The following is a 56,714-nucleotide window of genomic DNA, read 5'->3' as shown; positions in this document are numbered from 1 at the left end:
TATCTTCTTCCAGGGCCACTGTGGGGCGAGGGGGCATTTCGGCCTGAAAGCAGCAGATGGGGCTCCTGTGCCGGGGGTGTTCCCCCTCCCCCTGCAGGTGGGTTCCTTGTCTCCATGCACCCCCTTCCTGCGTTGTCATGCTGGGAGGAGGGCAGGACCGGAGGCACCCACAGGGGTCTTCAAACTGAAATCCTCTGTGGTCTCTTCCCCTCCCAGAGCCCGTGACCTTGAACTCTCACCCACGAGAATTCTTTTATTTATTTTTTCAAGGAAGAAAGGATTTTGGAGACAGCCCTGAGATGAGGGGTCTCCGGGGGTGGTGTGTGGGGGACTCAGAGAAACGTGGGCCTGGCAGAGCAGCCCTGCCCCACCCCCACACACAGCCGCCAAGTCCCTGCCTACTTATGCTCATTAATTACCACGGCAACATCACCCAGACCACCCCCACTGCCAGCCCATCCACTGCCCGCTCCACAGGCCCTGTTCCCCCAAGCAGTGTGGTGGGGAAGGAGGTCAGCTGCCACCCCTGGCATCTCGCCATCTGTGGTATGGGCCTGGCTGTGGCTGCACTCACTCGGGTACCACACGGCTGCCCAGCCACTGCTGGTGACCGTCCTCACGCAAGTTTAGGAAGCTGGCCGGGGTCTGCCTGGGTGAGGGCGAGCCGCTGAGAAGGCAGGCGGCCACTCAGGTTTCGGTCCACTTCCCTGTAGGCTTTGGGGCTCCCTGCAGTCTGGGGACCCAAGGAGGCCCTGGCACAGCGGGCAGCAGCGTCTGTACTGATCCAAGGAGGGAGGCAGTCCTGGGGTACCCGGACCATTCTTGAGGAGATGGGGGCGGGGGGTGGGGAAAGGTAGGGGGGCCTGGGGTCGAGCCCTGTTGGCAAAGTGTGACTTTGGCTGTCTGCTGTAGAAGGGCCAGCCAGATTTGAGGTGGCCTGCTGGCTGGAGCTTGGCTCCTAGAGCAGACAAGGGGACGCAGCCAACAGGGAAGCAGGTGGCTAGATGCGTGAGCCTAGTAGCTTCTAGCATCTTCCCTTCTGTGACCCCAACACCTCCTGCCTCGGCTGAATCCTGGCCTACCGCTTCTGAATCCAGCTGAGTTAGCCGGGAGGAGGCTGGATTCAGTAAAGCTGGGAGCCCCAAGGAGGCGGGCCCACGAGTGTCCAGCCCGCCTCCTGCCCACGTGGTCCCTGCTGCCCCAGGGAGAGCTGGGCCTTTGTTCCCCGCCAGCCCTGAGTGGCCACATGATGTGGTGCTTCACGCCTCACTGTCACTGCCTGGAACGGGCTGGGTTCCTGGACACGCGGGGGAGCCCTGCCAGCACCCGCCTTCGCACACCAGCCCTGCCCGGGGAGTGTGTGTGTGTGAAGCTTGCAGCATCAGTCTCACAGCCGGTGCCCCTGCTCTGCCCACCACGGCCACAGAGAACACGCCCGGGCAGCCACTCACCCCACGTGACACTTCCGGGCACACGCCTGTGGGCATGCCGCACTGCTAGCCGGCCCTGCAGGGCGAGCAGGGGACAGGTGGCCCTTTCACCATCCAGGTGGGGGCGTGCCCCAGGCGGCCACGCGCATTGTTTATAAACATCGGGCCCTGTCACTAGGCACGGTGACTCAGAGCCCGATGCGCTGGCGACTCCTGTCCACATGTTTACTCGGCACAGCATCCTGCCTGGGAAGCAGAGCGGAGAGCCCAGGCCCTGCCTCCCTCCCCTCCCACCCGGTGTCACACACCCCGCCCTCCCCCTGCTCACAGCCCTGACCTGGGGCAGGCAGTCTGGCCTGACTTCCACTAGCCCCCCAAGCCAGCGCTGAACCTGGGCCCGCCACTCCCCAACATGAGCTTGGGGTAGGCCGTCTCCAGTGCAAATCCCAGTGCCCTTGCACAGGCGGCTGGGGAGTGGGGGAGCCGGGGGCAAGGCTGCAGGCTAGATTACAGAGGGGGCAAGGCTGTAGGGAGCCCCAGGAACGGCAGAACTGCCAGGCACAGGAAGCTAAGTGCCAGGGGGCACGGGGCCCAGGCTTACTTGGGCAGCACAGGTTTTCCTTCAAAACAGGAACTCGGGGTGGGCTGGCTGCTGGGCTCCCCCCATGCGGGCTGCCTGCCCGCCCCTCTGTCACGTGGCTGCCAGGAAGCCCTGGACCTGAATCCAGGCCCTGCCCTGGCTGTTCCCACTGGCTTCGGGCCCAGCAGGTCCAGCACTGCCGTGGGCACGGGTGGCTCCCCTCCCCCTGCAGCAGAAGCCCACCCCCCTTCTCCGAAGGCCCTAGCGTACCCCCAAGCAGGGTAGGCCCAGCTGCTGGGAGCTGGGTTCAGGCAGGTGGGCTCTGGGAGCAGGCGGCCTCTGGGTGCACGCCCCCAGCCTGTCACGCACTGGAGGAGCTGGCCAAGACTGGGTGGCTTCCCCCTGCAGGGCCCCTCCCCTCACCGCCAAGCCTTGCTCCTGGCCCATTCATTGGGTGACAGCAAAGGAAAGGAGCCCTTCCAGATGGGAAGCACCTAGCGTGGGGCCTGGCATGCACCACTAATTCAGAAAAATCAGTGCAGCCGAGGACACGCTCCCCTGGGGGGAAGGGGTGGTGATGTCACCGCCGGCTCTCGTTTTTAATTTGGGGCTGGCTGACAGACTTCTGCAAAATGTGACCCAAAGGCCACAGCGAGGTCAGATGGCCACAGGAGCTCCTGGACAAGGTCCCACTTCTGTCCCTTCCCTGGGGATGCCCGGCTCAGTGTGGAGTTCTCACAGCCGCTAATGCGTCAGGGAGGAGGCGCTCAGTGCACGCCTGCACTGCAAGAGCTCGAGGCTTTCAGCTCCTCCTTCTGAAAACAGGCAGGGATGGTGGCCTAGTGGCCAAGTCCCCACCTTGCATGCGCCAGAATCCCACATGGGCGCTGGTTTGTGTCCCAGCTGCTCCACTTCCCATTCAGCTCCCTGTTTGTGTCCTGGGAAAGCAGTGGAGGATGGCCCAGGGCCTTGGGACCCTGCACCCACGTGGGGGACCCAGTTGGAGTTCCAGGCTCCTGGCTTCTGCCTGGCTGCTGTGGCTACGTGGGAGGTGAACCTGCAGATGGAAGATCTCTCTCTAAATAAACAAATGAGGCACCCACTGGGTGCTTCAAACGCCTGGACGCACAGGACAGGTGGGCCAAACAAGGGGTCCTCCAGCTGCTGCAAGGTTCCTGGACCCTCAAGGAGTCCCCTCAGTGGGTTCAGGAGCTTCCTGAGGAAGGCAAGAGGCTGCAGAGATGGCACAGGGGCCGTTTCCAGGTGGGGCAAGGCCGACTCTGCCCACCTGGCCCCTCTTCCAGGGCTGCCTAGGGTGCCAGCTCTGAACAGGTCAGGGGTTTGGGGGCAGAGCCAGTGCCCAGCAGGCCTGGTCACCCGGTGCTTGGGACAAACAGGCCCTTGTGGGGCAGGAAGGCTGCTGCTGTGCCAGGCACACAGTGTGCCCAGCTGCCACTGGCCTGCCGCCTGTCCAAGGGGCTGAGAGCCTGGGAAGCAGGGCTGCCCTTTCATGGGGCACCTCCTGAGCTGCCCATGGCACCAGCTGGCTGCCAGGACGTGGTGGGGCTGGTGCCCACTGCCCTGGTTCCCACAGTCCTGCTCCAGCAGGAGGCTCCCCCAGGCTGGGGTGGTAGGGAGCCCGTGCTACAGAATTCCAGGGCCTTGGGGCTGGGCGACCTGGCCTCCTGCCACCCCCTAGCCTGGCAGTGCCCCGATTCAGACCTCCATGCCACCATGTGACCGTAAAGAAACTTTACCAGATGACAAAATGGACATGTGGGGGCTGTGAGCACTTGGGACTCCCCCAACACACACACAGTTCATGGAAAACACGCAGTGCAAGGCAGAGTTTATTTGGTGCCGAAAAACCTTCGAGTCAAGAAGTTGTTTGCTGAAGACACGGACTGAGAAACGGCAGGCACGTGGGTCAGGCTTCCCCACAACCCCACTTCTCATTGAGTTTTCCATTTACTTCTGGAAAAGGGCCCCTCACCAGTCAGCAATGCGCTTGTCCCACCTGGGGCACCTGTGCTCCACTGGCACATGGAGACCCACGAGCTCACACACAGAGATGTTGGTGATGTCACCGGGGCAGGGAGTCCCTCTCAAGATGCACACCCCCGCCTGGCCCGGCCCCCGAAGAAGGGCGGGTGACCCGGCAAACACACTCCCTCCGGGCTCCCGTGCCTGCCACTGCCCAGCGCCTGCTCCTAGCAGGACCTCAGCCAGGGAGGAGGCACGCGCCCTGCTCAGGGATTTCCTGTCCCGGTGGCTCGGAAGCAAAGTCCCTTTTTGGAATCTCCAGGAATTCCAGGCGTCTGCTGCCAGGGAGGAGGGGCAGGCAGCCGGTGCTGGTGGCTCGGTCCGCCCCTGGTGGGCACTGCTGCCTGCCCACTGCACCTGCTGGAACCCTGGAGGGCCAGAGGTCCGAGAGACCCAGCTGGGGCTCCCCATATGACGTGAGGAGACCAGGAGGAACTGAGGGACCCCCGGGGTGCTCATAGCTCTAAGCCGGGGTTCCGCCTCCCCCTCATCCCTCCTTCCGCCTCTTGACCTCTAGGCAGTCCATGTCTTGCAGGTGACCGGTGAGGGTGACCAGGGCTGGACTCCCATCCCTCCAGCCACAGCCCAGCATGAGTGGGATGAGCACAAAGCCTTCCCCTCCCCCAAACCCTCTGACCCCTCAGGTCAGTTTGGTGTCCCAAAGAGGGCAGAGATGAGGATGAGGGTGGAGCAGGAGGGACCCTCCCAGACAGGCTCAGGGCCGCTCACTGGTCAAGGGTCCTGTCTCTCAATTGGACAGCCCCTTCCCTGACACAGCCAGCACCCTTGAAGGGGCCCTGTGCTTGCCCTGGATGAAGCAATTCTGGATCCACACAGAGGGCCCAGGGGCTTGCCAGCCTGGGGTGCGTGTGGGGGTGCTGGGGACTGACCCCACGTCTCTCATCTGCTCTGCACGGGTGGGTGGTGTCCGTGCCCTCCAGCCTTCTGTTCCCTCTGGAGGGAAGGCCTCTGCCACTGCCTGCCTCCAGGCCAGCTGGGGCTGGGGACTGCTTGTGAGGGTCCACCAGCCTTAGGGCCCGCCTGCCCGCTCCTCCCAGTTGCCTGGGCCTGGCCATTGTTGGTGCGGCACCTGAATGGGAGTGGGGGAGGAGATGGCAGAGGGCAGGGATGGGAAAAGGGGAAATGGGGAAGAATTGGGGGGAGACCCCCACTACCGCCTCCAACATGGACACATGAGCCCTATGCGGGACAGGCAGAGAAGTCCTCTTCACGCTGGACAGCTGGGGAGGGGTGAGGTCACAGCACAAGCACTCAGATCAAGGGAAGGACAAAGGTCAGACTGGACGCTATGCCGCTGGCCAGGGCACCTGCAGTTGCCTCCTGGGGCAAGGGCTCACGACCGATCTGTGCCGCTGTCATTCCAAGAGACAGCAAGCAGGGCCTCCCTCCCTCACCACCCTCCCAGCCAGTACCACCTGCTCCTGGTCCAGTGCTTTGTGGTGCCCACTCAGGACGGCTCCAGGACACCCAGCAAGCTGAGCACCTGGCCCACCCAAGGCCCTGGCCCCTCACCCAATGGGTGACACCCAACGGGTGACATGACTCCCAAGGCAGCAGTTCTGCGAGTGGCAAAAACACAGATGGAGAGGCATATGACCCCAGACAAGGACACTGAGCCGGTGAGAAGGGTTTGCAGCTGGCCAGAACCCCGTTGGGTTTTCCGGGAGGGCAGCGGGGGCAAGGGGCATAACACCACGCTATCGTACGCCTGGTCTCTTCCACCACCCACCTCAGGCTACAGGGCTGGCCCAGTGACAGGGGTTCGTGTGTGTGTGTGTGTGTGTGTGTGTGTCTGGGGGGAGTGCAAGGAGAGGGCAGTGGCCTGGGGGTTCCCTCAGGAAACAACCAGAGGACAGGAGTTCCCGTTCTCCTGGGACAACAGGAAACCAAGGTCCACGCCCAGCCCCGGCACTGCGTCTACCTTCCGCCGCGGCGGCGTATTTTGGGGACCTGCAGTTGCTAAGCAACGGCTGCTGGTTGCCACGGCAACCCTCTCCACTTCTAGGGCTCATTCGTTTCAGGGGGATGCCGTGGGGCTTTCCTTGGGGTGTCCTCTCCACCTCCTCACTCCGGCTTGGCTGTCCCGGGGGAGACACGGTGGGGGAAGGAATGGGGGGTCTGTGGGCTCAGCCCTGACCCCTGCAGGGGCCCCGCCAGTCCCGATTCTTTAAGCCTTAAAAACCTGGAAGCTGAGCACAGACCCGAGTCCAAAGCCTTCATTAAGTGGGAGAGCGGGAGAAAGGGGCTCATTTGCTGTGCTTACATCTCCCTGCCCTCTGCTAACCACCACCTTGGGCCTCCCAGGCCCGCCCCACCCAGCCCCGCCTGCCGCTGACCTCTGCAAGCTGGCTTAAATTGGAAGGAATCTGGCCCCCGGCTCGACGCCGGGCCCTCCCCAGGCACACTGGGCCTGGATGTTCCCACCAGGTCTGCCACTACGTGGCCCGGGCCCCTTCCATGCCCCAGTTTCCCCACAGGAGTGTCAAGAGACACAAGGATGGCGTGGGCACAGGCTGGCTCTCCTCAGCAGGCACCTGGCCCCAGGAATCTGCCATGTGAGGTAGTGACGGGGCACGGTCCTGATGGCAGAGCTGCCACACCATCCAGGTACCAGGGCCCTGGGAGCCCCAAGGACTGGGCATAGCAGCTCTGCATGAAGATCAGAGGCCAGCAGGGAGGGCCGGGTAGCCTCAGGGGCTTGCTGGCATGGGCACCGGGAACCTCCAGACCCGCCACCCAGAGCCCACAGTGTCAGGTAGCCGCAGGGTCCCTGGGCAGCCTGCAGCCTGGGGGCGGAGCACGTTGGCCAGTGGCTGGTGCCGGCTGGCTGGCCAGCCCAGGTCCTCTGCTGCCTGCCTACCTGTATATTCCTTCCTTCCTGTTCATTTCTGATACCTGCTGTGAGCCATCCGACCTCACCTCCTCCAGAAGCCACCCTCTGCCCCACCGGGCCCACCCTGGCCCCACCCTGCAGCCCCACCCAGTTTGTGTCACTAGCGAAATGATGGGAGCTCCCGCCGTGTTTACAGCTAGGTGTCCTCATCTCCTAGGCAACGGGGAGGTGAGCCCTTCCTGGGTGGCAGCTCACGGCAGCTCCAGGCACAGCCTGGGAGGTCCCTCCTGCAGCGCCACCTGCCGGGGGAGTTCCTGCCACCTCCTTGCCCGGTCGCCCTCAGGGGCACCTGAGTACGTGGCCGCTGGCGGGAGAGTCGCGCCCAGGGCTCCTGGAAGGGGTCGAACGGGTCATACAGAGTACAGTCCTTGGAAACCCAAAGACTGCATGTGAACAGGGAACGGCACGCAGTCCCCCAGACGCAGGGGGTGACGGTAAGAACACGGATCGCAGGGTCGTCGGCAGGTGCCACAGCAGCAAAGGGCAGGAAGGACCCTCTCCTATGGCTTTGGGGTGGAGCAGGGAAGGCTGGCCCTGCTGACCCCTTGGCCTTGGCCTAGCTCCTGTGCTGTGGTCAAGTCCCCTGTGTGGGACTTTGCATCAGACCACAGACCGGACTCCTGGAATCGCCCTCACCCCAAGGGCACTGCCTTACTCCCACGGTCTCTCGTGGCACCCACCCAGACCCCACACAAACACGGTCCCTCCCTGGCCAACCTCCTGCCCTCTCTGGTCAGGCCTGCGCCCGGGAAACCACGCGCTAAGAGAAGGAACACACTTGTTCGCTCACTCCGGGGTTAGTCTAAACCATGGGGCAGCGGCGCGTGGGGGACACGGAGAGCGGTGGAGGGGCCAGGCGTGCCCACAGGCACCCTGTGAGCTGGACAGCCCAGGGGCGGGCTGGAGTCAGTCATGGTGGCAGCTAAAGGGGGCTGGGGTCCCCTGCCAGAGAACACACCTGCCCAGTGTTCCCTGCGTTCCCTAAGTCCATCTGCACCACGGGGAGCCACTCCTGGGTAGGAGCTGTCCCTGCCCATGTGGCCAAGCACCTCCAGTCCCAGAGGGCCTGGGGGCACAGCTCAGGAGGGTGCTGGGTGATGGACACGCCCTGTCACGCCTCTGCCATTCACCCCCAAATCCCGAGATCTGGGACCCCAGCCCAGGTCTGTCTGGGTCTGATACCTGTGGGGTCTCCAGCTCAGCCCTGTTCACTCCTTCTTGCAGCCACAAGGCCCTTCCCACCTCCGCCCATGTCTGCACCAGCCCCCCACCCCTTGCACAGGGCTGGCTGTGGCTGGTCTACTATGCACAGCCAAAGGGGCGCAGTGTCCTCCACCTGGTGGCCCAGCCTGCCTGCAGCCCTGGCCCCATGCTCCCTCTGGGACTCCCTCTTGCATTTGGGGGGTTTGCAGACCACTCCCCTCTCCCAGACGCTGCAGGCCCCCACCAGTTATTTCCGAGGCATCTCCAGGCCCAGCAGTCCCTGAACAGAGGTCGTGCTGAATGCAAAAATGGGAGCTCCTCCCTGTCACCGCGTGGCACACACTGCAGGCTCCGTCAGGCTGTCAGGAGGTCACCCTGGCCAGGGGACAGTGCCTGCTGGCCCACGGGGGTCTCCCAAGGAGCACACTGGGCACTCCTGCCCCCTGGCGGCCAGTGCACATCCTGCAGCCTCAGACAGGAAACCCAGAAAACAAAACACACATCTTTGTTTGGGGACTGTCAAGATAGCAGCTCTCCCGGCCCCAAAGGGGCCGCGCGCCGCAGTTGCCAGATGCCAGGGGGTAACGCAGCGGCCTTCAGGAAGCCCCCTCGTGGCCTTCGCGCTCTCTGCTGGCCCAGAGGCGGGGAAGGGGTGTTGTCCAGGTCACTCAAAAGGCCGCCTCACCCCAGCCAGGGAGACAGCTACTTGGCCTTGCTTGCAAGGAGGTCCCTGAAGGATCTGCCCTAGCCAGACCTTCCCCCCGAGCGGCGCGGAACAGCAGGTACAGGACTGTGTCCAGCCGGGTACCTCCCCACTCCTCAGCCCCACCAACTCCACTCCCAAGCTGTGCACTGCACCAGGCTTGACAGACACAGCCCAGGGACCCTCCAGATGCCAAACAGGAACCCCCAGGCCGACGCTCCTGCACCCTAAGGAGGGGCCACCCGCCCTGTCCTCTCCCAGACTGGCACCTCCGCACGCTGGGCACCCAGCGTGTTGCTAGGAAACCAGATGCCCTGCCTGGTGTCACAGCTACTGTGACCTCCTCCACCTCCGTCTCCAGGGTCTCCTCTGAGTCCCAGGAAGTGAGTGTGTGTGTGCGTGTGTGTGCACCCCCGTGCGCGCCCTAGGGCCCAGCCACAGCCGGTGGGTTTGCATCTGACACTGGCGGTGGAGGAGGTGGGTCTGGGTCCTCCAGCGTCTAGGTGGGGAGGGCTCAACATTCCCAAAGGAGACCCTACTGAAGGGCCGAGCCCAGGCCTAGCAGGCCAGACCCTCACCTCCCCGTGGCCTCAGTCCACCTCCAGGGCCCCAGGTCAGTGCTCCCTTTGCGCCCCCACGCCTCAGTTTCCCAACGGCATCCGGAGGGGTTGGACACGGAACTGCGTAAGCGCGCGCTCTGCGTGGCCGCGGCGTGGGCGTGGGCGGGCGGTCCTCCCTCTGCCACCACCATCACCCTGCCCCCGCCGGGCAATCCACCATCCACTCACCGGGCAATCCACCATCATCCTCAGCCGCCGCAGCTCATCGCCGGCCCCAGGGCGGGGCCCCGGGCTCGCAGCGGCCGCTGGCCTCGGGCCGCGCGCGGCGCAGGGGGGTGCCCGGCTGCGGCGCTCATGGCGCGGGCCGCCGTCCGCGCTGCGCCCTGGGCTCCGCGCCGCTGGCCACCGCCGCCCGCGTCGCTCCCATTGTGTGCGCAGCCGCGCCTCGCCGCGCCGCCGGCCGCTCGGGCCCCGCCGCTCGGTTCCGCCCGGGCTCCCGGGGCGCTCGGCCGGGGAGGGCGGCGACAGCGCCGGCTCCGCCCCGGCCCCGCCCCAGCCCGCCCGCAGGTGCGAGGCGCGGGCCCGGCTGCCCGGGCTCGGTGGGGCGCGCTCGGGCCTGGCTCCCCTCGGGCGCACGCCGAGGGACCTCCGCGCGGACACGGGGCCCGCAAGGGATGCGCGCACGTGACCTCCCCGCGCGCACGCGCCACGCTGCAAGGGCCCAGCCCGCCTGCAAGCAGCAAGGTGCCCCACCCACCTACCCACGACCTGCGGTGGCCCTCCTGCGGGCCAGGTGGGGACGGCAGAGCGGGGTGGGTGTCAGCAGCCAACCCAGCACCCCGCCACCTGCGTGGCACCGAGGACCCTGATGCCACCTGCCAGCCTCGGTGCGTGGCTTGACCAGCGTGGGCAGAACCCGAGGCGGCAGTGGACATATTGCCTACCAGAATACAGGGTGGCAGCTGCAGTCTCTGGCTGAGAGCAGGGCTGGGCAGGAGCCTGGAAGGAGGGCCTGAGCGGGTGCTGGGGCGCCCAGCCCCATTCTGTCCTTGAGCGGGGGCACGGCCCAGCCCTAGGTGACCTTGCTCGGCTGTGCATGCTCGAAGGTCTGGGGACCTTCCTCTGCTGCTGACCGGAGGCCTTGTGCTGGCCGGCCCAGCGCCTTGCTCCTGATGCCCAGTGTGTGTGGGAGGGCGTCGGGGAGGTGTCTGTCACTGCACGTTGGAGACAGGCAGTCTGAGATAGGATGCAGTTCTCCTGAGCCACATTTGTGTATTTGAAAGGCAGGATGACACAGAAGGAGACACAGAGAGATCTTCCATCTGCTGGTTCACTCTCCACAGGGAGAGTCCGCTGGGCCAGGCGGACGCCAGGAGCCTCTTCTGGGTCTCCCATGTGGGTGCAGGGGCCCTCACACTCGGGCCGTCATCTGCTGCCTTCCTGGACCCATTAACAAGGAACTGAATCAAAAGTGGGCATGGAGCAACCGGACTCAAACTGGCGCTCATATGGGATGCACGGCCTTACCCACGACACTGCCCCTTAGCCCCTGCCTGGTGCTGCAGGCTCTCACCGATACAGCGCAGCACCCTGGAGCTGTAGAAAGTGTGGTTGACACTTTGTCCACCCCAATGAAGCCCGGACCCTCCTGGGGCTGTGGAGTCTGCCTGCCCCCTCCGCACGCTGGAATGCACTGATTCCTCCCTCTCGAAGGAGCCTGCAAGGCAGCGTGGTTCTGTGTGTGAGGGCCGGGCACCAGGGTTGGCCGTCGTCCCCAGAGGGCTGCAGGGCGCAGGGAGCAGCCTGCAGGAGGCATGTCGCCCAGGACTCGGGCCAACTTCTCCTGGAGCCCTCCCTGGAAGCAGGGCCTGCTTGCCCTGCACGGGGTCGGGGTCAGGGTCGGGTGGGGTCTGGTCCAGGCCTGGACAACCCTGACCAGGTGGGGAGGTGTGCCCTGCTCAAGACATGGGCATTGTCAGCTGCTTCTTGTCCCTCTGCCCAGGGTTCCAGAGTCCCCTCCTGGCCCCAGGCTGTGTCCTCACACTGGTCACTCCTGGATTCAGTCCCTGCTGCACGGCCGAGGCGGCAGGAGCCGTGGGATCTGGGACAGGGCCTCTGTGCTGGCTCGCGTGTGACCACGGGGTCTACGTCCAACCCCATCCCATGTTCTCCCGGGGGGTGGGCAGCAGGTCATTGCCGCCCCCTCCTGTCTGACCGTGCCCATGCTGCCATGTGACCATGCCCATGTGCTCTCACACCTGCCCACGACAGCTCACACGGGCGCCGCACCTCCGCCCTCTGGGTGGATCTCCCTGGGCAGTGCCAGGCTGGTCTCTGCCTCTGGTGTGGAGACAAGGAAAGCCGGGGGGAGGGGCTGCTGGGCCTGGGGACCTGCCTGCACTCTGAGCCAGGGGCTTGGGTGAGATGCAGAAAGTGCTGGACTTAGTGGGTGTAGGATAACCCTGCCAGCACCCTGCAGGGCCCCGAGATCTGGCGTCGGCCTGGCTGGGAGACCCTTCGCAGCTCCTCACCTCAGGGCGCGCCCCCAGCCCTTAGCTGGCCATAGGAGGTCCCCAGGCAGGAGCCCCGCCAGGTCTCTCACCCCTCCACATCCCACTGCTCACTTCCCCACGGTCAGGTTCAGGGCAGGTGCGCCTGCAGCAGAAGTTTGTGGTGGGAGGTTCCCCTGAAGACAGCAGCAGTGGCAACGTGGCCTCTACTCAAGGAGGGCTAGGTCTCTTTCCCTGGCCCTGCCCCCTGTCACGTTGTGTGACAGCTGCCTCTGGGCCTCACTTTCTTGGCGTGGTCAGCGTGGGTAAACAGCAGCTCGCCTCCTGGAGGGTGTCGGAGGTGGCAGCATCCTGGGAGCTGTGCCCAATCCACACGTCACCCACACCATCTTCTGGGAAAAGGCTGCTGCCACCCATCTGTACAGAAAGAGCTCGTGGCACTTGGCTTCCTTGCCTGAAGTCCCAGAGCTGGTGACAGACCTGAGGCCCAGGTCCTTGGCTCCCTGGAGCCCAAGGCCACGCTGTCATCGGCACCTCCACCCTCCGACAGATCCATTGGCACCCCATGCCCCCCCACCCCGCCAGGTGTGTCTGTGCCAGCTGCTTCCGCTGCTGCGGGGTGGGGGGTACCGTGACTTGCAGCTGCGAGCACTGCGTGTCAGTTTCAGTGGTCTGCAGGATTTGCCGCAGTAGCCACAGGTGCTGCCTCGTCTCGGTGTGTGTGGGCACAACCCTGAGATGCTTGTACCAGGAAGTGATCCCCAGCCACACGTTTCCTGTTCAGACTTGCTGGGCCGCTTTGCAAGTCTCAGCCCGGCAAATGATGGGTGGGGCCGGGAGCTAGAAGGGGCAATACCTCCTGGAAGCACTGGCCCCAGGCAGCCCAGCCCAGCAGCCCGCGCTGGCCCCTCTCTCCAAGCCCAGGCACGCCCAGCCACAAGCGGAGAGGGCCAAGACTACAGGAGCCTCAGGGGTGTCCGTGAAAAGAGCTACGCCACCACTCTCCCACCAAGACTCACTCTATTGGAAAGAGAGCGGGAGGGAAATACAGGGAGAGTCTTCCACCTGCCAGCTCGCTCACCAGTGGCTGGGTAGTCCTACTGCCAAACAGGACCCCAAACCTGGATCCACTCACCCGACACTTGGAAAGCCAGTCATGGACTTCGGGCTGCTGTATATTGCAAAGTGCCAAACAAGGAGCTGGTCATTTAGAGTTTAAATCCCGGGCTCCCCGAGAAGTTAGGGGTGATAGTAATTATAGATAGAAATCGGGACAGGTGTGGGTATATATGGTGGGGAAAGCTCCTGCCTGGGGGGGTGGTTTGAGTCCTGGCTGCTCCACTTCCTATGCAGCCTTTTGCTAACGGCCTGGGAAAAGTGGCAGAAGATGCCCAAGTGTCTGGGAGCCTGCACCCACGTGGGAGAGCCAGGCCAAGTGCTTGGTTCCTGGCTTCCGCCTGGCCCAGTCCTGGCCATTGTGGCCACCTGGGGAGTGGACCAGTGGCTGAAAATCTTTTTTCTTTCCTCTCTCCCTCTCTCCCCAGCTTTCTCTCTGTACTGCCACCTTTCAAATAGCCTAATTTACAAAAATAGAGCTGAGGGTGCATGCTTTGCTCAAATTGCTGGCTGGTCAGTGCTGCCCAGCATCTTGCTTTGATTGGCTGGTGCTGCCGGGATCCTAGGGGACTGAGGACAGCCGGGGAGCTTCTGCTGTCGGTGGGGCAATAGTTCCCAGTGTCTGAGGCCTGGAATCCCCGTAAGCATCCCCTCCGGGCAGCACTGGCCCCCGGGGAAAGAGGCTTGTTGAGTCAGCGCCTGAGAACCTTGCAGGACCAGCTGTCCGGTGAATGTCCTTGTGAAAAGGACAGGCAGGGAAACCTCGGACTACGGGACCCAGACAAGAGTGGTTCAGCTTCAGTTCAGTTTCGAGCCAGGAGCCTGGAGCTCCAGCGGGGTCTCCTGTGTGGGTGCAGGGACCCAAGCACTTGGGCCGTTCGTTATCTGCTGTTTTCTCAGGCTCATTAGCAGGGAGCTGGATCCGAAGCAGAACAGCAGGAACTTGAAGCGATGCTCAGAGATGTCAGCCTAACCCACTCTGCCACAGTGCTGGCCCCTAAACTCCAGCTTTCTAAATGTCTGCACACAATAGAATGAAAAGTAAAATAAAGTGAAAGAAGGAAGCCACAGTGGGGAAGGTTGGCTCACCTCCCATCCATAGAAATGCCAGTCTGGTAGGCATGGCAGCAGGGGAGCCACTGCAGGTGGCACTAGCTCCGCCGGCTGCTCTGGGCGATCCAGCTCTCTGAGAATGTGTCTGAGAGATCTCTCTCCCGCCCTATCGCTTTGCCTTTCAAATAAATACAAGACAATCAAAACACAAGCTGGGGAGAAAAAAACAACGTAGGAAGCGCCCAAGGCCAAGGCGGAGGAGCTGGGAAGGGAGCAGAGGAGGTGCGGGCGACGCCGCACGGGACGTGCGCTGATGGACGCGTGGTGGGCGCACGGGGTAGATGGAAACCCGGCCGCGAAGCTCGAGCGAGGCCAGGTGGCCGGTGAGTGGGCTTGTCTGGGGGTGGACATCACAGCTGCCTGGTCACCAGCTGGTCCTGCTCCCCAGCGCAGTGGGAGGAGGGCACAGAGGGTGGCAGAACGCAGGCTCGGGGTCCCTGACGGGCGGCAGGACTCCTGCATGACCAGGGCCCTCTGCCCCTCCCACATCCCTTGCCTGGGTTTTTTTTTTTCTTTCTTTCTTTCTTTTTTTAAGATTTATTTATTTTTTATTGGAAAGGCGGATATACAGAGAGGAGGAGAGACAGAGAAGAAGATCTTCCATCCGATGATTCACTCCCCCAAGCAGCCTCAATGGCTGGAACTGAGCCGATCCGAACCCAGAAGCCAGGAGCCTCCTCCAGGTCTCCTACATGGGTGCAGGGTCCCAAGGCCTTGGGCTGTCCTCTGCTGCTTTCCCAGGCCACAGGCAGGGAGCTGGATGGGAAGCAGGATCGCTGGGATTAGAACCGGCACCGATATGGGATCCCAGTGCGTTCAAGGCGAGGACTTTAACCGCTACGCTATTGCGCCGGGCCCTAAACACTTTCTTCTCTCTTTTCGAATTCAATGCTGGCTCATGGATTACACGATTGCATCATTTTTCCCAAGAGACTTTTGTATTTCCTTTTTGTCACTGTGTGTTGGTTACTCAATGGTGTGTTTTTTCGTGGAGCTGTAATTTGTTGTTGTTGTTGTTGAGGCTGTTGTTCTAACTCATACCAGTTGTTGACCTTGTTTCATGGCTTCTCAATTATGGAGATGTGTAGTGATGGAATAGTGGGGTCTACCATATCCAGATGTGGGGGTACAATGCAACATGCATCCCTGCTTCCAGATGAAAGATGGATTCCCAGTGAAACTGTTGGACGTGTGTAGACAACGGGGTGCTGGAGTGTCTGACATTGTCTGTACCAGCAATGCTGGGGTGCACTTAAATAAGAGACTGATGGGCTTATAATTCCTTACGAAGGACTACACCATATGTGTTATCATCGTCTCCATGCAGCAAGTCCATCGCTGCGGGACAGTGACAGTGCTGGTGGCAGGAGAGGACACGACGGATTCAAGGTGTGGACTCGGCCCCCCGCATGGTGACTGCAGGGCAGGAATGACCACAAGGAAAAAGAAAGTTCTGGTTCGGCAGGATGCCAGGAGAAACCAGGGCCTTTGGAAGTGGCAGTGACCGTGGAAGCCGCTGGGTCTGGGATGTGGCTCCCCGCAGCCAGGAGCTTGGAGCCTGGGCCCCGGCGTGTCTTCCCGCTTTTGCTTCATGACTAATTAGGAGGCCAGGGTCCAGATGCCTAGCGTTTCTCCTTTAAGAGTTTTGTTTATTTATTCGGCAGGCAGAGCTCCCCGGCGGTGGGAGGGGCAGGAGGTAGACAAGATCTTCCATCTGCTAGCTTACTTCTCAAATGTCTGCAATCGCCAGGGTGGGGCGGGGCAGAATCTAGGAGCCAGGAGCTTCCTCTAGGTCTCCCAGATGGAGAGCCATCCTCCACTGCCTTTCCAGGTACACCAGCAGGAACCGGGTCTTTTTTTTTTTGGAAAGTCAGATATACAGAGAGGAGAGACAGACAGGAAGATCTTCCGTCCGATGATTCACTCCCCAAGTGAGCGCATTGGCTGATGCTATGCCGATCTGAAGCCGTCCTTGACTGCTTTCCCAGGCCACAAGCAGGGAGCTGGATGGGAAGTGGAGCTGCCGGGATTAGAACCGGCGCCCATATGGGATCCCGGGGCCGGTTCAAGGCGAGGACTTTAGCCGCTAGGCCACACCGCCAGGCCCAGGAACCGGGTCTTGAACCGGCAACCCCTGGATGTCATAGGTGCCAGCTTAAACAGGTGTGCCACGTCAGCCCTGAGGTTTCTTTAGCTGTTACAATAAACACAGACCAGACGCCCCCTTGGAGCCTGCGACAACCCAACCATTCACTCGTTTCACTCGGAGCTGTCTAAATGTCAGGTTCATTCCAAGGGGGAAGATGTTGCTTTGCTCCTCTTGGGCACGGTAGGACGTAAGACGGAGCCAAAAGGTTGAGCCTGCTGTGTACCAAGGCAACACCAGGTGGTGTGTGGGCACTGTCACACTCCAGTGTGTCCCCAAGGCACTGCCACCCTCCTGCCTTATCTACAGGGCGCTGCCACTCTGGGGATCCCTCTACAGGGCGCTGCCAGCCTCCGGCTCCCTCTATGAGTGTGTGGGGTGGGGGGCTGCTCAGAGCTAGCAGCAAACCCAGGCTCAAGCCTTGCAGACGGCTACAGACACCTGACATTCCACCCCACGTCCGTGGCACTGGTGGGAACCTGGAGGACAAAGCAGACAGCCTGCTCCCCACATACAGTCACCCCAAAAAGCAAGGCCCCCGTTGACCAGCGGCCCCAGACACCCAAACCCACGATGGGGAGTGAAGGCCGTGGGGCGCATGGGGCATCCTCCCTGTCATTCTATGAGTCTGGGTGTGTTCCCGTGGACGTGGCAGGCCCATCTGGGCGGCTGGTCATTCCGGCGGGGTGGGGCTGGGGGCCCATGAGCTAGGAGGGGTGGGCGGGGCCGGAATCCAGAGGGGATCGAGGTTTGGGGGCTGAGAGCAGAGATGGGGAGTGAGGGAGGGAGGGGGCTCCAGAGGCGCTGGGCCCCCAGGGCTGCACTGATGCTGCCTCCGAGGTGGGCGGCTGTGGCTCTCCCACTTTCCCCTACCTCCCCTTGCACGGTGCCGGGTCATAGAAGGCCTCCCCCGGGACAGCGCCAGCTCAGCGATCTCTGGAACGCCCCGCTCCCTCTTGTTTCCACTGGGGCCTCAGTTTCCCCACGCGGGCCCTGGAATTGGTAACCCTTATGCTGTGTTAGCCCTGACCTCAAGCAGCAGCAGTGTCCGGGCCAGCCCTAGCCTGTGCATCCCAGCCAGGGATCCCGACCCACAAGTCCCTGCCCCCACCTCCTGCTGTCAGAGCCGACTCTGGTGCTTGGTACCTGTGCAGTGCCAGGAAGACACAGGTGGGACAGGGAGCGTGTCCCCTTTGGGGAAGCTGGCGCACTCCTTGCAGACACACCAGCATTGGCATGGACGCTGGCGGGCCCTTGACCCATCAGCCCCTGAGGCCGGGGCACCTGGACGGCTAGTTGGGGTTCTCGGTGTGGTTAGAGTTCGAGGCCTATGCTGTTCAGAGATGCTTCAGGAACAGCTGGGGGTGGGCCTGGGCAGATGGAGGGTGGGATCTTAGTCTGAACAAGCCAGGCTACCTGCAGGTCCCTAATTGGGCCTTTCTTCTCCCCAAGCCTCAATTTTCCTGCCTGTAAAATGGGCACAGGGGAAACTTCATCTTTCAGGTCTCTCCCCGTCCCGCACAGTTGGTCTCATCTTGTGTTGAGCAGCTAAGCCCCCCTTTCCTGGTACTGCAGGAAAGCTGGCTGAAATCCGCATTCTAGTTAGTCATGGAGCTGGGCTGCGGGCCCTGGACTCGAAACCCCACCCTCAGGCCCTTGACAGAGTCAGCCCTGTGGGGCCTGGCTGGGAGTGACTTCCCAGGGGTGGGGGTTCGGCAGAGTGGGAGGTGTAACAGCAGGTGCTTCTGCGAGCTTCAGTTCAGACCCAGTCGCTGATTTTGCCTTTGTTCTCTGGGGGCAGGGGATGGTCGTCAGTTCAAGTCCTGGCTGCTCCACTTCTAGACTAGCTCCCTGCTTCTGTGCCTGGGAAAAGCAGGGGGAGACGGCTCAAGTGCTCGGGACCCTCAATCCGTGTGGGACACCTGGGAAAAGTCCTGGCTCTTGGCTCCGGCCTGGCTCAACCCTGCCCATTGTAGCCGTTTAGGGAATGAACCAAGAGAAGAAAGATCGCTCCTTTCTACAACTCTGCCTTTCAAACACAGAAAGAAAAAAATAAGGAAAAGAAGAGAAAAAATAAAGCAAGAAAGCCGGCCTTGGGGTGGCCCTGGGGATGGACACGCAGCATCCCAGCAGTAAGTGGTTCAGGAAGGGACTCTCCTTCTGGGGGTGGCAGGGTGGGAAGCCCCGCCCCCGTGGTCTCCCCTCCACTCAGTTACTCTTTGGGGTGTGGGGGCAGGCTGGAGCTCTAAGCAGTGAGCGTTGAGCATGAGAGCTCTGCCCTCTCCCTGAGCCCCTGGGGGACCCCCTGCGTCTCCGAGGGCGGTGTCCCTGGCCCAGGGAGCGCAGTGCAGTACTGACACGGAAGGACCGAGGTTCCCAGGGATCAGAGCTGTGCGTCCCTGGTTTGGAGCCAAGCGGACCTGCCTGGGAGCCCAGTGCGGCTACTCACTGGCCACTTGGAGTCTGGGGGAGTTGGAGAACCCACCGTGGAGTCTGCCGTGTGGAGGAATTGCAGTCCAGCCCTCTAGCCCTGGGCACAGCTTATGACATCTGTTGGGTCACTGTGCCCTTGTTTGAGCCTGGCTGTGCCAGGCGGCGACCTCACCAGTCAGCTGTCCTGAGCTGGCCAGTGCCCTTGTGGCCGGGCCTTCCGGGCCCCAGCAGGAGAGGCGAGGCAGCTGCCCGGATGCGCTGACCTTCTCTCTGAATGGAGCTCTGGGTGAACCTGCTCCCGCCTTGCTTGGGGGTGGCTGCGGGCAGAGCAGCGCTGCCAGCAGAGGCATGCAGGGGCCTGGCCCTGGCCTTGGGAGACCTGGGCCGGCCACACTGTGTTGCTGCATCTTTAGCAGGTCTCAGCCTCCCCCGTTAGCCCAGGCATTCACTGCGGCCCCACCTCTTCACACCCGGCTAGCCCGTGGGCTCCGCAGCCTGAGCTCTCACCTTCCCATGGGGAAGGGGCTTCTCTGGGCAGGCCCGGGACCCCATCCTCTGCTGGCAGCTGCCCTGCCTGGGGACCCAGCTCGGGTCACCCCACCCCTGCCCAAGGCACTTGGCTGTGGTGACAGGGAGAAGGGAGTGGGGAGACCCTGGCGGGCGAGGTGGTCAGCGAGGCTGGGCTGGCCCGGTCCCTGCACACACACACGCGTGTACACACAAACACACACTGAAGTGTTAGTCTGGCCATTTACGGTGAAACTTGAGGCACCGCTGAAGAGGAAGACGCCGTGAAACACTGGGAGTCCCTCAGCATCCTTCCCTCACCTACATGCACAGTGGCCTTATCCATGGATGTCCCTGGGCAGCAGTTAACACCCCAAGACCCCAGAGCTCGATGGTGGATGGCCAGCTGGCAGAGCCCAGCAGGTAGGCACCCTGGCCTGGCTGTCTGAGCCAGGGTGGAGATGGCTGCTTTTTAAGCATTCCCCCGCCCAGCCAATCAGCCCAAAGCGGCCGATGGAGCGCAGGTTCCCGTCGCATGCCTCACCGCCATTTTTCTTTTTAAAATGGACTTCTTTATTTGGAAGTTAGAGTTGCAGTGAGGGCAGGATGAGCTGTCCACTGGGTCACTCCCCACAGGGCCACCACAGACAGGGCAGGGTCCACCTCACGCCAGCGTCTGGGAGCTCTCGCGGGTCTCCCACGTGGAAGGCAAAGTCCTGGCTGAGGGGACTCCTGTCCACAGATGCAGGCGGCTGGCCACTTCCATCAGTCACCTGGCAGGCAGCTGCAGGCGCGTGGTCCCTGGGGACCCCTTACCTTCTCCCAGGCTACGCTCTTCACGCAGTCAGCCTCAGGAGAGCAGGACCCTGGAAATGCCGGAGCCCCAGATCCCAGGTCAGTTCCTTGTGGCCTGGGCAGGAAATTTGTGCCTGGGCTGCAGGGCTGTCATTGGCCACCAGGGGGCAGTGGTGCCCCAGGCCCGCTGGGGCCAGTGAGGGGCTGGCAGGGTCAGGCAGCTACCTGTGCCCAGCAGGGTGTGTCCACCCAGGGACGGACACCCCTACGTGTAGCAGCTGGGCCAGATGGGCCCCAGGCCAGGGCCTTGCTGGTCTTGGGGCCACTGAGAACAGGAGGCCAGGGCGGCAAGCAGGACCGGGGCCATCCATGGGGTCCATGTCTCTCTGGTGGACACTGACAAGGCACACATCAGGACAACAGCCAGTGTAGAAGGGACGTGGGTGTGGCCAGGAGGGGCGGGGATGCAGGGGTGCAGAGGCGGAGGGCCGAGTGGACTGCCCCTGGGCTGGGTCTGTCCTGCGGCTGCTGCTCCAGACTTGTATAGCTGCCTCCGGCTGTGGAGTGACCGAGCTGTGGGGCTGTGGGTCCTGCCACGGGGACCTGTCCATGAGCAGCCCCACAGCCCAGCCTGCTTCCCTGCGTTGGGCCAGGGTGAAGATGAGGAGGAGGAAGAGGCGGAAGACGAGCCTTGTCCACTCTGGCTGGGGAAACCGAATCCATTTGTCAAGTTCTGGTTTAGGGAGCTGGACCCTGCGTCCAGTCCAGCTGCGGGGTGGGACGGTCGCACAACCTGGGTGCCAGGAGAGGCTGCTCTGTGACCACAGGAGGCCCTGGGGTGGACATGGTGGCAGCTCTGGGCAGTCTGTGCCACAGGGCCATCTCTGACTGTCTCCTCAGCCTTCCCGTGGGAGCCACAACAGGAAGGGCAGTAACTTCCCCTAGACCCACGAGGACCCACGAGGACCCAGCTGGGAACAGCCTGGCCTGCTCTGTGTCCCCACCCTGGGCTCCCCATCTCAGGGTGGAGCATCAGCTGCACTTGGCACACTCGGCCCAACCTCACACAGTGCCTAGCGGCCTGTACGCCTGAGGCCCCTTCAGGGCACATGCTGGAGGGCTCCCCAAAGAGCACACCTAGGCAGGCGCTGGGTGAGGTCTCTGCGTGGCCCTTCCCGTCCCCACAGGCCACAGAAGGCTCAGACATGAGCCGTGGAACCCCTCTCCCCGCCGGTGCTGGGAGCCCAGCCGGCCTGGCCTTTTCCCAGGGGCTGAGCTGTCTGTACTGGCCATGCTGGCCCAGCTGCCCGACACAAGCCCTCCACCCCCGTGTCCACCTGGCAGGAGGCCTGAGGAGGGGTGAGGAGCCCCAGGCAGTGGGAATGCCAGCATGGAGGGAGGGCGGGGAGGCCCCATCCAGGGCCCAGTCAGGGGACACAGGGCCAGCTGGCCTCCAAGACATCACCACTTGTGCGACATCCACCGTGACGCTGTGTAAGCCATGGCACAAAGTGCCCCGTGTGCCCAGCAACCAGGGCCTCCAGGAACTTGTAGATAAGAAGGTTCCGGAACATGAAACCCCACCCAGCCTTCCTGGGAGCAGCCCATCCGCCAACAGGTGTGTGCAGCAGGCCTAGGAGCCTGGCCACATGCAGAAGGGACAATGGCCCTCCTGCGGCTCCTTGCCCAGAGTCAGCACTGGAAGGACCAGGAGGGGACAGGGAGGAGGGTAAACTGAGCCATGGGCATGGCCCTCCCCCAAGGGCAGGCCTGCTCCCCTGTCTGGGGAGGTATGGGGACCCGTGGCTGTGGCCGTCCAGGAGGTCCCTGTGTGCCGGGAGGTCAGCCCTCCTCCCCCAGAGGTGACTCCAGTGGCCGGCAGAGGCCCTCGGGTGCAGGGGGACATGGCCGGCGGCCCAGGCTCACATACACGCACAGCATCTCCTTTGGGGCTAGCGTGCCTGGGAAGCAGTGATGATGGTCCCGCTGCGTGAGTGGCAGCACCACGTGGGAGACCCGGATGGAGCTTCTGGCTCCTGGCCTGGCCCAGCCCTGGGTGTTGTGGTCCCTGGGGAGAGAAGCGGCAGGTGGAGGAGCTTTGTCTCTGGGTGTGCTTCTTCCTTACTAAGGTTACATGCATGCAACGTGTTTGTGCCTGCGTGTGCACATGCGAAGCGTGTACCTGTGCTTACACTGCAATGTGTGTGTGTGCCTGTGTTGCATCCGTGTGTGCGCCTGTGCGTGTCCATCAACGTGTCTGCCTTGCCTGTGTGTGCACATCTGTGCATGACAGAGGTGACCCGAAGCGTTCCTCGGAAAGGGATGTGACAGATAACCATGAAGCCTGCAGGGCTGCGTGAGTGACATGGCAGTTCAAGCGGCTGATGGCGCTGTCAGCGTGCTGTGCCCGAGGGCTAACAGGCTACTCAAGTTCTATTTTTTTGTTTGAAGATTTATTTATGTTTTTGGAAAGGCAGATTTACAGAGAAAGATCTGCCATCCACTGGTTCACTTGCAAAATGGCAGTAATGGTTGGAGCTGTGCCAATCCAAAGCCAGGAGACTCTTTCTCATGGGTGCAGGGTCCCAAGACTTTGGGCCATCCTCCACTGCCTTCCCAGGCCACAAGCAGGGAGCTGGATTTGAATCGGGGCAGCCGGGAATAGAACCAGTGCCCATATGGGATCCTAGCGCATTCAAGGCAAGTACTTTAAGCACTATGCTATCGCACCGGGCCCGTATGATTGCTTTTAAGACCCCCCGAGGTGTCCCTGGAGACCCACACCCTGAGGTGTCCCTGTGACCACGCACCCTGAGGTGTCCCTGTGACCCCGTCGCCTGAGGTATCCCTGTGACCCCGCCCCCCGAGGTGTCCCTGAGACCCACAACCTGAGGTGTCCCTGTGACCATGCCCCTGAGGTGTCCCTGTGACCCCACCCTATGAGTTCCCCGTCGTGAACCCCATCCTCCCATCAGTGATCTGGGCTCAGGCAGGTGCCCGGTCCTGAGGATGAAGAAGGCACCTTCCTCCTAACCAGGAGCTTCCTGCAGTGCCTGCTGCTCCCTCCCCAGCACCAGGACCGGCCCTGCCCTGCTGGACCCACAGCCCCGGGTCCACACCAGCTTTCCCTCGAGTCTGTGCGTCTCCCCATGCTTCCCCCTCACTTCACCACAAGTTGGCCGATTGTGCCTGCTTCAATCTGACCAAACTTCCCTGTGCTCCCACTGGAATCCTTGTCCTCTCCTGCCTAAATCCTGCTGGTGGGCGGTTCTCATCTCGGCACGTGGTAGAGCGAGCCAGTGAGTGGGAGTTTGTTGGGATGCAAAAGACCCATGCACACTTTCCACTGATGTCAGTTTCCATGACCTTTGTGGGACCCTGGTTTGTGCTCACACCGGGCACCTGTGGCGGTCCTCTCTGCACCTGCCCCGTAAGGGTGCTTGCTGCCTGCACAGCTGGCATAGCGGGGGAACCCTGGTTCACGGCCCGTGTACCCGTGGGCTTTCCATGGGCTGTGAAGGTCCAGGTTGTGTCTCAGGGTGAGTGTCCTGCCCAGGACCCAAAACTTGCTGAGCCAACCTGCACCCTCTGTGGCATCAAGCACGTTCCATGCCCAGGTGCCCAGCAGTGTGGGCTTGGTACCTGCTGGTGCTGTCATGACCTGGGGCTCAGGCCGAGTTTGAGCTCCGCCCCTGGACTGGAGCCCACTCAGATGACCTTTGCTGACTCAAGTGCTGGGCTGAAGAACGTCCAAGAATAACGACTTCTCCCCGCTCTGGCGCAGAGCTGGCCACGGTCATGGCCAGGAAGGGACTGGCCAACCTCTCGGCCAAGTTCCGGGGGACCCTGTGCTCAGCTATAAAAGGGCGGTGGGGAGAGGAGCTGGCCCAGCCTCTCTCAGACCTGGAGAGTGACCTGTCGGAGCTGTGAGAGCAGACCCCCGAGATGCAGCCCCTGCTTCTGCTCCTTTGCCTTGGCCTCATTGCTGCCCTGCGGGCCCAGGACCCCCTGGCCTTGGACGAGGGCGATCAGGATGTGAGGCTTGGGAGGCAGTGGGGAGGCAGGGGGGACTCCGCGGAGACCCTCACTGTTGGGGCCTGTGCCTCTGAAAGGCAGCGGGAGTTGGGGACCCCGGTGTACAGGGTGCTGTGAGAGAGGCACGTGGCTGGCAGTGAGGGGCCCTGAAGCAGTGCGGGCACCTGCAGGGCTGGCAGCCATCATTTGGCTCAGACTGGTGAAGTCACTGGGAATATTCCGGGTGGAATGTGGGGTACAGAGGGCTCCCTGTGTCCCAGCCTTGGTGCGCGACAGAGTCTGGGGGCTACAGACTCAGACAGGGAAGCCCTGGAGACGTTGCTCAGGCTAATGGAGACGCCCCTTCCCCAGTTGTCAGGGACCTGGTATGTGAAGGCCGTGACCACGAACATGGACAAGCCAGAGAGGAAGCCCGATTCTGTGGGCCCCATAACCATCGTGACGCAGGATGGGGGCAACCTGGAGGTCAGCCTCAGTTTCCTGTGAGTGTCTGAGGCCTGCCGTGGGAGGGCAGGAGTGGAGGTGGGGCATGGCAGAGTGACCACCGGGATGCCCTCCAGCTGAGCCCCTGCAGCTCTGAGGAAGAACTGACCCCGAGGTGCCTGGGCTGTGTGCGTCCCTGAGGATGGCAGATCCGGCTCTGACCACCTGGCTTCCAGGGGCACCTGCAGGGGCCTGCCTGGGACTCATAACCTCCAAGTCCTGTGTGGTAGCCATTCCGGGCAGGAGAGGCCCAAGCAGGCCCAGCACTGCCCACACGCTCCTGTTCCCAGGATCAAGGGCCAGTGCCACACACTCGATGCTGTCCTGGAGAAAACGGAGGAGCCGGGCAGGTACACGGCCTGTGAGTACTGAGCCAGCGGGCAGGCTGTCGGCCAGAGCACCACATCCCTGACTTCCTCTCTGCCCACCTCTCTGCCCTCCCTGCCCTCCCTCCTGTCTCCTCTCTGAGAGTGCCCAGTTTCTCACACCCAGGAGCAGGGGCGGTCCCGTGCTGCCTAGAGGGGGCTAACTGCCCAGGGTTCCCTTGGAGGGTCCCTAGCTTGGTCCTGGGAGCTGGGGGAGGGGCGCTGTGAACCCCACCCCTGCCTCTCGCCCTGGAAACGTCTGAGCCCCCAGGATGTGGCTGGGCTGCCGCTGCTGCACGGGTTCTTGGAGTATGTGCAAGACTCTATCAGCCTCTTGGTAACTGGACTCCTGCCAGCAGGTGGCTGAGGGGTCTGCCAGGCCAGGCACTGGGCCCCATGTCTGCTCCTTTGTAAGGAAGCGTGGCCTCGGGTGGACCCGATTCTGTGCTTGCAGTTGGGGGCAGGAGTGTGGCACAAGTGACCCCGCTGAAGGAGAAGGACCACTTTGTCATGGTGTGTGAGGGTGTGATGCACGGGAAGGCTTTCCGCCATTTCAAGCTCCTGGGTGAGTGTGACCTGCCCATGGCCCTGATTCCCCGTGCCCTCCTGCTCGTCCCTGAGCCCTCCTGGCCCACAAGAAGCTGCTGGGATGCAAAGCACCTCTGGCCTCCAGCACAGGCCCTGATCTATCTCTGACCCCACATGCGAAGCCCGGGGCTTTCTGGGGACAGCCCAGGTTCTACTCAGCAAGGCCCTTGGGGGTCCCCCAGGTTGGGGTGCTGAACGCGGCAGCACTTCCCGAGTCAAGTGTGAGAGCACAGCAGGGTGGGTCAGCAAGTGCCCAGTGCCCAGGGCAGCCTGGCTTCCTCAGGGCTGCAGGGCCCTGTGCTGTCCTCCCCTCCCCTGCCTGGGGCGGCTAATGTGCGTTGTGGGGTCACCCCATCATGGTCCTCCAGTCCTGCCTCAGATGAGCTCAGGAGTGGGATGCAACCCTGGTGGCCCTGTCGGCCCTGCTGAAGGTCCCCTCCCAGTTGAGGGCCTCCTGGTATCCCAGGCTGGGTGCTGACCCCTTGGTGCCCAGTGCTGTGCCACCTCACCCTGCTGTCTTGTCCTGGCTGCACCTGCAGGCAGAGAGCCTGAAACCAACCCGGCAGCCTTGGAGGAGTTTCAGAAGGTGGCAAGAGCCAAGGGCTTCACCACGGAGGACATCGTCATCCCCCAACTGGGAGGTAGGAGGGATGCACCTGCCTGCTCTCCCGGCCCAGGGACGCACAAGTCTCCTTTTGTCTTTGTCCTTCTGGGGCTCAGGGAAGTGTCAGAGACAGGGCAGGTTTGGGGTCCTGGCTCACTCCCAGTGTGCTCCAAGGCACCATATTCCCTCTTTCTGCAGAATCCTGCTCTCCAGAGACTGACTAGGGTAAGCCCCATGGCCTTCTGGGAAAATGTGGGTCTCAGGTTTGGTGGGGGTGTGGGTGTTCCGGCTCTGTCCCCAGCCTGCAGCCTGGGCAGGAGGTTGATCTGGCCAGGCAGCCTGGGTTCTGTCCTGAGCCCTCCAGACCCTCTGGCGATGTTTCTGATCCTGCTGTGGAGTCACCCTGGGGTGCTGGGTGCTCTCTCCTTGTTCCTGACTAGAGCAGACACTGTGGGGACAGAAGCACAGGTGTGGGCAGCAGCACCCCCACCCCAACAGCCCAGTGACTCTTCTGGGTCCTGGGAGAAGCTAAGAAATGGATAGGAGCATCCTGAAGGTGCAGCCCCCAGGCCCTCCCTGCTGAAATTGGGGTGTCTCCCTGCGTCCTGGTGAATCTCTGTGGGTGTGCAAGCCAACAGATTCACTAAGGAGGACTCTGCCCCACCAGGCCGCAGCAGGCCAGCACCAGCACCAGCCTCCTTGGATGGCCGGGGACAGCCCAGTCCTCGCCCAGCAGAGGCCTGGTGTGTGGGAAAGCCCTGGGTCAGCTTGATCGCACCCACAGTGTGGACACCCGCCTGCCAGAGCTGAGAGAATAAAGCTTTGAAACCAGCAATGCTGTGGTCATGTTTGCTCATCTTGTCCCAGGCCCCGTATCTGCGCTGGCTGCTGGTCCCGGCCTTGTGTCAGCACGTGTTAGCTTGGCCCCTCACCGACATACTGCCCGCGCTCTCGGCTCTGTCCTGGCGTGTTGGGTAGGGGACGTTTCTGGGGTCAGTCACCTCCTCCCCTTGGCTCTCCAGCTTTTGCTCCCCTCCCATGTAGTGCTCGCGTGGGGTTCAGGCCGCTGCCTGCGCCCTCACTGAGCCAGGCCCGTCAGTCACGTCCTGTCCCCCTGCCCTGGCCCTCAGCAAGGGTATAACTGCCTCTTTCCTGGGTTTCCTGATGGCTCCGTGGGTCCCTGTCCCCCATGGCCTGCCCCCTGCTCACTGGGGCTTCTGTGGTGCTGGCTTCTTCTGGCTCGCCAAAGTCAGCCCTCGGCAACCCCAGCACAGCCCAGCCAAGCTAAGCCGGCAGGGTTCAGCCCACTCCACACCGTCCCTGACTGGCCATTGGCCGTGACTGCCTCACAGCCCCACCCTCCTGGGGGCCATAGCTTCCTCCCCAGAGGCCACTGAGCCTGTGGCCAGTCCTCTTAGCCTGTGGCCAGTCCTCTTCTGCTGTCCACTCCCACAGCACCACGTGGTCCTGTCCCGTGGCTCCTGGAGTGCTCCCAGGGAAAGAATAAAGCTGCCGCCTGCCCGTGCCGTGTGGGGCTCCTGCTTGCTGACCATCAGAGCCTGGGGGCCTCAGGTGTCGTGTCTGGACAGTCTGTCACCTGGTATTTTGGGTACCTGTGTGCCATGTACAGCCGGCTGCCATAGGTGTCCCCAGGCTTGGGCCTAGCTTCCCCTAGCCTTGTGCACTGAGCACCCCCAGCCAACCACCCCAACATTGCGGATCCCTGGGTGATGTGCAGAGCAGAACCCGGTCCTCACTGTGGGCACAGCCGCCCCACACCTGCACCTCTGCCTGTGGTGTACATGGCAAGGAGATGTGGGGGACCCAGTGGGGGCTGAGTGGGGGGCTGTGCCAGGAAGGCCAGGTGCCATAGGCTTCACCCTCCGAGGAGCATAGCTCCCAGGGCACAGGGCCCTGCTCCCCCACCACCTTGCCCTAAGCACCATGCACTGAGCCGTACCCACACCCAGGGCTTCAGGCGTGGCTCCACAGGCCCCACACTTAGTTCTGATGGCAGTTCTCCCCATACTCCAAGGAGTCACCCCGAGGGTGCCCTGGCCGCTTCCTGGCAGAACCCCGGGGTTGGGGGTTCATGTCCTCCCCTTTCCATGTGTGGGGGTGTCACACAGCACGCAGCTGTGTGCCTCGCATGCTGACTGACCCCTATGCATTGTCATGTCTGACACCTCCATGCTCCCTGTGACCCCCATACCACCCACGGCACCAGAGTCAAGCCTCATCTAGGTTCCTTGGTGTGCAGGGGAACCGCACCATGACACGTCCGCCTTCCCAGTGCCCAGGGTAGGGGTGGGTGCTGTGGGCAGACATTGTGTGCCCTGCCAGCCAGGGCAGAGCAGAGCGCCATCTCAGGGGACCGCCCATGGCTGGGCCAGGGAGCGCAGTGCCCTGACAACACAAGGACAGGGAGGGCAGTGGATGGCCGTGGGCCCGGGCTCGTTCCACAGTGGGCTCTGACACACTTACTCAACAGGAGGTAGAGATTTTTTAATTGATAGAAAATCCATGTAAATCAATCCCTGTGAAAGTCTTCAATTCCATGTTCTCTGATCGGTTTTCATTCTAGAAACCACCACCAGCTTGTTCTGGAACATTCTCAGGGCCACCTTAACATCACTCACTGTTTATCCCGCCCTGCTTGTCTGCTCAGCTGTGTCCTGTCTGGGTGGGTGGACAACATGGTGGACAAGTGGGCACAGGGTGGGGGTGTGTCCCAGTCCTGGGGTCTGGGATGGTCCTGGCTGCTGGGCGGGGTGGGCGTGTGGGTCTGGGATGATCCTGGCTGCTGGGCGGGAGTGGAGGGGTCCCTGTCCTGGGGTATGGGATGGTCCTGGCTGCTCGGCAGGGGGTGGGTATGTGTCCCAGTCCTGGGGTCTGGCATGCTGTTGGCTGCTGGGCGGGTCACACCCTGGAGGATGCGGAGAGCAGCTGTCTCCTGTCTGCCATATTCTCTGCACACGGCCGTGCTCAGGTCAGGGGTGGGCGTGGACGACAAAGTGTCCTCCAGTGCCTAGGGCAGTGCCCGGGTGGTGCGTGTCTGGGTGGGAGCTCTGGGCCTTCCTGCAGCCCAGCAGGGGATCAGCCCTCATACTCCCTGCAGCTCCATGTCTCCATGAGGCACCTCAGTGTCTCGTCCCCAAACCCAGCCTTGCCTCCCAGCAGCCAAGGGGTGTGCACTGCAGCTCAGTTGGCTGTTCCTGCCCGAACGGAATGGTGGGCATCGTTCTCTCCCTGGGCTCACCGTCCTGGGCATCTTTCTCTCCCTGGGCTCACTGTCCTCATGCGGTGCCCATTTTCCTTGCCCTGGGTGCTGTGCTGCTCTGTGTGGTGCATCTGGTGCCGCGGGCCTTCCTAACCAGGGTCTGCAGCTGATTCCTCACGCTCCGTCCCTCATCCTGTCACTTCCTGATGTTGCCTGCACTTGTGCCAAGGCAGCTGGTTTGACAAAGTCTACTGTGTCTGTGTTTCTAGGCCTGGTGAGGATTCAGTGCCCTCGGGCCACTGAGTGTGTCACAGGTGCCCACCCACCAGCACACCCATTGGGGTTCCTTGACCTTGTGCGGAAGGCTGTGGGATGAGGCCCCACCCTGTCTGTCACAGGTGGGCTTGTTAGCAAGGGTCGCCCTCGGGGATTCTGTGGCTTCTGCCTCGTTGTGGCATTTGTATCTCTCCTGCGTGCTGTCCCTCCTGCCTTCTGAGTTCTGCTGATGGTGCTGTGTTGGCAAGCTGGGCCCTTCACAGGAGTCTTGGTGTGAGCTGCTCAGTGCTGTGGCTGGCTGGCAGGGCTGCTGCACACCTGACTGGCACGGCAGCTGGGTGGATGCCTGGGCAGTGCAGTCAGGTTGGGCTGCCCGGTAACACCATCACCTCAGCTTGTCTTGGCTCACTCTGGCCCTGCTCACATCAGGTCTCTCACACCTGCCTGTGTCTCTGAGAGTGACCTGACGCCCCAACATGGGCCACAGCCAGCATCCTCATCCATCCCCTCGGGCCTGCCTGGGCCTGATGTCCCCTGGGTCATTGGCCTGCCCATTTCCTTCTCCACCTGCACAATAACCTGGGTGAGCCCGGCTCCGACCCTCCCTCAGAGCACAAACGCCTCCTTGTCCTCACCCATCTGGCCAGCTCGGTCCACTTTGCTTTTTCCCAAAGCGCTCAACTCCTGGGATGTAATCGGTAATTATAGGCCTTGATGTCCAACCAGGATGTGAGGCATGGGACGCACAGTGCAGAAGGCATTCATGGGAGGGTGACGTTCATGGCAGAGGCTGTGGCAGGTGGGCAGGTTCCATGAGCCTTAGACTCCCCTGGGGTGTCTGTGTGGCTGCCGTGGCCTGAGCAGAGCACAGCAGTGTCTGGCACAGGACCCAGGGCTGCCTGTTCAGTGCTCGCCTGTCTTCTTGGGCAAGGCATTCCTTTTTGCCTGTTGTCCACTTTCCACATTTTTTTTTTAAATTTAGAGGTTTCTTTATTACCCTGAACATTCTGGGATCCCATTTGGCACCGGTCCTGTCCTGGCAGCTCCACTTCCCACGCGGCTCCCTACTGTGGTCTGGGAAAGTGGTAGTTGATGGCTCAAAATCATGGGACCCTGAACTGGGTCCCAGAAGAAGCTCCTGGCTCTTCTGACTGGCTCAGCTCCATTTTGTGTCCATTGCGGACTGAACCAGTAGACAGTGGATCTTTCTCTGCCTCTCCTTCTCTCTGTAAATCTGCTGGCTCACTCCTCAAGCAGCCTGGCCCCAGCCAGGAGCAGGTGATGGTGCAGGTGAAGGAGATGGGGGTCCTGGGTGCACAGAGCTAGGTGTGTGTGTGGGGTGTCCCCTCGGTCCAGGCTTGTTGAGCTCGCATTCACTCTGCGAGCCACAGAACTGGGAATTCAAATCTGTGATGGATACAGGCAGGAGAGCCGACAGGACAGCCAGGGACGAGTAGGGCTCTGGGTCAGCCCCATGAGTCTGGGAGGGCTGAGTGGGCTCCAGAGGTTACGCCCCCGTGCAGGCCTGTGGAGGTGAACTTCATCCACCCTGAGCTGCACACAGAGCCCCTTCCAGCTCAGGACACTGAGGCCCCAGGGAAGGAAGCGGCAGCCGGGGGTGGGGAGTGCGGCTCTGGGCGTGCAGGGGGTGAGTGGCCAGCTACCCAGCACGGCTCCCCAGCCCTACCCCAGCCCAGCCCAGTGGTATGAGTGGAGACAGGTGCGCCCTGTCCCTGATGGCTGGGGCCCATCCAGGTGGCTGGTCCGGAGCCCTTGGAGGTGCCAGCACGGGGAGGCTCCTGTGTCTTTATTCTGCAGGTGGCATTGCTTGTTACTCATGGGATCCCAACAATAACAGCACGACACGTTCCCAAAAGAGACGGCCTTGGCCAGGACGGGCAAGCTGGCGGGGCAGGGTAGGCACCGGCCAAGGGTGATGTAAGGGCACCGTGAGCAGAGCTGGCACCATCTGCTGCCCAGCCCCGTGTCCACTACTGCATCTTCTACTGTGAGTCCCCATGCTCTAGGCAGAGGTCACATTGAGGACCACCGGCCCACCCACCTTCTAGACACTAGAGCTCTCTGAGAGGTGCTGGGCACTGCAGAGCAGGGCGCAGGAGTCCTGTCCCCGAGGCCCTGGAGGAGTTTTAGGACTTTGTGCAGCGCAAGGGCTTCCTGCCAGAGAACATGATCCTCCCTCCGGAGCACGACGGTGCGAGACCACGAGGCACACAATCCCAGGTTCACCCCGTGAGCTCTTAGTGCTGAGCCCCACTCTGTGGTGGCTGTGGGAAGCCAGACCTGTGGCCAGGGAGGGGCAGGGCCGTATTCTGGGCACCCCCTCATCTTGGGTTTTCCTGTCTCAACAGAACGCTGTGAGTAGCCATGGGGAGGACATGGTTACAGCCCCGGGGCCTGAATCCCGAGGCTTTTGCTCCATCTCAACTCTCCTGACCCATCCCCTGGGCGGACAGGTGCCTGCCTGGACCAGCAGAAGGGCAGTCTCCTTGGCCGACCCCACCCCCGGCTCATTGGCCAGCCTCTCAGGCCTTGGACATCACCCTAAGGACAGCTCACACCTGCTCCCTCGGTCATGGGAACACCAGGCTCATTCTGCAGCAGTGGCTAGCTGTGGCTAGTGTCCACCGCGCAGCCCAGGAAGGAGGCTTGCTGACCGGCTCTCCGCCTCCATCAGACTATGAGCTCTGGGGTGTTTCTTGTTTCCAGTTCTAGGCTGGCCCCTGCTGACCCAGAGGGGGAGTCACTGGGGCCTGCCTGTCCTTGTCCGCATGCAATCCCTCCTCCATGTACCCACTCCCCAATGAAGAGGGAAAGCCACCACTCTGGACTCTGCCTCTCTGTCCAGGGTCCCCAAGGAAGCTCTCAGAGGCTGATGAGGTACCTGGGATCTAGGGGAGAGGCTTACACCAGGGCACAGCTGGGCGTGTCCTGGGAAGAGGACCTCTGGGGCCTGCTGTCCAGCTGTGGGCAGCCTGATGCTGATCATCTCCGTGTGCAGCCAGAGGGCAACGCGCTGCGGGCGTGGGCTCATCACGTGCTCTGTGAACAAGCTCCTGTTCTACAACAGCTCAAGTGGGGCTGGTGCTGAGCCCAGGTGTCTCCCCCTAGCGACGCCCCAGGCTCCAAACCAGTGTCAGGGCAGTCCAGGGAAGTCTGCTCAGAGGCAAGGATGTCTGACTGCCACAGCCCTGTGGCTCAGAGAATGTGCATCGGGCCAGGCTTCCTGCTGGGGACCCCAGCTCCCCACCCACCACTGCCAAGCAGTGGGTGATCCTGGGCTTGCAGGTGGCCAGGGCACCCACCAGTACTGTTGACGCTCTGGCCGCTGGACGATGAGCTCTGGGGTCTGTGGGGTGTTAACTGCTGCCCAGGGACATCCATGGATAAGGCCACTGTGCGCGTAGGTGAGGGAAGGATGCTGAGGGACTCCCAACGACAGGGCCACTGTACTTGCAGGTAAGCGAGGGGACGGAGACCTGGTGGTTCGGAGGGGAGACACTGGAGGATCTGTACGGATCAGACCGATGCCCCAGCCCACTTGGAGTCCTGAGTAGGGCTTGTAAGCATGGAACATTGCCGACCACCACATGCCAGTGCACGTGAAAGCTAGGACTCGGGCCCTGTCTAGTGGGACTAGATCCCAGTACCTGACTGAATGTGGAACAGGGGACAGGTCACATCAGGCAGGGCCGTGACACTAACCAACATGAGAGAACCAGGTCTGGGGTAGGTTCTGTGAAGGATATGTGGGCCCAACCCTGTGGAAATACAAGTATAGTCTGTCAATTAAGTCCACTGGCCTGCAGAAGGGCCCAGGAGGGCTCCCCCGGCTGCCCTGGCCCTCCTGTGATCCAAGGGGCTCCTGGCACCTGGGGCTGGGGCTCCTTCTGTGGCAGAGCAAGGGCCAGCTGCAGGGAGGAGGTGGGCATTTGGAGTGTCCACATCCTGAGGGAGACGCTGGTTCGAGTCTCAGCTGTTCCACTTCCCGTGTAGCCTGGGCGCCTGAGGAGCCATCTCCAGGCTGTGCCCGTCACACGGGTGATTTGGGTAGCTTGGGGTCCACGTGCAGTCACTGTAGGTGTCCTGGAGCCAGGCTTCCTGCAGGGTCTTGCCCGCTGAGCACCCTCTTCAGGTCCCTGCAGCCCAGGGCTCACTGTGGGTGCAGACACCCTGCACCTGGCCTGGGTTCAGCATGCGCATGGCACAGAGACGTGAGGGAATGCGCATGGCACAGAGACGTGAGGGACCCAGCGGGAGCCACGTGCAGGGCCTGTCCCCGGTAGGCAAGGCGCAGGGTGCTTCAGCCTCCAGATCAGGGGTGAAGCTGTTCTCTGCAGGGTGGGCGGGGCTCCCTCGCCTGGGACCTCGAGGACCTGTGGGTGAATCAGGAGCACCCTCAAGCTCAGGTGTCTGGAAACTTCCAAGGAGCTCTGGTTTTTCTCTGGGAAGTTGAAGGCTCAGGACCCGCATGGCCCAGGAATACTACGCTGGATCTGAGCGTGGTCCTCCCTGGCTGGCTGTCACAGGTGCTGTCCACTCAGGTCCTGCTCAGAGCTCTGCTGGGCATGGGGGGGGGGGGAGGCGGGGAACTTCCTGTTTCAGAGCCTGTGAGCTCTCTGAGGTCTCACTCGCCTCACCCCTGCTCTGTGGCGCGGTGTGGGTCAGTTCTCCCTGACCTGTGCCTCTCCATGTGGACAGGGGACGTGCCAGCTTCCTTGCCGCCCAGTTGGCACAGGGCTCTGCAGGGCCCAGGAAGGCATTGACCCTCTGCCCTGACAGCTTGGCTGCTGGTTCCCAGAGGAGACAGCCTGAGAATTGGCAGCGTCCTGAGATCCTTCCTGCCTCCTCTGCATCCACACCCCAGCCCCTGTGACCTGATCCTGGGCTGTAGGCCCCACGAGACACCATGACCTCTGTCCGTGGCCCCTGGCACCTGGGGTGGCTCCTGCCTCACAGCCAGGAGTGGGCTCAGGGCTGGAGCTGCCCCACCGCCAGGAGTGGGCCTGGCAGCGGCTGAAGCAGCACTCATGCCAGCAGGGGGCACCCTGGGTCAGCTCCAGCATGGCCTTGTCCTGGGGCTCCTCCTGCACCCTTCTGTGTGCTGGACAGTGTTGGACTCAGGACCAGGACAAGGATGCCTGTCTGCCCTGTCCCCAGCCAGGGCGACTTTCCTTCTGCCACAGCCGTGTCCAGAGCATGCGCTGCCCTGCCCAGCCGACTGTCGGCTCTACAGTCAGCACCAGGACCCCAGGTGTGCCCAGCTCTTTATAGAAGTGCCCCTGAAGTGGTTGTTTTGGCCTGGTGCTCTGGCCAGCAGAGCCAGTAACGTGGACACGGTGAGGGGATGAGGCACCCTCAGGAGACAGGTGATGGTGGAATCCTCTCGGAAGTGTCCCTTTATTGCCCTTTCACCTCTCCTTGACACTCTTTCCCCCACACCCTCATTAGCAGAATATTGGGTACAGCTGAGTCCCATTAGACCAGGTGCTTCTAGCCCCAAACCCATTCCCTGTAGTGCTCAGCTTAACCAGTGCTAATCAACTGCTTGGCTCACAACAGCCTGGTCGTCCACAGGAACTCCACGACAAATCCTGGGCACACAGGCAAGTCCTAGTGGGAAGACGGGGTCGGGGGCGGCCGGGCTGGGGCCCTGGAGCAGGGGCAACGCTGACACTGAGTGCAGCAAGACGCCGTGGTAGCCCTGTCCAGCTCTGGGATCTGCAGGGGGGGTGGGTGGCACGGAGCTCTGTATAGTTAGGGGGAGACACAGCTGTGCCAGGAAGGGGCAGGGTATATAGAGAGAGGGTCAGTGGGGCTGTGGGTTCCAACATGGGGGTGGTGGCTGGCAGCTCGACCTCCCATCCTGTGTCAGGTAGAGAGGGGGAGAGAGAGAGTGTGAGAATATGGAGAGAGCGATAGAGAGAGAGAAGCCAACTGCTGATGAGGCCTTACACATTCTGAGCAGGAGAATCCCATACCCCTTGCTGCCTTCCGAGTCTTGGGCACCAGACTCTGCCCAGGCCACCAGGGGTGCCCAGGTTGAAGAAGCAGCAACTTAGAGACCTGGCCCCGTCTAGGCTGGCCTGCTGCCGCCTCTGGGAATCCCACTCCCACGTGCTAGCACACACAAGGCCCAGGCACACGGGTGGGGCAGCTGAGCGCCCCCTAAGCAGTCTGTCATGGGGACCTGCTCGGGTGTGTCTCCTGCAGCTGTCCCTGGACGCACAGGCCTGAGGCCAGCAGTGAGGCACCCTGTGCCAGGGACTCTGCCACTTCAGGGTGCAACAAAAGGGGGATCAAAGCATTAGGCCATGAACCCAGGGCGCAGGTCCAGTGGTGTCCGCACACGAAAAATGAAAGAGTTTTTGCTCCCAGCAGCCTCCAGTGATGCTCCTGTCTCTTACAAGGGGAGGGGTCGCAAGGCAAGGATGTCAAGAAAGGCTGTTTTTACACAGACCCAGGAGGCCCTGGGGTGGACATGGTGGCAGCTCTGGGCAGTCTGTGCCACAGGGCCATCTCTGACTGTCTCCTCAGCCTTCCCATGGGAGCCACAACAGGAAGGGCAGTAACTTCCCCTAGATCCCACGAGGACCCAGCTGGGAGCAGCCTGGCCTGCTCTGTGTCCCCACCCTGGGCTCCCCATCTCAGGGTGGAGCATCAGCTGCACTTGGCACACTCGGCCCAACCTCACACAGTGCCTAGCGGCCTGTACGCCTGAGGCCCCTTCAGGGCACATGCTGGAGGGCTCCCCAAAGAGCACACCTAGGCAGGCGCTGGGTGAGGTCTCTGCGTGGCCCTTCCCGTCCCCACAGGCCACAGAAGGCTCAGACATGAGCCGTGGAACCCCTCTCCCCGCCGGTGCTGGGAGCCCAGCCGGCCTGGCCTTTTCCCAGGGGCTGAGCTGTCTGTACTGGCCATGCTGGCCCAGCTGCCCGACACAAGCCCTCCACCCCCGTGTCCACCTGGCAGGAGGCCTGAGGAGGGGTGAGGAGCCCCAGGCAGTGGGAATGCCAGCATGGAGGGAGGGCGGGGAGGCCCCATCCAGGGCCCAGTCAGGGGACACAGGGCCAGCTGGCCTCCAAGACATCACCACTTGTGCGACATCCACCGTGACGCTGTGTAAGCCATGGCACAAAGTGCCCCGTGTGCCCAGCAACCAGGGCCTCCAGGAACTTGTAGATAAGAAGGATCCGGAACATGAAACCCCACCCAGTCTTCCTGGGAGCAGCCCATCCGCCAACAGGTGTGTGCAGCAGGCCTAGGAGCCTGGCCACATGCAGAAGGGACAATGGCCCTCCTGTGGCTCCTTGCCCAGAGTCAGCACTGGAAGGACCAGGAGGGGACAGGGAGGAGGGTAAACTGAGCCATGGGCATGGCCCTCCCCCAAGGGCAGGCCTGCTCCCCTGTCTGGGGAGGTATGGGGACCCGTGGCTGTGGCCGTCCAGGAGGTCCCTGTGTGCCGGGAGGTCAGCCCTCCTCCCCCAGAGGTGACTCCAGTGGCCGGCAGAGGCCCTCGGGTGCAGGGGGACATGGCCGGCGGCACAGGCTCACATACACGCACAGCATCTCCTTTGGGGCTAGCGTGCCTGGGAAGCAGTGATGATGGTCCCGCTGCGTGAGTGGCAGCACCACGTGGGAGACCCGGATGGAGCTTCTGGCTCCTGGCCTGGCCCAGCCCTGGGTGTTGTGGTCCCTGGGGAGAGAAGCGGCAGGTGGAGGAGCTTTGTCTCTGGGTGTGCTTCTTCCTTACTAAGGTTACATGCATGCAACGTGTTTGTGCCTGCGTGTGCACATGCGAAGCGTGTACCTGTGCTTACACTGCAATGTGTGTGTGTGCCTGTGTTGCATCCGTGTGTGCGCCTGTGCGTGTCCATCAACGTGTCTGCCTTGCCTGTGTGTGCACATCTGTGCATGACAGAGGTGACCCGAAGCGTTCCTCGGAAAGGGATGTGACAGATAACCATGAAGCCTGCAGGGCTGCGTGAGTGACATGGCAGTTCAAGCAGCTGATGGCACTGTCAGCGTGCCGTGCCTGAGGGCTAACTGGCTGCCCCATTTCTGTTCCAGATCCCTTCTAACTGGTCTGGGAGGGCAGCTGACCATGGTCAGAGGGTCTGGGCTCTGCCACCCAGGTTGAGACCAACACAGAGTCCCTGTGTCCTGGCTCAACCATCTGGCAGTGAACCTGTGGACGAAAGCTCTAGTAGCTGTTCCTGGGGTTGTGCATTCTTGCAGAAGGGTCCTGGTGCCAGCTGAACTCTCTTGTCAAGGTCTAAGCTTTGATTACACTTTCCCCGTGCTCTCGAAGGACTTCTCAATCACATGCTTGATGCAGAGGGAGGTTTGTTCTCATCTTCTCAGCTCACAGTAGAGTCTACGAGTGGGAGTGTGTTTTGTTGCAAAGTCTGGAACCGCACAGGCAATGTCAACTGGTGTGAGTTTTCCATGGATTCTCCCGGGACGCACAAGCCCTCCTGTTGCAGTTCTTGCCTCACCAGCCCCGTGGCTGTCAAGTGGGTGTGCAGAGAGGCTGCAGCCTGCACAGCAGCGGGGACCCTGGCTCTTGGCCCGTCCCCTGTGTTGGCTCCATGAGCTGTGACTGTCCAGGCCGCATCTGAGGGCCAATGTCTTGTCCAGGGTCCCAGAGTCAGTTGAGATCGAACCCCAGCACAGCCCACTCATGGTTCAGAGTGTGCACAGCAGCCAGCTGGGGTTAGGCTGAGGCACCATGGCACGACACTGACCCACACACTCAGGTCCGACCTGTTTTCCCATCCGTGACCCCTTCCTTTCCTGTGGACAGCGGCCCTGTCCCACTGACCCCTGTGGAGTCAACAGTAGTGATTCAGGAGTGTCCAAGAATAACGACTTCTCCCCGCTCTGGCGCAGAGCTGGCCACGGTCATGGCCAGGAAGGGACTGGCCAACCTCTCGGCCAAGTTCCGGGGGACCCTGTGCTCAGCTATATAAGGGCGGTGGGGAGAGGAGCTGGCCCAGTCTCTCTCAGACCTGGAGAGTGACCTGTCGGAGCTGTGAGAGCAGACCCCTGAGATGCAGCCCCTGCTTCTGCTCCTTTGCCTTGGCCTCATTGCTGCCCTGCGGGCCCAGGACCCCCTGGCCTTGGACGAGGGCGATCAGGATGTGAGGCTTGGGAGGCAGTGGGGAGGCAGGGGGGACTCCGCGGAGACCCTCACTGTAGGGTCCAGCACCTCTAAGCTGGAGCTGGAGCCCAGGCAGCCGGGGTACAGGCTGCTGAGGGAGGTAAAGGTGGGGAGACTTCAGGGAGACCCTCACTGTTGGGGCCTGTGCCTCTGAAAGGCAGCGGGAGTTGGGGACCCCGGTGTACAGGGTGCTGTGAGAGGCATGTGGCTGGCAGTGAGGGGCCATGAAGCAGTGCGGGCACCTGCAGGGCTGGCAGCCATCATTTGGCTCAGACTGGTGAAGTCACTGGGAATATTCCGGGTGGTATGTGGGGTACAGAGGGCTCCCAGTGTCCCAGCCTTGGTGCACGACAGAGTCTGGGGGCTACAGACTCAGACAGGGAAGCCCTGGAGACGTTGCTCAGGCTAATGGAGACGCCCCTTCCCCAGTTGTCAGGGACCTGGTATGTGAAGGCCGTGACCACGAACATGGACAAGCCAGAGAGGAAGCCCGATTCTGTGGGCCCCATAACCATCGTGACGCAGGATGGGGGCAACCTGGAGGTCAGCCTCAGTTTCCTGTGAGTGTCTGAGGCCTGCCGTGGGAGGGCAGGAGTGGAGGTGGGGCATGGCAGAGTGACCACCGGGATGCCCTCCAGCTGAGCCCCTGCAGCTCTGAGGAAGAACTGACCCCGAGGTGCCTGGGCTGTGTGCGTCCCTGAGGATGGCAGATCCGGCTCTGACCACCTGGCTTCCAGGGGCACCTGCAGGGGCCTGCCTGGGACTCATAACCTCCAAGTCCTGTGTGGTAGCCATTCCGGGCAGGGGAGGCCCAAGCAGGCGCAGCGCTGCCCACACGCTCCTGTTCCCAGGATCAAGGGCCAGTGCCACACACTCGATGCTGTCCTGGAGAAAACGGAGGAGCCGGGCAGGTACACGGCCTGTGAGTACTGAGCCAGCGGGCAGGCCCGTCGGGCCAGAGGACCCCACCGTTCTGTGTTTGTCTGGTGCCCCTGTTCTGTGCCCAGGCTCCGTGGTTGGAGGCTGAGGGTTCTGCCAGGCCGGCCTTATCCTCGCTGGTCTCAAGGATGGCAGCCTGGTTAGGCTCCGTGTCGCTGTTGCTCACAGATGGAGGCCAAAGTGTGGTGCTGGTCACTCCGTCATACGTGCAGGACCACTGGATCCTCTACAGCGAGACTGAGCTGCCTGGGCTCCACATGCGACACGCCCAGCTCATCGGTGCGACCGGGGCTCCCATGGCACACCTTGCTCCCCCACACAGCTTCTCCCCTTCCTCTTCCCTCTCCTCCAGGGGAGACCCTGCCCCAGCCCATGCAGCCCCTTGGAGTTGATATCCATGAGGACTCCTCCATGCCTCCCGGGACTCGGCTGTTGGACTCCCTGCCCTGTCTCTGTTGCGGGGAGGCAGGAAGCTGGAGCCCTTAGTGGACCAGGACAGTGATGTTGCACGTGTTGGTGGAAGGTCCAGGCTCACTGGGGATGTTCCCCCAGGAACCCCATTCCACTGAGGGTGTCCAGAGGGGCAAAGAGCAGATGTGGACTCAGGAACCAGGACTGGGGGAGCAGACGGTGGGGGGTCAGTGCCCTGTGACTCTTGTCTGCTCGCTTGGGGGGAGCCCTACAAGGTGGGTCAGCAGGTGCCCAGTGCCCAGGGCAGCCTGGCTTCCTCAGGGCTGCAGGGCCCTGTGCTGTCCTCCGCTCCTTCCCTGCCTGGGGGGGCTCATGTGCACTGGGGGCACCCCATCCTGGTCCATCAGTCCTGAGCTCAGGAGTGGAATGGACTCCATCAGCCCTATCCAGCTGAAGGATCCTCCCAGCTGAGGGCCTCCTGGTATCCCAGGCTGGGTGCTGACCCCTTGGTGCCCAGTGCTGTGCCACCTCACCCTGCTGTCTTGTCCTGGCTGCACCTGCAGGCAGAGAGCCTGAAACCAACCCGGCAGCCTTGGAGGAGTTTCAGAAGGTGGCAAGAGCCAAGGGCTTCACCACGGAGGACATCGTCATCCCCCAACTGGGAGGTAGGAGGGATGCACCTGCCTGCTCTCCCGGCCCAAAGATGCTGCCTGCTCTCCTGGCCCAGGGACGCACAAGTCTCCTTTTGTCTTTGTCCTTCTGGGGCTCAGGGAAGTGTCAGAGACAGGGCAGGTTTGGGGTCCTGGCTCACTCCCAGTGTGCTCCAAGGCACCATATTCCCTCTTTCTGCAGAATCCTGCTCTCCAGAGACTGACTAGGGTAAGCCCCTGTGGCCTTCTGGGAAAATGTGGGTCTCAGGTTTGGTGGAGTGTGGTGCCCTGGCTCTGTCCCCAGCCTGCAGCCTGGGCAGGAGGTTGATCTGGCCAGGCAGCCTGGGTTCTGTCCTGAGCCCTCCAGACCCTCTGGCAATGTTTCAGATCCTACTGTGGGTTACCCCAGGGTGCTGGGGACACTCCCGTTATTTCTGGCTAGAGCAGACACCGTATGGGCACCGGATGCTTGGGGTATCAGGCAGCAACGTCCCTCCCCCTGACAGTCCATGTGATTGTTTTCGCGGCACTGGGAGGTCAGAAATGGGGCAGTAGAAACCCAAATTGGCCACCTTTCCACTGACACCTGAGCTCTGGAGGGCGAGATTCCCAGGTCTGACCCATGGTGGGCAGAGACTCCCAGGTGCCTATCCCCTTTTCCCTGCCTCACTGGTCCCAAGTGTCCTGCCCATGTCTCACACAGGGAACGTGCACCCTGCTCCCCACCTGACCCTGAGACTGAACTCCAAGTTCCTGGTTCCTTCTACTGTCCCTGCTGCAGCCCATCACGTTGCCCACACCCCGCTGACCCTCCTGTCCCTCCTGGGAGTTGTCCCTCCCTACCTAACCCCGGCCCGGTCTGCAGGAGCCTAAGGTGTCTGCCCACTGTATCCTGCAGCACGGGGAGGAGCCCCTTCCCTGTCTGCTACCCACATACCATGATTCTACAGTAAGAGTTCTGGGTCCAGTGCCCAGGTCTCTGTGTCTTGGCTGCCTTGGGGTCTGCTGGACTCGGACACCGAGGAGCGGCTGATACCGAGGAAGGGGCCAGGACCCCCTTGCCTGGTCCCTGCTCTCTCGGGGGAGGGACTGGTGCATGGGCTCCCGTGCGTGGGCTGAGCTCTGATGCACAAGGAGGATATGGCAGTCCACTGGGGCCTGCAGGGGACATCTGGTACCACAGCAGAGGAAGGACAGAACAAATTGGACAACTACCCCAGCCAAGCGTTGACAGCAAATATCTGGGCAAATGGAGACGCTGAAGTGGGTTATGCCAGCCAATGAATCTTGAAAGGATTTCCTCATCTTTGGATCTGTGAGGTCGATAGCATGTCAGAACTATCAAAACCACGGAAGCAGAACCCGCAGAGAATGCTCCACACTGGGGGCCCCGCAATGACATCGGGTAGCCCCTCCTCGTCTCAGGGGGCTAGGTGTGGCTTCTCCCCCACTCCCCCTTTACCCCAGACACGGGAAGAAGCAAAAGAAATTAGGAAACAAAGGTCTCACCCACTTTCCCCTAACCCTCAACCCTTCCTACCTTGATCAACCATATAAACATCACCCAAAAATAAGTAAATAAAATGTAGACAAAGAATTGCCCAGCCACTTCCTAACTAGTTAAGAGGCCACCAATGGGGAACCTTTTACCTGTAGGTTCCTGCCCAACAAGGAGCGGTCAGGGAACGCTAAATATCTCAAGACCCTTCCCCAAACCTTTGGTGTCTCGCCCACTCTCCTTCCAGAGGCGCCCCACCTCCCCGCTCTCCCAGGAGGTGCTCCCCTCCTCCCTGTTCTTTCCACATTCACCTGGTCACTTCGCAAATAAAACTTGTCTGTCTGCAACCGATTCCCGGCTTTTTATTTCTCTGCTGAGCTGAAGAAGGAGCCCACAGCTTCTCTGGTTACATTCTATCCTCTGGGTCCCTCCCCAAATGGCTGCACTGGCTAGAGATGAGCTGGCCTGAAGCTGGGAGCCAGGAGCTTCTTCCAGGTCTCCCACGTAGCTGCAAGGTTCCAAGACCTTGAACCATCCTCTGCTGCTTTCCCAGGCCGTAAACAGGGAGCCATGTCAGAAGGGAAATACCCGGGACATGACCTGGAGCCCATAGGGGATGCTGGTGCTGGGAGGCGGAGCCAGTTAGGTCACCGCACCAAGCCTAATTATTAAAAGGGTGAATATGGCTGATAACAAGGACAATTAGACTATGACCCTGAGCACACTTCTATGGAGTGAGGGGAGGGACATGGACAGCCTCTCCTTGGAGATGTAAAGTGGATGATTTTATGGCTTAATTGTGGACTTTCCATTATCAAAGTAAACTCTGAGATGAGAGCTGTGGCTTTGTGAACAAGGGCGAAGGCTTAACCTACCATTCTGACTGCGGTGAGCCTGCTGGGCATGGAGATCTCAGGGACATCTGGGCAGAGCTGGAGCCCTTGTTGCTGAAAGCCAACCTCTCTCCATATGTACAAGAGGGAGATAGGCTCGGCTCTGTTCTCTGAGGGCCCAGAGGGAGGACGCTGCTCAGAGAACCACGGATACCCCAGGTCGGCCTATGGAGGTCTGGGCTGCTGGCTCCCCTTGGACCCACCCCAGACTACGGCTCTTACAGCTGCTTTCTGGTTAGCAGGGAAGAGTCGTGGGCAAAACCTCATCCTGTCAGTAGGCTCACAGCACACACCCCGTAAGGCTTACAGCCCAGAACGCTCTGAACCCCCACACCACCAGCCCCATCCCCAAACGCTTCCACCAGGAGTCAGAGGAGTGGAAAAGGCTCCTAAGCCGCTGCTGGCCAAGGGCATGGCAGGCACTAGGCCGTGTGAGAGCGATCCTGCCTGCCTGAGCTGGAGCTGGCACCTGAGTGTCAGCCTCTCCCTGCAGCTTCTTCCCGGGACCCTCAACCACACAGGGCAGCCAGGGCAGTGGGCAGGTGTCACGGGTTCCGGATGGCCTGGTGATTCTTGGGCACAGCCACAAACCTCAGCTTCTTCATGACCGGCGGCCAGCCCAGCATCTGCTGGTCCCACAGGTACTCGGGCGACAGCACCTTGGTGGGCTTGTGGTAGAGCAGGTACTTGTTCAGGTGGCTCTCGTCATGCCACACGGCCTCGATGCCGTTGGCCTTGTCCAGCAGCATGGCCTGGTGGCAGGCGCTGGCCAGCCGCTGCACCTCGGCCACCGAGCCCCCAAACAAGGCTCCCATGTAGTAGAAGTCACCCTGGCCGTGAGGGATGTAGGCCTGGGACTGCGGCCGCCGCTCGTAGCTGAAGGCCTCACGGTTTGTATTGTAGAAGCCGGGGTGCAGGGTGCCGAAGAGCGGGGTCAGGATCTCCACGCCCACGTGGTCCCGGAACTTCATGTCCACGTCGGCACACACCAGGTAGTCCACCTCGTGGCGGAAGCGCTGCTCCGAGAAGCGGGCGATGGCCTCCATGCGGTGCATGGACACGTCCTGCCAGCGTGCATGGCTCGGCACCTCCAGCACCACCAGGCGCCGGCCCTCCCCGAGCGGCACATCGGGCACGTCGGCCGGCCGATCGGTGAGGACGTAGTAGATGACACGGTGGCCCGCCATGAAGTGCTGCTCTGCCGTCTCCAGGAACAGCTTCAGGAAGACCACGTATCTGCAAGGGGCGACGGCAAGACCGTAGCCTCGGTCAGCGACCAGCCCAGAGCGCAGGGCAGGGTCATGGGGCCTCCTAGGGCTGCAGCCTCGGTCAGCGTCCAGCCCAGAGCCCAGGGCAGGGTCATGGGGCCTCCAAGGGCTGCAGCTTTGGTCAGCACCCACCCGCAAGCCCAGAACAGCTGGTCTTGCAGGGACACGGGGCCTCCAGAGGTTGCATGCGGCAGGCACCAGGCTGTAGTCCTACACGTTTCTGGGTGCATCCGTGGCTATGTCTGCTTAACCCTATATCCCAGAGCAGGCCGGGCACTGAGCTGACGGCAGAGTAAGTGGATACCCTGCAGCCCAGGGGAGGGCTGGCTGGGCCTCGCACTCCGTCCACCTGAGCCCCCTGTTGGACCCTCTCTGCCAGCCGGGCAGGTGTCGATCCATCACCCATGGAGAGTAATCAACCAGGCTACCCCCTCTGCATTCCAACCTAGACCCGGAGGGCTCCAGGTGTCTGCCCGCCCCTTCCCCTTCCCCCTCCCCCCCCCCCACAATCTCACTTCTTGACGGCAAACACGGTCAGCCCCACAGTCAGGTTCTGCTGCTGGAACTGTGCATTGAGGAGCTCGATGTTGAAGGTCCCTTCCCAGATGACGGGCGCCAGCCAGGGGGTGAGGACAAGGACGTCACTCCTCCTGCAGGAGGACAGCCACACGGTGCCCGGGAGCCAGCAGGAGTCGTCCACGGACAGCGCCCACCCCTCGGGCCCCTCAGCCTCCGGCCCGACCTGCCCCAGGGCTGCCCCTGCCAGGGCACTGGGCAAAGGGCAGCCAGACAGGAGGAGCCCACGGATAGCGCACTCCTCCCCGGGGCCCCTCAGCTTCCAGCCTGGTGTCCCCTGGCGCTGTGCCCTCCCTCCAAGAGGACTGGGCAGGAGGGCACTGCAGGCCAACCAGGACACCAGCCAGCAGCTTCCAGCAACACTGGCCCCTCGGGCCCCTTGGCTCTGCCTCCCACCTGAGGATGGGGTCTTCCCCCAAGACCAGGAGACCCCTCCCCAAGAGGGAGACCCCGTCACAGCCCTGCAAAGAAGGGGGACATAGGGCAGTTGGCACTTACACGGGAGTCAGCGCCTTCGGCTGTGGGTACAGCATCCTGCAAGAGACAAGGTGGAGTGTGTGATCTGGAGTGAGACTTGCAGGCCATGTGCATGCTTGGGCTCTCATGAGTAACGTGGCATGTAGGCCACGCATGTGCATGCGTTCAGATGAGTGAATGGGGTATAGGCCACGTGTGTGGGCCCGGATGACTGACGTGGGGTGTAGGCCGCATGCGTGTGGGCGCGGATGACTGACGTGAGGTATATAGGACGCATGCGTGTGTGGGGTTTGGCGGGTGACTTGGGGTGCAGGCCACCAGTGGCTCCCGGCAGTCCCACAGTGGCTGCTCTGGCCCACATGGCCTTAATATGGCCGGACTCGGCATTTGTCAACAAGAGAGAGACCATGTGACCTCAAGAGGCAGGGAGGGGATGGGGACTTGGCCCTGGCAGAGGTGGACCTGCTCAGTCTCACGGGACCCGCTGTTGGGCAGGGCAGGTGGCTGAGTCACCCACAGCCCCAGGAAGTGGCCTGGCTCCTCAGTGTGGGGGTGGGAAAGCAGCACAGCACAGACACGAGACCAGGAGTGGACTCAGCCAAATCACACGTACTGGAAATAAGGTCTGAAGACAGCGGTCAGCTGCAGACAGCAGGGGCAGCAGGTGGCAGAGGGCAGGGAGGGAGTGCCACGTGTGCATGGAGTACCACCTAGTGAGGTCCAGTATGGCTGAGTGCCACGTCTGGATGGAGTGCCACGTGTACGTTCTCTCACACCCACGGGGGCAGGAGGGAAAAGGGGTCTACAGGGTGGTGGGGCAGAGGTCAGGTGGGAGATGAGGCCGGGCAGGTCAACCGCTGGCAGGGACAGCGCTTCAGCACAGCAGGACAAGGACAGGTTGCACCTGCTTCCCACAGGGACACACAGATAAAACTGCAGCAGGTCCCACGGGGCCAGCACTGCCCACAGCCTCAGCCCTGACAAAGGCCCGGCCAGGCCCCACACACTGAGCCGGGAGCCACCTGCCACAGGGCACACCTGGCACTGCCATCTCAGCCTCTCTGAGGTGTGGGATGAGGCCAAGGTCAGAGCCAGAACCCGGGACCCTTGGGGGCAGGAGAAGGGTCTGCTCGGGTCATACGTACTCCAGGACTGAGGGCAGGTCCATGAGGGCGACTGAAAAAGGCCACCATACCTGGACAAGGCCACCACGGGCTGGCTGCCAGGCTGCCCAAGAGCCACACTGCAAGGAGAGAGCACAGGGGAGGGGGCTTTGTCAGGGCTGCAGGGAGAGAGAAGTGAGGAGGGGGCTGGCTTCAAGAGCAGCAGGCAGGACCACGTGTTGGGGTCAGCAGAGGCTGTGGGAGCCAGGGGTCTGAGACCATCAGACTTGTGGGTATAATGGTGAGGATGGCCTGGTGCCTGCTGGGCCCTGGAAGAGCCTGTCCCATCCCAGTCTAGGGTCTTCCTGGGTACTAAGCTGCCCTGTGACTCTACCCCACGCCCCTCCTCCTTCCCAGCTCCTGCAGAAGCTTCTAGAATGATTCCACAGGTGGGGGTTCAGAACCTGCCCCTCCCACTAGGGGGTCTAGTGCTGACAGCTTCCACAGACACAGCCTCTACCTGACCCTCGGGGTCTCCTGTCTGGGACCACCCAGCCAGGCTGAGGAAAGGAGGCCGAGGCCACATGGGGATGGCCCGGCTGGAGTCAGCAATGTCTTGACGGTCCCGGCCATCCCTGAGAGCACTTGGGGAGCTCAGGAACCCCAAGAAGAGGGGTTGCAGAGACACCCCAGCCACAAGAGGCCAGGGCAAGAGGCCCAGCAGGCCAGTCCCCCCACCAAGGGAGGGTGCCATACACACTGGCTTCCATGAGGCAGAGGGGACCTGGCTGGGGAGGGTGAGCAGCTGGCGCTGAGGTGAGGGGACCCAGCTGAGAGGCAGGATGAGGCATGGCTGAGGGGCCGGGGACAGGTGGGCAAGGGTGAGCCTGAAGGAAGGCTCAGGGCCGGCTGTAGGCCCCTGTGGGCAGCTGGACGGTCACACGGAGCAGGCCGCCCCAGGGACTCCAGGGAGCCTGAGGCCAGACCAGGGAGGGGTGGCTGCTCTGGGCAGAACACGAGGGTCAGGGGAGGGAGGGCTGGGGAGGGAGGGCAGGAGAGTGGGCCCTCAGGGGCCAGGGCACACAGCCCTGACCTGCAGCCACGCTCACCAAGGCTCGGCTCCCACATCCGCTGGTAGCTGGCTTCTGTAACTTAGGAACCCGTAGCTGTGGAAAGGAGGCACCAGGTGGGGTTCAGAACCCAGAGCCCAGCCCCCTCACCCTGTCCCCTCACCCTACACAGAGCCCAGCCCCCTCACCCTTCCCTACACAGAGCACAGACCCTCAGGGGGGCTCTCAGGTCCCACAAGGCCCCAGGCAGGAAGCTGAGCAGGGGGCAGGACCCTGGGGACAGCAGCAGCCAGGGAGCCCCCTGCTGGGCTTGGTGGCCTGAGGTCACCCCAGGGGGTGTTTCCTGTCTGCACACACACACCCCAGGAGCCCCAGTTGGGTCTTCACTCTGGGGTCCTAGAAGCTTCTGTCTGGAAGCTGCTCACAGCCTGACCCCAATTCCCCTGTGTGCATGGGAGGGGGTGAGTGTACCCCAGGGGAGATCAAACAGGGAGCAAGGGAGGGGCGAGGTGGACTTGGGTGACAGCTGTCCTGGGCCCTGCGGGGCTGGGGCAGCTCAGGGGGCGCCCTGCCACTGTGTCTAAGGCCGCCCAGCTGGGGCCCACACGTTTCTTACCCAAACAGGACCAGGAGCAGAATCAGAACAAAGATGCCAGGCTGCAGCAGTGGGCCGCACTTTGGTCTTCCTGGAAAAGAGCAGTGGGAGTTCCAGGGACGCCCCCTCCCCTCCCTGCTCCCCTGCACCTGACCTTCCTGTCACTGTCCACGGCCCCTCCCCCAGCTCCACCCCAGCCCCCTCCTCTCCTCGCAACACGCTGTGCCAATGAGGAGCCGTCTGCCCCCGTAGTTCACTGCTGCACCCTGGGTCGGGGGCTCATCCCTGGGCCCTGCCCTGAGCACCCTGTCCCACCCTCCTCTCAGGTGACTGTGGAGTTCAGAAGTCACTGCTCATGGGGTCAAGAGCCACCCACTCCGGGTCCCAGCCCTGTTCCTGACCGCCAGTCCCTTTCAGCTGACTGGGCGGTTCCTTCCACCTGCAGCTCCTGCTCTGTCCATCTCCCCTCTCTAAGTCCACGGAGCGGAACTGTGATGACGGGGGCCTGAGAGGGGAGGGGAACGCGCCCTATCTGCACACGCATGCTCCATCTGCGTGGTCGGATGTGGGGCCGTCCTGTTGTAATCAGCTTTGAAGAAGCAGTTCCTTTTCTTGTACTTTCACGGTCAACTGCCTGTGAACATGTCCAGCAAGGCATGACGGGATGACCACGTACTCATGCCGCTCTGCCCGTGAGGGGGACCTGGGTGGATGCCCAGGCCCTGCCTTGGGGCTGTGTGGGGCAGGGGGCAGAGAGTCAGGATGGAAGATCTCCCTCTTTCAATCTCTCTCGCTCTGTCTTGCAAGTAAATAAATCTCCAAAAATAGAAAATTAAAGACTTGAAGAAAGATTTTTAAAAATTTTTCCTAATTTAAAAGAAATGGTGGGCCCAGTACAACAGCATAGTGGTTAAAGTCCTCGCTTTGGGCCTACTGCAGTGGCCTAGTGGCTAAAGTCCTTGCTCTGAATGTACCCTGGGATCCCATATGGGCACCGGTTCTAATCCTGGCAGCTCCACTTCCCATCCAGCTCTCTGTTTGTGGCCTGGGAAAGCAGTTATGACGGCACAAAGCCTTGGGACCCTGCACCCATGTGGGAGACCCGGAAGAAGTTCCTGGATCCCAGCTTCGGATCGGCACAGCACGTTCCATTGCGGTCACTTGAGGAGTGAATTATCTGACGGAAGATCTTCCTCTCTGTCTCTCCTCCTCTGTGTATATCTGACTTTGCAATAAAAATAAATACATCTTAAAAAAAAAAAAAAGAATCCAACATCTGCTCAATTTAAGAAGAAACATAATGGCGCGGGTTGAAAATCGCCCTGTCTTTGGCCATAGCCATGGGTGAGATTCAGCGCCTAGAGCCACCAGGAGCCTCAGCTCATCTCCCACTGCCTGTGTGGAAAGGTGAGACCCAGGCCCCAACAGGCGCAAACAGGAAATGATAAGCAAGTGTAAAAAGAAAACCAAAGAGTCTTCCAGCCGCCGCATGGGCTGGACGGCCCCAGGACAAGTAGCGTCTCATGCCTGAATTGCAGGTGGCCGCTGCCATGCGCATGTCCGGAGCCGGCATCGGGCGGCCAGTGCGCCATTTGGCGGGAGGCTCTGCCTGCTGGCCACCCAGCCAGGGAGCTCTGGGAGTTGGTTTCTGTGATTGCTGCTTAGAAAGCTCCATGATGAACCCTCAGGGCTTTGGGGATGTGAATCAACCCTAAAGATTCCCAAAGATGTAAATCTCCCCCGATGGACCTCTACCTACTATGGTCTCAACCCACGTGTTTTTAAAATTGTATAACCAAATATATTTTCAAAACCTTTTACTACTCAGAAATTGGGCGGGAGAGCAAAGAAACCTTCCATCCCCTGTGAACGTGTGAGGAAGCTGTGTAGTGTAACCTCTCAGACACATAACAGGTTACTTGTAGACAACAGATTCAAGACAGCATTAGACAACAGTAAAACTACAAAGACATACAGGGGGAATCAAGAGCGACCCTGAAAACCTTTTAACAGGAGGTCATGTGCACAGAGCAGTGGGGGACCACAGAGTGGAGCAGGTGGACAGGAGGAGGCTTGTATCCCAAACCTGGAGTCTCCCGGATCCCCACCAAGGACTATCAGTACAGGCGCCAAGGACCACATCCCAACTGCCAAAGAGACCACGGGGGACTGGAATGCCTTCGGAGCCCGAGAACTCAGAGGACACCCCCCATCCCCACCCCTTTGGACCTACCACACGGGATGGAAAAAGCTGAATCCTTCATCATAGGATCCAAGGCCATCAGAACAACAGCCAGGAAACCTGAGCGGTCTTCAGAAACAGAAGAACAGTGGACTCCCTTCAGGACTAGGGAGAGGAGCTATCTCTGGTTCTTACTTAGCTCCAACCTCGGGTCCCAACCTCTCTGCAATGACCATGAGGGACGCTCCAGAGCACCCAACACACACACACACGCACACTCACACACACACACACACACTCACAAATTGGAATGGATAGGCAGAGAACAACAAGGAAGGCTTGGTCAGCATGGACTCACACACACCTTACTAGGTAGGACACGGGGATTAAGTACTCCTCACCAAGGTATGGAAGATTTCTCTGCACTCCCTTCCTAACACTGTTTTGCACCTCAATTGTTGAAATGTCATTGAAATAGCCACAGGAAGTTGTTAAGACCATGCATCCAATTTTGACAAATTGGTTACTCAATACTTTGTCAATTTATCCCTTAATGTTATATATTGCTGCTGATGTTATGTTGGGGCTTTTAATTGACCGGGATTTTACTCTGTTGGCTCTGCCTTCGGACCGGGGAGGGTCTCCCCAAGAAGCTGCTGAACTTGACCGGACAATGAGATGCTGGACTCTATGCTTGGTGTATATATGCTTGCAATGAAGGAATCTCAACTAAACCTGAACTGTGGTTGCGCAATGGGGGGGAGGAGCCCACCGTGGGGGGGGGGAGGGGAGGGAGGGGAGGAGTGGGGGGAATCCCAGTGCCTATGTAGAACTGTGTCACATAATACAATGTAATTAAATATATATATAATAAAATAATAATTTAAAAATAGAAGAACCATGTGGGGGCAACAGGCAGTGGCTCTGACTGGCAATTCTCTGGCCCCTGACCCATGAGATGAAATAGGCTCCTACAGCTCCAATCAGCAGGAAGGAGTTAGGAAGCCCTGCCTGCCTGCGGCCTTCAGCAAGGCTTAGCTTAAGCTCGCAGATCCCGAGCAGGAATGAATGAGACAGGGAGTTTAGGGTCCCAAGATGGACTCCGCACCTCTCCCACCCGTGTCGTCCCATCCATCCTCCAGGCAATCACATGACCCTGTCCACAGCACCGGCTTCCCTCACCTGGACCTGGGGTGCTTTTAGGTAACCATGCCCCTTCCAAGCTCAGCAGAAGCCTGGCAACACGGAGGCGGAGGGGGGAGGCATCCCTCTCTCCCTCTTCCCCTGGACACAAGTGCTAACGCATCGGAGAACACAGTGGAGGGTGGCTTGAGTGGCTCCTGCACCCAGGTGGGGGGCCCGGAGAGGCTCCAGGCTCCTGGCTTCAGATCAGCCCAGCTCCAGCCGTTGTAGACACCTGGGGATCGAACCAATAGAGGGAAGATCCCTCTGTCTGTGACTCCTTCTCTCTCTCTTGTAACTCTAACTTTCCAAGAAACAAGGAACAAATGAATAAAGCATTTTCACTATTTATGTGTGATATAAAAACTTGCAAAGAAGGAAGCAAATTCCCAGCCGAACATGGCAGCCTAGCAACTAAAGTCCTCGTCTTGCACACGCCAGCATCCCATGTGGACGCCGGTTCTAATCCCAACAACCCTGCTTCCCACTCAGCTCCCTGCTTGTGGCCTGGGAAAGCAACAGAGGACAGTCCAAAGCCTTGGGACCCTGACCCACGTGGGAGAACTGGCAGAAACTCCTGGTTCCTGGCTCCGGATCACCTCAGCTCCGGCCATTGCGGTGAATTGGAAAGTGAATCAGCAGACAGAAGATCTTCCTTGTCTCTTGTCCTCTCTGTATATCTGTCTTTCCAATAAAAATACATAAATCTTTAAAAAGAAGAAAGAAAATTCTCCCTCCAGTCCCACCACCAAGGGCACCATCGCCAGATTCCAGCATTTTCTACACACACAATATAAATTCCTTTGTATTTAAAAAGAATTAAATAACAGACAAGAAAACACCTAGTTAATACAAAGGAGACAGACAAGGGTAAACAGAACACAGACATGTTGTCAAAAGAGCCATGGCGTGTGACCAGCCCAGGGACACTGCAGGATCCCACACTCCGACCAGAGAGCCATGGCGTGTGACCAGCCCAGGGACACTGCGCAGGATTCAACATTCCAGCCAGAGAGCCATGGCGTGTGACCAGCCCAGGGACACTGCGGGATTCAACATTCCAGCCAGAGAACCATGGCGTGTGACCAGCCCAGGGACACTGCGGGATTCAACATTCCAGCCAGAGAACCATGGCGTGTGACCAGCCCAGGGACACTGCGCAGGATTCAACTTCCAGCCAGAAGGGACAGATTGTGACACTAGATTTTCTCTTTTGCCTTTTCCTTTACCTATTTCTTTATTTCTTTGAAAGTCAGAATTGTACAGAGAGGAGACACAGAGAGAGATCTTCGACCTCCTCTTTGCAGACGGCTGCGATGGCCAGGGCTGGACCAGACCAAAGCCAGCAGCTTCATCCAGGTCTCCCACGTGGCTGCAGGGGCCCAAGCACTTGGACCATTGTCCGCTGCTTTCCTGGGCCAGAGCAGGAAGCAGAGCAGCCAGGGCTCCAACTGGCACTCAACAAGAACACAGCTGAGCCTGCGGCACCGCAGTGCCAGCCCCAGTTTAACACTTTGAAAAAGCAAACAATGCAGCAGGCGGTGGCCTTAGCTCTTCAGCCACAGGTCTGGGCACCCCTGTTCCTGGGGAGTACCTGGTATGAGTCTCAGCTAAGGCTCCCAGTTCCGGCCCCCTGCCCATGCAAACCCCGAGAGGCAGTGAGGTTGTCCCGTAGGACTTGAGGAACACGCGTGGGACACCGGGTTGGGTCCCCAGCCCATGGCTTCAGCCGGGCCCAGGGCACCTGGAGAGCGACCCTCGAGCGGAGCTCTCCCTGTCTGTTGCTCGGTGATTCTCTTTGTCTTTCAAATTGGAAAAATCATAAATAAAAAACACTGAGCTACATGAAGACAAATAAACAGGCCTTTGTAAAGATGGAGCACTTCCAAACGGGTTAAATACAGACCAAAGCAGAAGGGAGCGAGCCGGGGGTCGCTGTGCTGCCACACTAAGTCCCATCCCTCACTCGGGAGTGGCTGCTGGGCCGAGGTGGCCGTCGGGCCCCTGGGCGGTCAGGGCAGGGACAACGAGCCTGCTGAGCCGGAGCTTCCACGCACTGGGGCAGAGGCCGCTCCTAACGCACCTGCCGGGATCGTAGGTGGGGTCTGGTTGACCTGTGAATTTAATCCCTGGAAAGGTTTCCAGTACATGGGTACCTGACCCAACCGTGGCCTTTCGAGGTGGGGCTCCGGGAGAAAGCTGGAACAGCATGCGGTGACCAGAGAGGAGCCCCCGTGACTCAGCGCTGCTGGCTTGCCAGGGCCTGGCCTCCCTGTGGCTCCTCAGCTGGCCATAGTCCTCCTGAGCCGGAGCTTTCTCACAGCCCTGCCCGGGGCCGCAGGGGGCACAGCGTGGCAGGTGGGCAGGGAAGTGAGCGGCTCTGGGAGCAGGTGCCCGGAAGGCTGTGCGTGCGTCCCCTGCCAGCTCCCTTCCACTTTTAACTTCCCTTTCCACAAAGCTGAACAAATCATCTCCAGGTGGGGTAAGCTGTGGCTCGTGGTGTAGTCCACCTTGTGCAAGCGCCCCGGTTGCAATCCTGGCAGCTCTGCCTCCCCTGCAGCTCTGCTCATGCGCCTGGCATGGCAGCCAGGGGGCACCAAGCACTCAGGGAGACCTGGATGGAGTTCCGGGTTCCTGGCCTCGGGGAGGGCAGCGACCGGAAGATGGACAGTTCCCTCTCTCCTCCCTCTCCCTCCCTCCCTGTTGAACTGCTTGCCAAAGAAATGAGTAAATCTTTTCAAACCCGCACTCACACCCTCCATCCTCATTCCACACCGTCCCCTCTCCCCTCCCTGCTGGCCATTTGCCTGCATACACATGGACACAGCCCGGGTGTGCGCGCGCACACACACAGACACACACACACTCCACAGAAACCCAAGGCTCTGGCATCTTGGCACCGTGCTCAGGCTCATCCTGCCCCACCCGTCCTCATGTCGCTTGACCCACCAGCCACAGCCAACACAGTTGAACCCTCCCTGGAAACACCTGCTCACCTGAGTTTCCAGAACTCTCTAACACCCTGGCCAGCCCACTCCTCTTTTTGGCTCTTTCTGCTTCCCCCTTGGGACGAGTGCTGTGGGCTCAGGCTCGGCCCCAGGCTGGTGTCCCTGCCTCTCCCTGGGGCAGCTGACGGAGTCTCCCCGCTGCTGACCCCAGCAGTGTCCAGCTTGACCCTCCTAGGCACCCTGAACCACTCACTGCGTCGACCAGAGGCGAACCACCCTCACATAGTCCACCGGCCCCACCCTGAGAGCTGGGGACCCCCCCCCCCGCAGCTTCCTCTCCCTCCCACCCCAAATCCAGCCAGCAGCACCCATGCCAGGACAGGCCTGGGCTATGTGGGACCAGCTAGGCCCCTTAGAGGGGCCCCACCTAGGCTAGTTCAAACACAGGGGTGCCCTGGAGGTCTGAATGGCCACAGCTGGGGATTCCTTCCACCAGTGTCTCCCCAGGGATGCCGGGTGGACACCCCAAGTGGCTCCCATCCTCAGAACTGTGGGTTCTGCCCACCAGGAAACAAGGACCCACAGCCTTAGAGCACACTGTGGGCGCTGGGCCTTCTCAGGTGCCAGGACCCCCCAGCCGCTCCCCATTCCCCAAGCCCCCACCCCTCCCTTTCCCTCAGTCATGGTTCCAGGGCCTTGTGGAATCGGGAGCCACTCCCCACCCAGAGCAAAGGTCTCTGGTTGTTGTGAGTTCAGCGACTCTGCCACCTGACCCCACAGCTGCTGGTCATGCTGGGCTGCTCCCGAGACCCCTGTGCCAACTGCACGAGCATTGGGTACCCAGTTTGAGGTACCCTCGCCTTGCAGCCGCAGGTTCAAGGCCTCAGCAGGACCGCCTGGTGAGGGTGCCTAGACACCCTCGCAGGGACGCCTGCCCTCAGCCATGACTGTGCTCTTGTCCCCTCAGCTCTGCGAAGGGCGGTCCTAACCCCTCATTGTGGCTAAGCAGCTGTCCTGGCCAGGCTGCCTCGGGACCAGGGCCCATCAGAACTGCTCCATGCTGCTACTCACCTCGGACGTCCATGGTGCCCACAGGACCTGTGCCAGGCATCCGCAGGTGGAGGCCGGTGCCAGGTGACGCCAGCTCAGAGCCAGCATAGTGGCAGGGGACAAGGCCGGGCTCCTACCCAGCCTGTCCCTTCTGGGCGGGACTTGAAGCAGGTTTCTGATTGGCCTGACCTGGCGGGGCAGTCAGCCTGGTCCACACCACACAAACAGGAAGCCAGCACCCAGCTGCTGTCCCGGCTGGGGAAGGTTCTGCCCACTGCAGGGCACCCCAAGCCCAGGAATGGCTACACACCCTCTCCGTTACCTCTCTAGTTTCGGTTCCTCCACCCCAGCTGTTCCAGCCAGGGTGTGTGTGTGGGGAGGGTCCATGTGAAGGTCAAGGACTTGGGGTGTTTTAGAAGTTCACTGGAGACAATAGGAAGCCAACGTTCCCGGAGCCCAGGAGGGCCCTGGGCCCAGCCCGGAGGAGATGGGCAGCTGGCCCTGCCCCTGTTCAGCATCCTCCCCGCACGCTGTACCCCTGTCTGACTCTCTTCCTGTTGAGAGTGGAAGGCAATCTGGGGACTCTCATCCTTCGCCTACGCCCAGCTGTGCACTCGGTCCTCCAGGGACCCAGGGACCCAGGGACCCAGGCACCCCTGACTGCCCGCAGAGCGTCCTCAGCGGAGTCTGAACCCCACCTGGCGAGATGACCTCCCTACCAGAGCCTGGTGTGGACCCCCAGCACTCAGCATCATGCAAATCCCATCGCCCACCCCTTCCCTTCCGCCAGGAGGAGCCACTGGTCACCACATTCTCACCCCCGCCCCCCACCTTCCGCCTTGAAACCAACCCCACTTCTCTGCTTCCCTGAGCGCCGAGCTCCCGCCTCCTCTGTGGGCCTCGGCCTTGCTTCAGAATGCCGAATGTGGGCACAGCTCCCAGCCCTGCCCTCAAGAGCCAACACCACGGCCTCTCTAGGGCCTGGGGGCTCTCTCGTGTCCATGAAACCCTATGAGAAACAGGACAGCCCCTCCCGGCCAGCACAGAGCCCTAGGCCCGGTGGGCAG

The 56,714-nt window shown here is 61.3% G+C and overlaps 3 protein-coding genes and 1 non-coding gene across 9 annotated transcripts; 3 read left to right on the top strand and 1 right to left on the bottom strand.

Moving 5' to 3' along the window:
• The first annotated feature begins 23,998 nt into the window (after positions 1 to 23,998).
• Positions 23,999 to 38,614, top strand: LOC121172571 (lipocalin-1-like). The gene is made up of 6 exons (XM_041004646.1): positions 23,999 to 24,088; positions 24,440 to 24,570; positions 24,862 to 24,932; positions 25,391 to 25,501; positions 26,064 to 26,165; positions 38,535 to 38,614. The coding sequence occupies exons 1-6, from the start codon at positions 23,999 to 24,001 to the stop codon at positions 38,612 to 38,614; spliced, it is 585 nt and encodes a 194-aa protein (XP_040860580.1).
• Positions 38,615 to 38,695: 81 nt separating this feature from the next.
• Positions 38,696 to 41,033, top strand: LOC121172569 (lipocalin-1-like). Its single transcript, XM_041004644.1, has 6 exons — positions 38,696 to 38,785; positions 39,235 to 39,365; positions 39,657 to 39,727; positions 39,913 to 40,023; positions 40,719 to 40,820; positions 41,008 to 41,033. Exons 1-6 carry the CDS (start codon positions 38,696 to 38,698, stop codon positions 41,031 to 41,033), a joined length of 531 nt encoding a protein of 176 aa, XP_040860578.1.
• Positions 41,034 to 42,939: 1,906 nt separating this feature from the next.
• On the bottom strand, positions 42,940 to 56,128 carry LOC121144566 (histo-blood group ABO system transferase 2-like). Of its 6 annotated transcripts, none has more exons than XM_040962838.1 (7): positions 55,669 to 56,128; positions 48,307 to 48,376; positions 47,730 to 47,786; positions 46,713 to 46,760; positions 45,539 to 45,574; positions 44,980 to 45,114; positions 42,940 to 44,432 (listed from the first exon to the last, which is right to left on the bottom strand). In XM_040962838.1, exons 1-7 carry the CDS (start codon positions 55,706 to 55,708, stop codon positions 43,742 to 43,744), a joined length of 1,077 nt encoding a protein of 358 aa, XP_040818772.1. In that variant the 5' UTR covers positions 55,709 to 56,128; the 3' UTR covers positions 42,940 to 43,741. The 6 variants fall into 6 exon arrangements, with proteins under 6 accessions (XP_040818772.1, XP_040818774.1, XP_040818775.1 ...); XM_040962840.1 differs by having other exon boundaries at positions 47,714 to 47,786; positions 55,669 to 56,127; XM_040962841.1 differs by having other exon boundaries at positions 47,714 to 47,786; positions 48,307 to 48,372; positions 55,669 to 56,127.
• Positions 49,591 to 49,715, top strand: LOC121145174. The gene has a single exon (XR_005881970.1). It is a non-coding gene; the product is annotated as a small nucleolar RNA ACA64 (small nucleolar RNA).
• Positions 56,129 to 56,714: the final 586 nt, after the last annotated feature.

Source organism: Ochotona curzoniae, unplaced genomic scaffold (assembly GCF_017591425.1).
Source record: "Ochotona curzoniae isolate NIBS_2020 unplaced genomic scaffold, NIBS_Ocur_1.0 scaffold_3208, whole genome shotgun sequence".
Taxonomy (NCBI): domain Eukaryota; kingdom Metazoa; phylum Chordata; class Mammalia; order Lagomorpha; family Ochotonidae; genus Ochotona; species Ochotona curzoniae.
This window is presented reverse-complemented; position numbering and strand designations above follow the sequence as displayed.

Coding starts and splice junctions, on each gene's coding strand:
- LOC121172571 (XM_041004646.1), top strand. CDS start 23,999: ATGCAGCCCCTGCTTCTGCTCCTTTGCCTTGGCCTCATTGCTGCCCTG. Junction 24,089..24,439: donor TGGACGAGGGCGATCAGGAT/GTGAGGCTTGGG, acceptor CCCCTTCCCCAG/TTGTCAGGGACCTGGTATGT. Junction 26,166..38,534: donor CGTCATCCCCCAACTGGGAG/GTAGGAGGGATG, acceptor GCTCTGGCGCAG/AGCTGGCCACGGTCATGGCC.
- LOC121172569 (XM_041004644.1), top strand. CDS start 38,696: ATGCAGCCCCTGCTTCTGCTCCTTTGCCTTGGCCTCATTGCTGCCCTG. Junction 39,728..39,912: donor GCCGGGCAGGTACACGGCCT/GTGAGTACTGAG, acceptor TGTTGCTCACAG/ATGGAGGCCAAAGTGTGGTG. Junction 40,024..40,718: donor GCGACACGCCCAGCTCATCG/GTGCGACCGGGG, acceptor CTGCACCTGCAG/GCAGAGAGCCTGAAACCAAC.
- LOC121144566 (XM_040962838.1), bottom strand. CDS start 55,708: ATGCCTGGCACAGGTCCTGTGGGCACCATGGACGTCCGAG. Junction 48,377..55,668: donor GGGCACCATGGACGTCCGAG/GTGAGTAGCAGC, acceptor GCTCTTTTCCAG/GAAGACCAAAGTGCGGCCCA. Junction 44,433..44,979: donor ACCGTGTTTGCCGTCAAGAA/GTGAGATTGTGG, acceptor CGCCCCTTGCAG/ATACGTGGTCTTCCTGAAGC.